Here is a 72089-nt window from a genome sequence, read left to right on the forward strand (position 1 = left end):
AGGCCTTGCTGGACTTGCCCATCTTGCTAGCCTCATCTGTTATAATCCAAGCCTCTGTTCTAATATTTAGCAACCTGTCGTAAGTTCCCTCCATGAGTTGCTCAGGCTGTTCTGTCTGCTTGGAGTGCTTTCCTCTTCTCTGCCAGTTAACATCTCAGCTTGATTATCTTCCCTCCTGGGAGCCATGCCAGACCCAAAGTCTCAGATCTTCCCCAAGTTACATTGGGTTTGGCTTCTCTGGGCATGCACTTATCTATGTCTGTAGATCTGTAGATTTCTGTCTCTGTGTCTATATTTGCACATCTCTATTATTGTACTTACCCCACTGCTTTAAGGTGTTTTGCCTTGTGTTGATGTACCCTCATTTCTGAGTCCATGGAGTTGGCTGCTCTTGGCTGTCAGCCAGTCACACTCCTTGCAGCAAGGTTTCCTGAGTTACAGCTTCACAGCTTCCACAGCATTCTACTATGTGAATTGCCTTTTCCCACGGAACAGTCTGTCTTGGAGACTTTACCATGCTAACACATACCACGCTACCTATTATGTCTGTTGACAGCATGGTCATCTCATGTATGGATATATGATGGTGATTTACTCTCCAGCAATGCACAAGAGACCCCATCTCCCCACACTCTGGTCAACATCTGCCTTTGAATTTTTATATTTGATAGAGTAAAAATGGTATTTCATTGTTTTAATTTATACTATTTCACTGAATACTGTTGGTAATGAGAATTTTTCATTGTTTTTATTGTTATTCATTTTCCTCTTTGGCTTTTGTCTGTATTCTTCTTTGGTTATTTTTCTTCTTATTTATAGGAATTTTAATGTATGCCCACTGTAAAAAATTTAGGTCATTGGTCTGTTACATAAATTGCAAATATTTTCCATGTAGAACACCTCTATTACCTAACCATAGTGATTGATTCAGAAACTGGCTTATAGCTCATACTGGCCAGTTCAAGGTCTTATATTTTCCTGGGCCTTTTGTAATAAGCGCTTCCTTCTTAGATCAGCACCTATGATGACCAGGTAAACCAGGGCTATTGGAAGCTTTTATGCTCCATGAAGAAGAAATAATGTGCAAAGCCATATCTATCTACTGGACTTCTTTGTTGTTTAAATTAATAAATTCGCCCTTCGGGGGGCTTGACTCATATAAGTTTGAGTCCTTAAACTGCAACCAAAATAATTCTCATATAATTTTAATAGAAGAGGTAGAGATTTGATGAGGTTTCTGTTGAGTATATCCTATGAATGCTATATATTTTTCATGGGAAATTTGGATGTTAGTAAGATGAGCACATATTTCATGTGCAATTTAGGAATCAGCAGGATGAACAGTGTGGCTGCCTGTAATTTCCATAAATAATACCAGGGAAAGTGCAGGGTTCTAGAAATTTGGTTGACTCTAGATTTGTGAGTTAAATCGGTACTGGCCATCAGTGAAAGAAGTCCAAGGTGATCCCTCCAGGGGCCCTCTTTCTTCAGATATCCAGGAAGAGGATTTCCTCCTCTTTCCCTTATGGTATAGACCGAGCAGTGATGGCACCTGTTTTGAATCCAGTAGGAACTGCACACTCTAGACCAGTCATTCCAGGAAATTATCTCCAGCTTCAAATTCCACCACAACCTACATCTCAAGGCGAACACAGTACCCTGCAGTGCTAAGGGGAGACAAAACTCTGTTGAGGGAGAATTCAGGCTTGAATTTGAGGGAGAGTGCTGGTTCGAAATGAACCAGCTATCAGCTGGGGGATGCCCACTGCAGTGGATTCCAAAGCAGAGCAGCCAGAGGCTGCCCCAGCTATACTCCTCGCAGCAGTTTCTGGTAACCCTGGTACAAAATGGCCTTCCATCCTACCATGCCAGCAGATCTATTTCTTACACTAGTAGGCTCATTCAGCCACAGAGGGTGAGGCCAGGTGCCACTCTTTAACGGCTTCTTCGGGCATGAGGAGAGTACATGGGGCCGATGGCCAGTCTTCCTTTTAATAAAATACAGTTGGCTGCCAATGAAGCTTGCCTCGCCACCTCTGCTGTCTTTGCTTCTTCGTCTCAGAAGCTGGCCAAAACTCCTGGGAAGGAGGCTCAAAGAGCAAGTAGCACCATTTTGAGCCGCATCTTGAACTAGATACTGGCATTCAGCTGCACAGCAGCTCATGAGACGAGCCCGGTTCCTGTCAGAGTCAACCCATCACCACGTTAGTGCTTCTGGTCTGCACCAGGCTCTCATACCTCTGGTGAAGAAGCTTGGCAAAGAGCCCCTTCTAATGATCACAAAGGGCAATGACCTAATTGTCTGCCTCCCTGGTCAGCAGACGGCTGGGTTGTGAATGCCACATGGATTGCCCTTTCCAGAAAACTCCCAGGAAGTCAAAGAGAGTGTGGGGTTGTATTTTTAAAAATGGATGGATCTCCCATGAACTGTTAGGATAGTAATTAGAGGTGCATCAGGAGACCTACGTCTTATAAAATTGGAAAGGACTCTTGAAAGAAAATGTTTGTTCAATGAATTAATGCATTATTCTGAATACCTACTGGATATGGGACATTCAGTAACAGGCAGTGGAGCTTAATGTCTGGTGAGGGAATGAATAATAAAAATTACATAACTGGGGCACCTGGGTGGCTCAGTGGGTTAAAGCCTCTGCCTTTAGCTTGGGTCATGATCCCAGGGTCCTGGGATCGAGCCCCGCATAGGGCTCTCTGCTCAGCGGGGAGCCTGCTTCCCTTCCTCTCTCTCTCTGCCTGCCTCTCTGCCTACTTGTGATCTCTGTCTGTCAAATAAATAAATAAAAATCTTTTTAAAAAATTACATAACTAATTAAATTATAATTTGGAGAGATACACCATATTGTAAAATTATATAAAAACTGAGCCTGAAAAAAAAAATGAGGCTGGCCTAGTCAGAGAAGCATGAGAAGGAAGAAATGCTTCTATGAGGAGGTGCCACTGAGGCTCGGCTCTGTAGAATGACTAAACGTCAGACAGCCCAGTTCGGGAGGTGGGGGGTGGATTATTACAAGCAGTGGGAGAAGAATGGCCTGGGATATGGAAGACCATGGTGCTATGACAGAAAGGAAAAAAGTCAGTTTGTTGGGAGTGCAGGAAGTAAGGGCGAAAGCTGCAGAGACAGGTAGGGGAGGTCAGTCAGGGTCTTTGTCTTAGTAAGAGCTTCATTCTAAGAGCAGTGAAGCACCATGGGAAGGTGGACTGCGGTAGAAGCTACAGCAGTGAAGCAGATGGACCAAGGGGGGCACGTGGAAAGAAAGGAAGCCCTAGAGCTGAGCCATGCAACATTCCAACCTTTCAAAGTCAGTGAAAGATAAGGAGCGAGAAAAAGAGATTAACACCAGGCAGCTAGGTGGGTAGTCCTGAGCGTAGGATCTTGTAGTAGACGGTGATGAGGAAGGGATGGGGATAAGCAGATGCATTTGTATGTGGGAATGGCAGTTTACTGAGCCTTCATCTGATTACTTCTGTCATCTCTGTGATGTGGCCTTAAGGCGAGGTTGAAGAAGATTTGAGACACTTATTTTGGAACATAAGAGAGGGCACAGTTGAGGTTGTCACTGAAGTTTTGCGGTCATACACCCTGGTGCGATTTTTTTTTTCTCCAGCACTTCTCAGCTTCACAACTGACAGATGTTGAATGGTTAGGTTTATTTTGGAGGTTGGGGGGACGAAAGTACATTTGTTAGTGATACATTAATCCAGGGAAGCAGCATTCTAGAAGAGAGAAGGAAATGTGATGCGAGGGTGCAAAGTGGATGTATTGAGAATAGACACAGTAAACAGGTGATGATACTGGCAGCACAAAGAAGGTAGGAGCATGGACAAGAGAAGGAGCAAAAGCTGGAAAGCAAGAGATTGAGGGGTGTGAGTAGCTTTAAACCAGTTCAGGGGTTCATCTTGGGAACTCAGCCCTTGACCTGTGGCCATTTTGTTTATGGGCAGTTAAGTTCATTTCTCAGAGTGGACACCAGCTCTGAGGTCCCTGTTAACTACACACGAGGGACATTGAGTGGAGGGAGAGGAAAGGGTAGATTATAGACAAGTACAGAAAGGATAAAGTCAAAATGAATACCAGATTTCCAACTCGAAAAATTGAGTGGAGATGGGGTGCTGGAGTGTGAAGACCTGGAGAACTCATGCCTGGGTGGGTAGGCAAGGCAGTGGGGAAGGTGGAAGAAAAATTGAGTGAACCTAGATAGTGGAGTTGAAGCGTATGATGGTAGGAACTTCCAAAAGGAAAAAAAAAAAAGCTTTCTACTAAAATTGTCAATTTATGTCCCATAAAATTTATAAATCTCTATCTTAGGCTTTTGTCTGGGTCCCAAAATGAAATCAATAACCTCCTCAAGTAGAATAAAGGGTGTGAGGTATTGAGGAGCCACAAGAATTGGTGTGGAGACAGTGAACCTCTAACAGGTGCTCTTTGCCGTCTCTAGGCCCGAGGGTCAAAATGGCAGAAAACCACTTATTCCAACCCAGAGACAGGAGTGACTGTGTTGAAGAAGAGCTTCCTGTTGGGAACTGAGATCTTTGGTTAAGGGATTTGGCCAGTCCATGGGAATGCTTTTGATTTCTGGAAGATTCTCACCATTGGCCAAACCCAATAGGAAACTAGAGGGCAAGGAAGCCCATTGGTAGAGGTCACAGAAGTCAGTTTCCACAGGCATAGCACAGGGAATAAGTAGAGCTAGAGGATAAATGGAAGGATATCCCAGCTGGTCTCTTTAAAGGGTTCCAGCTTTTCCCAGAGCACAAGTCAAACTCCAGAAAGAGAGTATGCCAGTGTTCCCATTTGTCTGCAACAATGACCTTTTCAGTCAGCATGCCACACTTTAACCCACTTCTCTACTTGCTCCCAAAGACTTGACTACACTACTTCTCTGTGGTATTACCTCTGGCCCCTCTGAGGTACATCTTCGGTATTCCAGTGTGCTACAGGGGCTTTTCCAGAGTATGGATCTATTTGTCTGGATTTTCTGTACTGTGGGACAAAATTATTCTCCAAGACGACCTCTAACTTATTGATCACATCCATGATCTCAGCACTTCTTCCTGATTCATCCATCCCCACTGTCTGTCTGAAACCCCACCGGAAAACTCCAATATGGCTATAGTTCAAAGATGTGAAGTTCATACATATGGCTTAAATAATGCTGAGGGAAGAAGCCCTCCACCAGCCTCCCCGGGATGCCGCTGCCATCGGCTGTTCAGACCTTTAATGCTGCTGCCAGAGATATTTTTTACTTTTAAAATTTATGCATCACATGCCTATTAGAATGGCCAGAATCTGTAACATTGGTGAGGATGTGAAGCAGTAGGACCCCACAGCCGTTGCTGGTGGGAATGCAAAATGATTCAGCCATTTTGGAAGACAGTTTGCCGGCATCTTACAAAACTAAGCCTACTCCTGCCATAGGATCCAACAATTGTGCTTCTTGGTATTGACCTAAGGAGTTGAAAACATGTTCACACAAAAACCGGTTCACAGACATTTATAGCAGCTTTATTCGTAGTTGCCAAAACTTAGAAGCAACCAAGCTGTTCTTCAGTGGGTGAGCAGATAAAACACCTGTGGCGCGTCCAGACAACGGACACTTGTCCAGTGCTAAAAAGAAATGAGCTATCGCACCATGAAATGACATGGAGGAATGTTAAATGCATATCACTAAGTGAAAGAAGCCAATCTGGAAAGGCTGCGTGCTCTCTGATTGCAACTGTATGGCATTCTAGAAAAGGCAAAACTATGGAGATAGTAGAAAGATCAGTGGTTTCTGGGGGCAGAAGGAGGGGAGGGAAAGGGACGAGCAGGCAGAGCACAGATGATTTTTAGGGCAGGGAAAATATTCTCTATCATCTAATAATGATGGATACGTGTCATTATGTTTTTTTTTTTTTTTTTTTTAAACACACTAAGGATACGATACCAAGAGTGGACCCTAAGGTAAGGTTTGGACTTTGGGTGGTTATGATGGGTCAGTTTAAGTTCATCCTTGCCAAAAAATGTACTAGCCTGGTCAGTGATGTTGATCATGGAGGAGGTAGGTGCGTGTAGGGGCAGGTAGACTATGGGCACTCTCTGGCCTTCTTCTCAATATTGTTGTGAACCTAAAACTGCTCTAAAAAATAAAGGCTTAAAAAAAGAATGTGTAGCTTTGGGTACTACCTAAGTCAGTCCATGTAGCCAGTTAGTCCATGAGGCATTGTTATTGCTCATTGAAAAATAAAAGAATATATGAAAAGAGTCAAGTACAGTGATATTATCCAATTCATGTCTTGGTTAGAGTTTTAATATGTAAAAAATTATGACAGCTACAGATGTTGTTTTATGACCAGGTACAAATCACAAAAACATCTCAGTGAGGAAGGCATTATCCTCTATCGGGAATTTGTTTTGGTTTTGGCTTTTACATCAGTATTTGAACCTCTTCTTTTATTTGAAATTTGGTAGGAGGCAGGTCCCAGGTCTGCCTCTATAAGCCAAGAAAAATGAGTACTTGCTCTCGTGAACCCCGATAGCTAGATATGGATGAGCGACCTAAGCTCAGACAATGAGACGCCTTTGCTGGGACTTTGAATTTGGAGCAGATGACACAAAGGAGGTAGCTGGAATTCATTCCGGTGGTGGTGGCATCAAGTGTTCGGTGGCAGTGGTGCCAAGAGTAGCCCGCAGTCATGGCAGAGCCTCAGCAGTATCCAGTGTCTGGTGATGGTGGTGCCAGCGGCTGTGCCCAGTGTCCAGCAGCGAAGCTGTGTCACCCTGACCAGGCTGTTCCTCTGTTGAGATCTTGGCCGTGGGGCTTGCCACCTGAATGACTGCCTTGGTTCCTGCCTGGCTCTCCAGTGTTCCCAAGTACTCCATAAGCTACCTGGCATCCTTCCAAAACATTTCTTTTCTCCCAAGTTAAACCTTTCTCTCGAGTTATAGGACATATGCCCATATACATACACACACACACACACTTTCTTGCAGGAGATACATATACATCTAAAATAGGAGTAAGTGAGTAAATTTATGAATTTTAAATACATATATATTCCATGGAATATACCTTTGATATGACACAAAACTGGGAAGTCCTATAAGGATGAGTCCATTTGGCCGCATAATGTTTAAATATCTGCCTGGGAAAACAGAATACCATTTTTATAGGCCATGCCTCCATTTTGGCTTCCTAGCACTCTTGTTGAGCTAGAATCTATCTGGAAACCAACATGCCTCCAGATACTTGGACCCAGTTCCAAGCACCTATCTGTGCTTGTATCTGTGGGAATGTTGGAGCATATGTGCTTTTTCTTACTGGTGAGTTCTAGGAAAACAAGTACTTCAGAGTAGTGACTGGCTATCAACAGGCTATTACTGGCTACATACAAGTTGCATATAAATTCAGAACTTTTCCCACTTGACATGGCTCTAAGTTGACTTGTAACACATGATTCTCAGTGTTCAAGTGCCCTCAGGGATAAGATAGCATGAGAAAAGCACTACCTCAATACAGCTGTGGTGGTCTCCACTGTTCACTTCCCGATCATCCCAGCATTGTATGAAAGAGGCATGTTATTATGGAGAGTGGTGGGAAGACAGCTTAGGGAAGGTACTATAGTTTCAGAGTTGGTGAAATTCCAACTTTTTCCCAAGGTTCTCAAGACCTAGAGTCTAGATTTCTACTGACCGAAGAGTCTGTCTGAATTTAAATGAATCCAAGATCCTAGTACCTGGGGGAATTGGTCCTTAGTCCCTGTAACATCTGTATGTCCAGTGCTAAACTCATCACCTCCCATAAAATCTGGGAATTCCTTTATCTTTTGTTTCAGGGAATATCACCATCTTCTGCTCAGCTTCTTAAGCCGCTAAGCTGTGAGTCATCGTTAACACCCTTCTTTTTCCTTAACCCTGTAGTTATCTGAGTCCCATCAAGTTTACATTGTTTCTGAATTGTCCGTTCCTCATCTGCTCCCACAGCTCACTTTTTGCTCTCACTCATTTACCGTCTGTTTACTATGGCAGCAGGGAGTGGGTCTTCCTGCCAATCAGATCTCTCCACTAATGTGAGAGAGCTCCTTCTATAAATAAATTTGGCTACGTCATTCTCCTGCTTGGGATGTTTTATGACTTCCTGCTGCTTTGGGGGGTAACCTCCAAGCTCCCTCGTGTGGCAATCCTCGAGTGCCCTCTCCTTCCTCATCCTGCCTTCCTCACGCTCTTTGTCTGAGGAGTCACTCTAGTCCCCTGAAATCACCGCCACGTGCTTTCTGATCTCCCTGCTTCTTCGCATGGTTTCCTGTCTCCTGGATTGTTACTCCCCTGTTTACTCTGAGCCAGTCCTGGCTTGTCCTTCCAAGATTCCTCCTGGTTCTTGCTTCCCTGAAAAGTTTCTCTGATGGCCTGGTCCAAGTTGGATGTCCGTGCTGTCATCAGGGAGCTCACACTCTGTGCTCCCCTTTTTCTTAATGCACAGCATGCTGTTATGGTAGAATTCTTAACCTGCTCTTGCCTCTGAGTCTCCACAAGAAGGTGAACCTGTTGAAGGCTGATTTTTGTGTCCTTTATGTCTGTGATTACTGTGCCTAGCAGAGTACTCAACGTTGTAGCCCTTGGTACCTATTTTATGATGAGGGAGGGAATAATAATAACCACATCCTCCTTTCTCCCCAAGAATTTAGGCCTTGCTAGTGGATTCTCTTGATAGGGAAGGGAAGCATTAAAGAGATTTCCTTGGCTTATTCTCTTAGGGCTCCCCCTTACCCCCTTTCCTTTTGGTAGTATATGGAGTAGTACGTCAGGCAGAACCACATTTTGCAGCTTGGGGAAATGATTGTTTGGAGGCGCACTGAATGCTGGAGGGATGGCAGAGCTGGAGTTGTGGAGAGCTGCTTTGTGAAGACTATGTTTCGGTAGAGAAGAAAGGTTATCTGTGTTACTTACCCGGCTAAATTAGAGGGGGAAGGGTGAGCAGGAATTCAGAATATACAGAATACAGAAATAGAGTGTCTTTGATTGGATTGGATTTGGCTCCTCCGTAGCCCTTCTCATTTGGGAACCTGAAGGTGGTAAATAAGCAAATGTCCTTCCTTGGTTCCCCTTATGATAAAACTGGCACCTGAATGCCCTGCAACTTCCCCTTCTGTCGCCTCCTCTTTTCCGCTTCCCTTCATCACAAACATCATCTGGAGTTTCCCGAGGTATTGTGAGGAGACACAAAAGACTGAAAACCATTGTGTAAGCTCCTACCAGGATGACAGAGCCAGCCTTCTTTCTCACTGCCTGTCTCCTCTCCGCTTCTTCATTATAATTGGAGTGTTCCAGACTCCTACCACAGATTCCTCAAATATGTTAGACTTGCTTTTAGGTAGGGCACCGGGAGATCCCCTCCAAAGGAAACATCCTGTCTTAGGAGCTTCATTTCTCGGTTTAGTCCCAGCACTGTTTATATATTCCGACCCAGGCTGGGAGATGCACAATTCAGTTCAGTTCAGCAGGTCATGGCTAGGCGCTAGGCCAGGCCATGGAGTCCAAAGGAAACATCGGCAACTGCTTCCAGTAGGCCATGTGGTAGTGTAAGGAGAGAAGCTCTTGGCAAGGTTCAGAGAACAGCAGAAGGGTCAGAGCAGCCCTCAGGGAGCCTGCCCTGGCATTGGGGCAGGCAGCCTCCAAGATGGCCGCCAGCAGCAGAATCCTTTTTCTTTTGAGTGTGGTCTGGAGTTCACGACTCACTTCTGATGACCAGAACACAGCAGAGGCGATGATGGGTCATTTCTGAGATGAGGTTCTAAAAAGATTGCTGCCTCTATCAGGGCTTTTAGAACAACAGGACTTGGCAAAGCAGAAGGGGGAACAGAAGTGTTGTTGAGGATTTTGGAGAATACCTGGGTGCATGTGGTGCCCTGTCATAAGATGCTAAAGATGGGATTAAAAACCAGTTTAGGGAGGGCAGTGTTCTTAATCGTGATTTCCGATTTGGATGTTGGGAAGTCACGTGACCTCCAAATAAAAATGCCTGCTAGGTAGGACAGACTTAGGTGAGCAGCTCAGAATACCAGTGCGGGAGCTTTCAGCACATGGATGTTCTTTAATCATGAGCCAGCACGGAAGGTCACAGGCAAGTTCAGATGGAGCAAAAGCGAGGGCCCGGGATTGAGCTCCTAGTCATGTCGGCTTTAAGAGACTGTATTGAGGAAGAAGAGCAAGTTAATCAGGCAGAAGAGAGTGAGAAACAACTGTTAGAGAAGCTGGAGGAGGTCTGGGCCTGTACATGGTTGGGGGAAAGAGACGGATGTTCCTTAAGAAGATTGGAAGGGGAGGTGAACCATGAGAGACTACGGACTCTGAAAAACACTCTGAGGGTTTTGAAGGGGCGGGGCGGGGGTTGGGGAACCAGGTGGTGGGCTTTAGAGAGGGCACGGATTGCATGGAGCACTGGGTGTGGTGCAAAAACAATGAATACTGCTATGCTGAAAATAAATTAAAAAAAAAAAAAAAAAAGACGGAAGCGCTCCACTTGTCGGAGGCCGCTGAGAGGACAAGGGAGTTCAGGGATGGGAGCGCTGTCTGATCTGGCCATAGGCTGGTTGCTGGGGACCTGGGCAGGAGGAATTTATTTCAAATTGCAGAGTGAAAGTCTAAGACTGCAGACGATATTTTGTCTTAGGACATCTATGCATGTATGAAATTTCAGTTCAACTTAATTTGATTCATGGAATCCTCATTTTGGAAATCTGAAGCAGAATGTATTTGGACTGTTAACACCACATTTAAAGTAGCTTTGCAAATTGCTTCCCAAAACTAGCCCCCTTTTTGGCCATGTGATTAAACGATCAGAAAAATGAATGCAGTCAAATTGTCCTTCATCTATCCTAGCGATAATTGCTGGTCACACACACAGATTATGACGGTGTTTCTTTATATTCTTGAATTCAGCCATCTTGAATAGATTCAGATGCTAGATGCATCTTCTCCCATCTTCTGTAAAAATGCAGTACTCTTGAATTGACTCTGCTAGGTAAATAAAGGCTCAGAAAGTGTGTACTAATGTCAACACTGCGTGGAAAGGAATTTTCCAGTTTTGAAAACTATACTACCTCAGGGAAAGAGAAGCCTTCATTTAGCCCCTCAGCCACTCAGCAGCTCAGTGGCACAAAATAACGCTAGGAAAATTACACTGCACACTGAGTAAGTATGACGTGGTCAATTTATTCATAGTCTATTTTTGCAGTGATCTCTCTGAGCTATGCCAGGATTAATAAATGTGGTTTATGCATAACCATGATGCTCTCAGGAGACTTAATTTAATAAAAATATAAACCCACAGATAAGTCTTATTTTTGTAATGTTCTGGTAATTACAGGATTAGGGTAGGCAAACCAACAGGGCTTCTGGCTCTTTCTCAAAGCCTGGCTGTGTGGCCTCTGGACCAGACTTAGGGGTTGCTTTAGGTTAGCCCAGGGCAAGGGGCTGGACTGAACTGTGCTTACGAGGGACAGTCCTAGAGATTTTGAGCTGTGAGTTACACACGCCTTTCTGCAGGATTACAATGTGTACTCAAGAAGACATCTTCTATCTTCCTGAGCAAAATTAGATTTTTGAGATTTTCTTGGGCATTTACGATAGTATAATAAGACAGTTTTGATTGTGTCTCTCTGGATTAGGAAATATTTGGGAACTGCAATAAACTGATGTGATTTTTAGGCACTCTCTGTTCTCTGACAGTTTCTTCTGAGAAATCTTTTTCTGATTACTTCAGCCATTCACTTTTAAAAAGTAATAGGAAAACAGTCGTAAAATGCTGAGAATAAAAACAACAGCCAAGCACTTTAGGGTCAAGCCCAGACTTAGAAAACAAACATCATTGTCATGTTTGTGCATTTATATCCCAATTTATTTCATATTAAATATATAGAAAATATATGTTAAATAAAATTTGAAGCACACAACACATTGTTTCTTGTACATTTCTACCATCATTGATTATTACAACTTTAATTGTTAATGTACCGATACACTATTGTCTGTGTAAACATTCACCTGTTTTAGCTATTTCCAACTTTTACCTATTAGGAATACAATGTCAGCATCTCATTCATTCTATTTCACATGATGCTCTAATTGTGGATTATTATATCTAATTCAGATCATTATAGAAATGGAATTACTGAGTCAATGTGTGTGAGTACTTAGGGGGCCCTGGGTGTGTATTTTCAAATTTCCTTCCAGATATTTTCCTCTATGTGCAGTCTGTCACGGCTTTCTCATTTCTGAGCTCTTCATGGTTATTTGATGGTTAAAAAAGATATCTTGTGTTATTTTATTGTTAGTGTGAAGTGTAACCTTATGTGCTATCTGTTGTCATTAATACTTCTTCTCTTGTAAATTATATGAATTTGTTTCTAGTTTATTTTTTCTGTAGGATGTTTGTCTGTTTCTTATTTAATTTACAAAATATTTATGCATTAAGAACTTTAACTGTTAAACACACTGCTAAATTTTCCCTCATTTGTTCAGTTTGCTTTTTTATGACTAAAAAACAAGATTTTAATTTTTATAAATCCCAATCTATCAGATTTTTCTTATAACTTCTTTCCCACTTCCATTTTTTAAAAATTATTTTTATTAACATATAATGTATTATTTGCCCCAGGGGTACAGGTCTGTGAATCACTAGGCTTACACACTTCACAGCACTCACCATGGCACATACACTCCCCAATGTCCATCACCCACCCCCCTTCTCCCAACCCTCCACCCCCCAGCAACCCTGAGTTTGTTTTGTGAGATTAAGAGTCTCTTATAGTTTGTCTCCTTCCCGATCCCATCTTGTTTCATTTTTTCCTTCCCTACCCCCAAACCCCCTGCTCTGCCTCTCAACTTACTCCTATCAGAGAAATCATATGATAGTTGTCTTTCTCTGATGGACTTACTTCACTCAGCGTAATGCCCTCTAGTTCCTCCACGTCGTTGCAGATCCACCTCTGTTTTATGGTCATAAAAGCTCTCTGGATCCCAAGAAAAGATTACATCTATGTTCTCTTCTAGACTGTCTAGGAGTTGATTATTTTTATAATGAATTTTTTTAGTCAGAATTATTATATAATAGAAAGTAGAAATATGGCATTCTTTCCTAAAGCATCAATTGTTCTACCACTATTTCTTGAATAATCTTTTATTCATCCCATTTATCTGAAATGCTATCTTTTTAGAATATTCTGTCCTCCAGGACAATACTAAGGTAGGCCAGGGAAAGGGAAAAGGAATTACTCTGAGCGACAACTAAGATGACTGCGTAGAGTGGAATATTAAAACATATTCTGGAGTCATGTTGGAGCAGACTGTCATGCCATGATTGACTACTGATTTCTCCCATGACACACAAATGGGAGGGTAATATCAAATATTCTGTATATTTGTACATTGTGTTGCATTAATATATGTTTCTTCTTGACCCGGTTATACACTGTAGCTTAATACATCAAATTATATAGCCCCAATATACATAAAGGAAATATGTATAGAATTGCTAGGAGATTTTGGCAAATCTATAGCCGCTGGAGAGGATTTTAACATATTGATAGTCCAATTGGAAAGTGGTAGGTTTTCCCCCAGCCTTATTGAGGTTTATTTGACAAATTTTTAAGATATTTTGATGATTCGATTTATATATATATAAATATATATTAATTCATATTCATACAAATGTATATGAATTGAATCATATATATATATAAATTTATATTTATATATTATATAATATATATTTATATATAAATATATATATTGAATCATCAAAATATCTTAAAATAATTATATATTTATATATAAATATATATATAGTGAAATGATTCCAACAATCAAGCTAAATAGTACATTCATCAGCTCACAAAGTTACTTTTTTTGGTGAAAATGTATAAGATCAGTGGTCTTAGTAAATCTAAGGTATAGTATACAGTGTTATTAAGTGCAGTCACTGTGGTGTATATTAGGTCTTCAGAACTTATTCATCATATAACTGGAAGTTTGTATCCTTTTACCAACCTCTCCTCATTTCCACCACCTTACAGTTTCCCAGACAAACACTGGTCTATTCTTAGTTTCTTTGAGTGTGACTTTTTTTTTTTTTTAGATCCTGCATAGAAGTTATACTGTACCATAATGTGTGGCTTATCTCGTTTTGCGTAATGTCTTCCAGGTTCATCCGTGTTGTCACGAATGGATTTCCTTTTTTTTTTTCTTAAGACTGAATACTGTTCCACTGTATGTATATGCCACATTTTCTTTACCCACCCATCCATTAATGGATACTTAGGTGGTTTCTTTATCTTGGGTATTATGAGTAGTGCTGCCGTGGATATGGGAGTTCAGATGTCTATTTCATAATGATTTTGTTTTCTTTGAATAAATACCAAAAGGTGGAATTGCTGGCTTCTAAGTTCTGTTTCTAATTTCTTGAGGAACTTCCATACTGTTTTTCATAATGGTTCTATCAGTTCATGTTCCCACCAAAAGCATTCAAGCTTTTCCTTTTCTCCACATCTTTCCCAACACTTGTCATCTCTTGGATTTTTTATGCTAACCATTCTAATAGGTGTGAGGTGGTGTTTGGTTGTGCTTTTGATTTGCATTTCCCTGATGATTAGTGATATTGAGTACCTTTTAATGTACCTGCTGGCCATTTGTATGTCTTCTTCGGAAAAATGATATTCAGCCCCTAGCCCATTTTTTAATTGGATTGTTTGTTTTTGCTATTGAGTTGTATGAGTTCCTCATATACTTTGGATATCAGTCCCTAATCAGATATATGATTTGTGGTTATTTTCTCCTATCCCATAGATTGCTTTTTCATTTTGTTGATGGTTTCCTTCGCTGTGCAGAAGCTTTTTAATTTAATATAGTCCCACTTTTTTATTTTTCCTTTTGCTGTCTTTGCTTTTTGGTGTCATATCCAAACAATTATTGCCAAGACTGATGTCAAAGAGCTGTTCTGCTGTGTTCTCTTTTAGGAGTTTTATAATTTCAGGTCTTATGTTTAAGTCTTAAATCCATTTCGAGTTGATTTTTGTGTATGGTATAAGATAGGGGTCCAATTTCATTCTTTTGCATATGGATATCCTGTTTTCCCAACAACATTTATTAAAGTGCTATCTTTTCTCTGTTGTGTATTCATAGTGCCTTTATGGAAAATTAGTTGAACTAATATGCATGGATTTATTTCTGAGTTCCCTATTCTGTTCCATTGATCTCTGTTTGGCACATATTAGGTACTCAATAAAAACATGTTCAACAAATGAACCAGGGGCTAAGATTCTAACAACCATGCCAATTTTGCCTGACAACGTTATAATATGTGATTGTTAAATATGGTGCTTTGCCCCATGATATTTTTAAGTAAAGCCTTTAAAACCAAATAAGACAAATACAACGATGATTACCTCTCGTTACAGAATTATGAATATTTATTTTGTCCTTTTCTACTTTCTAAATGCTATAATGAATATTGTTATCCACAATGCATTGTTACGAGTATAACCCTCCCAAGAACTTGGAAAAAAGAGTAAAATATACCTGTCATTAGAGTTAAGTTCTGAGGTTCATGCATAATGGGTCAGTACACAGACACAAAACAGCATGAAAGAAGGATAAAGTGGCTTCCAGACTGTAAGGGCTTGGGTAAAACCTGTTTGAATACATTCCGTCCTTAATGGAAGTCATCAGAAAGATAGTTGCTAAACCATGGAAACATGAATACATATCTTCAAAGGTTCATATGCATTCTATCCATCCCAATAACATCCCAAGGAAACTGAGTTTTAGCAATCAAGTTTCAATTTCTCTTAGAATTATCCTTTGTAAGACAATATTAAGAGCTAACTCTGCTTGAGGGCTCACTCTGTGCCAGTTACTGTTCCAGGTGCTTTATATTTATTAATTTATTTAATCCTCACTAGAATGCTGGGAGGCAGGCCCTTTCACTTTTCCCATTTTATAAAGAATCCTGTTTGGTAACTTGCTTACACTCACGTAGTTACTAAAGAGGCAGAGGCAGGATTTCTGAATCTAGCACCTGTGCCCTTCGCCATTACCCTGCGTACTTTCTGGGTGAGCTTTTCTCATTTGTTCATGTAACAAGTGTATCCTGAATGCTTGCAGATAGATGTGCCAGGCACTTGGCCAGCACCGAGAAGCCAGCAGGACTCCAAACACACGTGGTTCCTGCTCTCTTAGAGCTTATAGTCTAGAGGCAGACGGACCTTAGATAAGAATCTAAGCATTGAGGGAAGTGCTATAAAGAGAAATTATGGAGTGCTCTGGAGTGTCCGGTGGGGACCCTTTCTTAGACAAGAAGACCAAAAAAGGCGTCTCTAAGAAAGTGATAATTGAGCTGAGATTAGATGGATTAGTAGAAGTTAGTGAAGAATGGGGAGAGAATGTACCAGGCTTCAGGACGAGTTTGGCAGAGTGTTTCTAATCCCTTCAACAGGACCTCAGAGGGAGATGGACACATCGAGCTCTCAGTGCCATTAAAAATAGATTTCTCTGTGTCCCCTTGTCCTGACTTTATGTTCATTAAACAATCTTATTATACTTTGGCTTCACACATGCTTTCATAATAACAAGATAATGCAATGATTGTGCAGAGTTGTAGTATTTTTGTTATTAGGAGAGTCCCTTCTCCTCCCAAATTAATAAAGCCACATTTATATCAATCTCCAGTACATTATCTTCTTCCCGAATTTATCAACCTCAGGCTCTAGGCTTTCACAGCAGAACACCAGATCCTCCGATGGAATGACCTGGAGTCCAGCTTGAGTTCCCCAGCAACTCCAACCTGCCTTTCCTTTGACAACCTGCTAATATCCAGTCTTTCTCGTCCGTGAAGTTTCATTTATATGCCTACTCAGTAAAAGTAGAGAGAGATGAATGGTAAGGGAAAAAATAAAAAAAGACTAGATTTAGCAAGCACATTCCGTGATTGTTCTGATTAGTTTTACTGAAAAGAAAGTCCATCTGGGAAAGCATCTGTATGAAATCATGTTTGAATATTGAGGGAGTAAAACAGACACCATCTTGTCTTAGCAGTCATGTGCTGAGTGAGTAATGCTGGTATTCTTTTATGAGATTGTTGCAGTATAAGACTGTAGTAAACGGTACTAGTAAGTGTTTCCCCACTACAAGCATGGAAACGAGACTTACTCATAATATTTATTTCTTCTCCAGAGTGCCTTTGCAGACCTGAAACATCTGAACTAACAAAAGGCCTCCAACTTATAATATAACACAGCTGCTCTGAGGATTGCGTGCGTGCATATGTGTGTGTGCAGTGGGAGGGGATTTCCTTGTATTTATTCATTTATGTGCCCTCTGGAGAAGGGGCAAGTTTAGTCCAACTGGAATTCTAAGTGTCTTTTACTGGGCATTTGTTAGATGTAAAAAGTTGGCTCATGTCTAAAGGATCCTCCAGGCAGTGTGCAGCTGAGAGCCATAAAACTCAAGACTGTATATCGTTTGGGAGCCGTGGCACTAATGGGTGGCATTTTCACAGTGAACAATTCATTTTTCTACCAGTGCAGAATAGTGCAGGTATTATAAAGAACTGGGGTTGTATAGAAGCTACTATCAAAAGCTATGTTTTATAATTATTTGCTATTAATAACTATTTACAATCACTAAATTAACCCTTAACACATGCACTGTGCTTTTAACAGAACATAAACAAAAATGGTTATCAGTTCCAAAAATCCAGCTCTTTCTTTATTCTTCCCATTTGTCCTTTTATATTGGCCGAACAAAGGATGAGCGATCTTTATGTTACCAATGTAGAAACTCTCTAGAGGTTCTAAGGAAACCTTTCTTCCTGACTCTTCTCTTTTCCAAACCTGTTCATTCTTTTAACCAACTGAATTTGACCCTGGGAATAAAGGGACGAGCCCTGTCTATCAGGGAGCTCACAGTCTGGCTGCGGAGGTGGGTGAATACATCAAAAATTAAAATAGCATGGATAAGTGCAAGAGAGGCCTGTTTAGAGCACTCTGGGGGCACTCTAGGCACTTATGGGGGGATCCAGCAATGGGGAGGGCAGTCTGAGGTAACAACCCCCCTCCCAGAAGGTAGCGTTTGAGCTGAGCAGTTGTTTGCTAGGCAGGAATTAACCTCTCCAAGAGGTGGGGATATGAGAGAAATTTGCTATTTCCCTTCTTGCCTAATTCATTTTTGCCTCCTACCTTTCTGTCAATGGTGAAAGAGAGAAAGAGACAAGAATTCAAAGGAGGAGGTTAAAAAAAAATACATAAAAAAAGAAGATTGCAGGTCACATTGCCATCTGTGGGACAAGTTGGCTACTTGACAACAGATGTCTAGCATTTCCCTTCCCAGTAACTAGTGGAATCAACCAAGAAATGGAGAAACAATTGCATTCATATAAGAAACTAGCAAAGGTGCCGTCCAAATGCTAGAATTTCTGTCATTAAAGGGCACATGAGACCTGTTTAAAGAAGATTAATCAGGATTGACTTGCAAATCATTTGCCTTAGAGATTAGAGCCTTCTGAACATCAAGAAGGCATTGCCCTAGAAATTAGAGCTTTGCAAAAATTAAGAATTATAAACATATGTTAATTTATATGGTCCAAGGCTTGAGTTGGAAATGGACCATCAGATCCTAGGAAAACCCTCCTCCTAGAAGGCCTTTGGCAGTGGCTGCTTAGAGACTTTGATGGTGTCATTGTTAGAGGGCAGTCCAACAGGGTTCAAGAGTAACCATCCTGAGAGTTCTAAACCAAGAAAGGCTTTGTCAAGTCACTGGCTGCTAACAATGGCAACATTGGAAAACTTTTGCCAAGACTCAGGCCACTAACTGTTCAGAGTGCTAAATTAGGAGCAGGCAGAAGTGGGGAATAGTTTTTGGTAAGTGACACGACTTATGCATGGATTTCCATAGCTGAGGCCGCACCAGGAGTGAGATCCAGACATACAGGATGAGGTATTTGATATGTAACTTTGGAGAGACACAGATGATAAACCCCAGAATTGAGATTTACCTGCCAGGACTGCCCGCTACCTCAGATCCCTCTGCATTCTTAGTTGATCCCAAACTCCATTTAGGCTACTGTATCAAGGAGCTGGAGCTCAGCCTTACTTGGGGGAAATCCAAGAGGGTCCATCCAAGCACCCAGTTTCTTGGAGGTATACCAGATGCTTATCAAAAGAATAAATAAACAGAAGATATTTCTCTCACCAAAAGTAGAAAAAACAAAACAAAACCAAAACCAGACCTTAAGAAATATCCTTTTCAAAACAAAGTATTGCAGAAAGAGAAAGAGGTTTTTATTATAAATAACAATTTTATTATGTAAGTAACAAATATTCACAATGTTTAAATTTTAGGTATAGAACTACATTGTTGATATATTTATGTGTGTATGTGGGAGGTGCTATTTTTTCTTTTTTCTTTCTTCCTTTTTTTTTTTTCTCTGCTCCCCAACATGTAGACTTTCTCCCTTCCTACTCTTCAGGACTTACTAAGGAGTCAAGGCACTCCTTACATTAAAGAAGTCCAAGCTTTCAGCTTCTTGACCCTTGCCCCCAGAGCAGATGGGCACACGCACAGGACCAGCCAATCAGATGCTCCAAACCAGGAACTTGAGTCTTGAGTGAGTCAGATAGGAGCCAATGGTAATTTAGAATGTTGTTCACCGGCAGGAGACATGGAGGCAGCAGAGTCCAGCCATAAGTGCTTGCCAAGATGTCTGCAGAGCCCAGTGACTCCTCGGCCCTTGCTTTGACATAGTGCCTCCCACCTAGCTTTTTTCGATTTTTATCCCCTTTTCACGGTTGGTTCACCAGCCTTCCTGTTGATTCTGTGAGCTTCATGATACTCTTCCTGTAATTCCTTTTCCCCCTAAATTAGGCAGAGGTGGTAGTCATTGGTGGTATTCATCTAATACAACAGATCAGGATTTTTTTTTTTTAAGTCTTGCCTGATAAAGAGATAATTTTGCATGCTCTTGTGGGCATTTAGAGTTTTCACAGATATAAAATGTGAAGACTTAATGTCATAACCCATGAAGGTTTAGTGCTGGGATTCCCCCCAAGGTTGTGTCCTACTGGGTGGTGTTCAGCCACACTGCTTTGTTCATGCCTGTTCCGATTGATGTCTGGCTACCCCAAAACAGATAACCTAGATCACAGGTCATCTGTTTTCCCAACATACTCCTTAGTATCAACCACATTCTGCATTCTTAGTTGATGCTATATTCCTCTTACCTGATCAAAACCCCTAGTTTTGTTTTGTTTTTGTTTTTGTTTTTTATTATCATGACTTAAATGGTAGGCCCTCTGGTATACCTTACAGCTCAATCAGGTTAAAAATGTGACCAAATTAATGGTTAGGGACAAGCAGGTCCAAATTCTCTTTTTGAATATCAGCCAATCATACCTCTCCCACATGGGTGTCATAAAAGCTTTAGCAAGACCTTCTTATGGCTCAGAGATATGCCTGATTTATGATTTCTTGATAGCACTTAACATTTTACTTGGATTTAGAGATAACTCTAGACACATCAATCAAGCAAGCTGTTTGCAAATCTTTCTTCTCAGCTGTTACTGGTGCCAGATTGTCTAACAAATAGAGGCACAAACAGATGTAATTTGTGACTGGTGGTGACCATTCTCTGTCATGCAACAGGCCAGCTGGTAGCACAATCCACAATACAGTCCCCGGCCTAGCTCACAGACGCCTTTTACACATGGACAGTGCTTAATATCATACTTATAAAACAATAAAAGCTATTGTAAGAAATGGGTTTAAACATTTGCTTACAAACTTGATAGCTGCAAAATAGTATTTTAGGTTATGTTGTAGATTATAACATGTATTCACATAATCAGATATGCAAAGTAGAATTTTCCTTACATGATTAAAAAATAGGTATATATTGCATGTCAACTATACTTCAATAAAAAAATGTAGTTGTGGTAATTGAAAAATAGAACTTTAGCAAAAGAATCAACAGGGTATGTAATTGATAGAGACATGATAGTACTAATATGTGGGTGAAGACATGCATATATATACATATATATTCACATTTGCATAAATACATATGTATACATACACACATAATGAGGTGGTATATGATAAAATTATAGCAATTTTGTGAAAAAAAGGAAATTTATTTATTTATATTTTTTTAGAGAGAGAGAGAGAGAGTACGCATACATGCATGAGCAGGGGGGAGGGGCAGAGGCAAAGGGAGAAGCAGACTCCCTCCTGAGCAGGGAGTCCCACATACGTCTTGGTCCTAGCCAGGATGCTGGGATCATGATGAGCTAAAGGCAGCGGCTGAACTGCTGGAGACACCCACGCACCCAAAAAGGAAAATTTAAAAAGTTGTGCCAGGGTGTTTTCTTAATTATTTAGGAAAGAAATCTTCACTTCTCATCCTGTACAAAGGCTAATTTTACATGAATTTAAATAACAAAAAGCCAAACTGTGTATTAGTTGGATGAAAATATAGATAAATTCTGAATGATCTTAGCATAGGAAAAGATTTTCTAAGGACAAAAGCAATCAATCTAAGGAATAAAAAAAAAAAGCAGCAATAAATTTGACTTCACAAAAATTAAAATATTTTGTATTATAAAAAGCATATCGAGAAGAAAACACCAAATTATTGAAATGCAAATTGTCCAGTAAATATTACCTCTCTACTCTGCCCAACTCTTGCACCTATTGAAGAATAAAAGAGGTCATCAGTCAAAAGGGTCCCAAATACCATCTTTTTGTTATTATTAAGCTGGTGTTGGAGAATGTTGCCAGACAGTGATTGGCAGTGTACTAGTATAAAGTCCCTGTATTAGGCAAGTATACCCACTCACTCGCAGACAACCTTCCATCAACCTAGACCTTTACATAAAGGGCCTGCCCCGCCCCCCCATCAAACTTAGAACATAAAGGAGCAGAACAGAACTCGTTCCTTTTGTCTCACTGAGGAGGAAGTTTCCTCCAAAACTCATCAGCGGGATCATGTGTGAGGCGAACATGATAACTATTACACTATGGAAACCATCAACGGATCATGATGCTTCTTTTCCTTCAGAAGAGTGATAACAAGGTCAGAAAATAGCTAGGAACCGTATGCAAATAGAGTTCACACATAGACATCAGGAATGAGGTAGAACCATTCTCTCCCTGAAAGAAATCAAGGGTAAATGTTTGTCAGTGACATTGCAACTGATTACTAAATATAGTGCATAAAAAGCTTATGTCAACTATATAAAATAAGAAGAAAGTTCCCACAGGTGATTCAACAAAAGACAGTAAAAATTCGGGGCGCTTGGGTGGCTCAGTGCCTTTGGCTCAGGTCACGATCCCAGGAACCTGGGATCGAGCTCCATCCATATCGAGCTTCATATGGGGCTCTCTGCTCAGCAGGGAGCCTGCTTCCCCGTCTCTCTCTGCTTGCCTCTCTGCCTACTTGTGATCTCTGTCTGTCAAATAAATAAATAAAATCTTAAAAAAAAAAAGACATTAAAAATTCATAGGCTTTTCTCTCTCTGGGATGGTTGTGGAAATAAAACCACAAATTCAGATATTTTTGTCATGTGGGTTTGGATCCTGGCCGCCTTACCTTGGGGGAATAATTTAACCTCTGTTTCCTCATCTCTAAAATAGTATAATAATAATATCTACCTTGTATGGATGTTTTGATAAGGAAATATACCTATCCCGTGTTTGAAGATTTTAAATTATTCCTGAAAACCATCATTAAGTGAATGACCATTATTTTTAAAAATCCATTAATTTCAATGGGAATATTTTATTCCAATTTAGGCAGTTCCCTAAGTACTGAGTACATAAGAAACACATCCTTCTTTATAGCATTTATATTATGGAATTTAGACCTTAATAATTCATAATATGTGTTATGCGGCAAGGCTACCATTTGAAGGAAACCATTGAAAAAATGTAGAAAACATTTAGCAGTACAATATTTAGGGCTACTGAAAGATCAAACTTTTCAACCACTTTAGAAGTATCTATTGATTGATATATTATTAACGTACTAATTGATACATTAAAAAGTATACTAAGTATAATTTGAGATTAAAGAGATAGAAACAACTGAAATAGGGCAAATAACTTTTTTTTGAACCAAAATGCAAAATCCACACCGAAAATGTTAATTATGAACTTTAATGCATCAAATAATATAATGGTAAAATAAGTAAAGGAAAAAATCCAGTAGATTACAGAAAATTTTAGCATCTGTTTTTCATGAGAAACCAAGTGGTCAAAAGATAAATGATAGTATGTAGAGGATTTGAGAAATATAACAGGATTGTAAATTTTGAATTCTATAGCATGCAAGCATAGACTAACTCTTTTTGTAGCCCCTGAGGACATTTATTAAAATTAATCCTAAAATAACACCCAAAGAATTATTCAATAAACTTTAAAAATGAGATATATATTATTTCTAGAGTAAAAGAATGTTCTTCTACATTATTCTTGGGTTAATGGCACTGGGATATTTAGGATGATCTTTTTAAAAAATATTTCGTTTATTTATTTATTTATTTATTTATTTATTAGAGAGAGAGAGAGCAGGACAGTGAGCAAGGGAATACAAACACAGGGAGTGGGAGAGGGAGAAGCAGGCTTCGCACAGAGCAGGGAGCCCGATTTGGGGCTCGATATGGGGCTCAATCCCAGGACCCTGGGATCATGACCTGAGCTGAAGGTAGATGCTTAATGACTGAGCTACCCAAGTGCCCTATTTAGGATAAACTTAATGGCAGTCATAACCTTAATATGTCAAGAGTGCTTATAAAATAAGTAGAGAAATCATGAATTATTCTGTTTTTCAAAAAGAGTAAAAGACATAAATTCGATGAAATTCACAAAAAACAAGTAGGTCATAAGCCTATAAAATGTTTGAAAATATTTAATCAAGGACAGAACTTTTAAAAGCTATGCTTTGTGGGGCACCTGGGTGGCTCAGTGGGTTAAGCCTCTGCCTTCTGCTCAGGTCATGATCTCAAGGTTCTGGGATCGAGCCCCGCATCGGGCTCTCTGCTCAGTGGGGAGCCTGCTTCCTCCTCTCTCTCTGCCTGCCTGTCTGCCTACTTGTGATCTCTATCTGTCAAATAAATAAATAAATAAAATCTTAAAAAAAAAGTTATGCTTTGTACTTATTTTGAAGCAAATGATATTTTAACATACAGTGTATATAAACCAAAGGGAGAAAAGAGTGTAAATTAGTATTTCCTTTCTTGGGACCAATTTAAAAATAATAAATTAGTATTTCCTTTCTTGGGGCCAATTTAAAAATAACACTTTAAAAATATAGTTATTTTTAAAACAGAAGTTCTCCTTCTAGGAATTTGTCCTGTGGAAGCAGTTAAGTTATGTGACCTTGTAAGTAAGGAATTAGGCACTAGGATGTCCATGACAGTGTTATTTATGAGAATAAGAAATTGGAAATAACCCAAATTTCAGATGTGTTACTGGTTAACTAAATCATGATACAGTTACAGCCACAAAAAATTTTGTTGTTGAAATATGACATGGTAATTTGTTTATAATATATGACTCATTTAAAAAACCTGCTTACTAAACTCTTGTAGGATATATTCCATTTTTATTAAAATATATGAATATAAAACATGGCTATGCACTGAATTGTTCATAGTGACTTTAACTGTATATGGATGATATTAAATTTCTTCCATCTGCTTAACTTTATTTCTCATTATTCTGCAAGACACATATGTGACGAAAAAATAGTGTCTGTTAATAGTTTTAAGAAGTCATGTCTCCAGTTTTAAATGCATCTAGAAATTCATTCTTCAAGTTAGCAGTGCCATCTGCTGATCATGTTGGGAGTGTTCCCTCGAACAACAAAAAATTTGAGAACATAGGAAAGTCAATAATTATCAGAATCAAACATTGTAACATATTTAAGAAAAAAGAGGAATGTATAAGAAGAAATCTTGTGACATTCACTTAGTTTAACTTACGTCTGATACCATTAAAATGGTTTTCAAAATCTGAAATATGGACTCTAATATTCTCTTTTCCCTTTGTTTTACATTGTAGCTCTATCATCTTGAATTTATAGCCTCCCCTTTCATAGAAATTATCCAATTACAGGATTGTAAATTTTGAATTCTATCAAAATCATTCCCCAAAAAGTACAAAACCAAAAAAGGAAAAAAAAAAAAAAAAGAACCAAAAGCAAAAAACACAACCAAACCCTAAGTTATAGCTTTCTTGGTACATATACAATAACTACAAAAAAATTTCATTCAAAAAAATATGAATATGAATTCTAGCCAAATATAGCTGTTAACAAGCAAATTGTAATGAATTCCAAGGGTCAAGTTGAAGTCATAAATAGGAAAATGAATCAGGTCAGAAGTGCAGGTAAAGATAAACAAGAAACAAATAAGGAAAAATTGTTTAGGACAATGGTAGTGAAAAAGAATGTGTTGATGGACCTCTTTTATATGAAGGAGTATCTGTCACAGAGATAAGTCCAATAGCCTATAGGAAACAAAGAAGAAATATACAGCCTACATTTTCCTAATTTGTCCAAAAGGATTTAATAAAAGATTTGTCAAATATATTCACACTTCTGGATTGTATCTACAGTAATCCCCAACTCTATTCATCCTGTCAAAAAAAAAAAAAAGAGGAGTCCAGATAATATGGGTTTTTACAGCAAACCCATGTTCAACTAATGCTTCATCTTAGCAGTTACACACTATCTTTTCAATAACCATTCTATAACACTATTGAGGCACAAAATCAAAATTGCTATAATTATATTAATCCATCTTTCATGTTGAGAAAACTTCAACAGTATTTGCCCACTTGGGATGTCTATGCAACTGTCCCATGTCCCCTTGATATCTCAGAGACGCTTGGTAGTGATTCTGGTGTTGCAAAAGAAATTGCTCTTTGAGCAGAAGCCTGAACTTCAACATGTCTTTTGCTGAAAAGCATCTCGTGCAGCTTTGTGGGATGTTTTTGCTTTAAAAAACAAAAAACAAAAAACATTATTTTCAAAGTTACTTTTAATCAAGTTGATGACAGTATATTAAAAATATAAATATATTAAATTTTAAATATATTAAAATCCACCACTTAAAATTGGTGGCATCTGGAGAGCCCAAAGCAAAGGCAGTGGTGTAAATTCCAACCTCCCAACATAGCCTCTTTAAAAAAAAAAAATCAGAATAATAAGGACAAATAAAACTATGCAAAACTTTTGTAGTAGAGGTCCAAAGTTTAAATTATGTGTAAAATTAGAAAAATACAAACCAAAGACCAGTGAACTCATATTCCTGACAGAAGTAATTTGAGAGCAATAGCAGCCCATTCAAAACTGCATGAGAGAGAAAGGGAACTGTCAGTGGACCCAAGATAGATCTAAAAATCACTTTGAGGGAAAGAAAATCAACCCTAAGTGTAAAAATACTGAAGAGGAGTAGTGACCTTGTTAAATGGGCTTAAAAATGTACAGAGGACATAAAGAAGCAATTGGAAAAGAGTAAATCTTGAGGGGGAGATAAGGCTTAAAAAGATGAGAGAGACTTGTCTTGGAAAATTCACAGTGAATGGGGAAATTTAAGATCCTGGAAGACAAAAGGAAATAAAAATGTCAAAAAGCACACATTTTTCTTTACTCCCTACAGAAAAACAAGCACCATCTCGAAAGAAATTACACTTTGTTATATTGACAGAAGAAGGTGTTTTTGAATTAAGAATCTCATAAGGGGCACCTGGCCCTTGAGGAACTGTTCCTCAAACAAAAGAAAAGCAAAGCAGAAGGAAACTATAATACAATATTCCAAGTGGAATTAGATATGCTGAAACCAGCATTTGGGAATTAAAGCAAAACAGAACAGAACAGATTGGATCAAAAATCCAAGAGCCAAAAATAGGAAGAAATAAAATGGGAATTGATCAAACTGGAGCAGGGGAATCATATAAAAAATAAAGACTAAATTATGAAGAACCCAAGAAGAAAAGATATGAGTAAACATTTAATAAAGTGCAATGAATGACAGTAAGAAAACAACAATGGAAATGAAAAATAGAGATTTTTTTTTTAAATGCCAAAGGAAAGGGACTAAGATGGTATTCAATCACAGAAGAACTAGCTTAAGTATAATTGCAGTTTCAGAAGGAGGAAAAATTAAACAATACAACAGAACTAATAGTTAAAAGTATAATCTGATAGACTTTCTGGAAACAAACCAGACCTATATTTACATACGGAAAGGGCCCACCAGATAGAAGGAAAAATTGACCCACTACGATAAATATGGTGATATACCCTATTAAACTTATGAGTCTTAAAGTAGTATAGTTTAAAAATGAGGAAAAAGATTCTCAAGGCCACCAGTTTAAAAAAAATCAAATAAGTTATAAGAACAAGATTATTAAACCAGCGTCAAATTTCTTAGAGAAACATAAATAAAGCAAGGCATCAGTTGGCAGCATTTTCAAACAGCTCCAAGAAAGGAGGTGTGAACCAAGAATTATGTAAAGGCAAGTTGTCTTTCATCTATTAGTGCTAATATGCTAGAGAGCAGGACATTCTATACTCAACAGCCTTTCTTAAGAAATCTACTAGAGCAAGAGCTTCTTCTAACCAAAGATATGACTGCTGAAACTTCAACCAAAAAAAGGCTAATGGCACACATTTAATATATTTGGTTGTAGATCTAAGTAAGACCAAAACAAAAACGTGGACAAGGATGTTAGAAGAATATGTTGTATGCTATATATTAGAAGTTATTCTTTGATGAGTATAAACAATGCAACTAAAATATGAGAGGAGAAGGGACAGCCAAAGAGGAAGGTAGAATAATTTTGTTCTTCTTTTAATATAGGGAATAGGGGAGAGTAAATGGATATCAGAAAAACTAATAAAATACTGAGTAAAAGGTTAAAGAAGAGAGGACTAAAGGCATTTAAAAGGAGTAAGAAGGATAACACTAGAACTTTCTAAATAGCAAAAGAGATTTTAAAAGGTAAAAGGGTGAAGAAAAGATACAATATATAGAAAAAGAACTCAACAAATGTATATTGTAACTATAAAATGATATGATAGACTTGAGATAACAAACACCAAACTGATAATAAGATCTCAAGGAAGGGACATCTGGGTGGCTCACTTGGTTAAGTGTCTGCTTTCAGCTCAGGTCATGATCCTAGGGTTCTGGGCTCAAGTCCCTCATCAGGCTCCTTGTTCAGCTTGGAGTCTGCTTCTTCCTCTGCCTGTTCCTCACCCTGCTTGTGCACTCTCTCTGACAAATAAATAAATAAAATCTAAAAGAGAAAAAAGATCTCAAGGATATATAAAGCTTTAAACTCTGGTTTAAGCCTCCTTAAGTGCATGTGGCAATTACAAAAATTGACCATAGATCATGTCATGAGGAAAATAGCAGCGAGGATCATAAAGTAGAAATATTCTGCATTATCTATCACAAAGCCAAAAAATAAACATTACAACAGAAGTCCAACTGAAAATTTGAAAGCGTTCCGTTCAACTCTTGTCTAATAGATGGTGAGGGAATACAAACTGAAATTACAGAATTTTTGAAAACTCATGATAATGAAAACACTATGTATCAGAATCTGTTGGATATATTTAAAGTACTGATCAGAAGCAACTTCATAGACTTAAATTTTTATGAATAAAAATGAAAGAATGAAAATAAATGAATCAAATTTCCAGATCAAAATACAAGGGCAGGGGAGACAAACAGAATAATAAAGATAAATAATGCAAACCAAAGAAAGAAATAAGCAAGGAAGTAGTAAAAATAAAATCAGGAATTGTTGAGGTTTAGAAGAGAAAACAGTAGATCTAATTCATAAATAAAATCCCCATTTTGTAGCAAGATAAAATAGACAAAATTCTACTAATTTAATCAAGAAAAAAAGTTTAAAAATACACAATGAGAAATTGAGTAGAAACAAATTGAGGCAGAAAGCATTTAAAAATCACAAGGGACTGCTTTATAGATGTCGATACAAATAAAATTTTAAAGCCTTGAGAAAATAGATAATTCCTTAAGAAAACTGTATTTGATTCCTAGGGCTGCCATAACTAAGGACGACAAATTGGTGTTTTAAAACAAATTCTCATTGTGTTCTTGGTTCACCTTTTTTACAACAAGAATGAAAAGCATACCAGAGTCCAGTCCTTTCCTTTAGTTTTGTGTGTAAGTCCTTAAAGAAAAATGTCTTCTTAATTTATTATTTTACACTTGCAAACCAAGCTTGATGTCTTTGCTTTTCAAGTGCAGTGTGTCTCCACTTATGAGTTTCCCCCTTACTCAATAATGCCCCCTGGTCAATGAAATTATCTTAATGTTCTAATCTCGATATATTCTGCTAGTAATGGATTGGAACAGATGGAATAGAGATGGTATTATAATGTGTTTGGTTTTATTGCATTACAATATAATTTTTAAAAATATGTAGGAAATTATATGAAATATGTGCTAAAACTTAGAGGCGCAACTGGAGTAGGTTAAAAGCCTCCTGAAGCAATAATGAGAGTTGGGATAGATCTTGATTACAGAGTCAGATAACGACAACTGTGACACAGATAAAGTCACTGTGGGTAGCTTAGAGTATATTCCTTCAGTCATTACGTTTGCGTATACACAACACATAAACACACAATACATGCATGTACCTTCATTTCTAAAAATGGGGAAAGTATTTTTTTAATAATTATTACTTTGCTCTTATTTTTATTTTATTTTTTTTTAAGATTTTATTTATTTATTTGACAGATCACAAGTAGGCAGAGAGGCAGGCAGAGAGAGAGAGAGAGAGAGAGAGGAGGAAGCAGGCGCTCTGCTGAGCAGAGAGCCGGATGCGGGACTCAATCCCAGGACCCTAATAGGATCATGACTTGAGCCGAAGGCAGAGGCTTAACCCACTGAGCCACCCAGGCGCCCCTGTTTTTATTTTTTAACTGCTACAATGTTGTATAATTTTTAACTTTTATTTGGTATTTTATGGACTTACAACAAGCCAAATGAATATTTTAACGAAACAATATTAATTCCTTAAAAATACAAACAATTTTAATTCTTAATATTATTTACGTTTTGTGATTATTGAGTTTGTATCATACATCTCTTATTGGACTTTTAGCTTATTTTTAAAAATGCTTCAGTATTATAAAATAAGGCTTTTGTGAGAGAATTATTATAGATGTTTTTTGTAATATTCCCAGTATTTTAATTGAAAACAAGTCACAAAATTACTGTGAAGTAAAGAAACACAAAATGATACATTTGCTAAATAAACCCAGGAGCTTATGAAAACATCAACGCAATACACAAAATTCTCATAAGGAATAAGGAAAAAATAAGGATAAGGAATAAAGGATAAGGAAAACACAAATACTTGTTTATGAAGGCTAATACCTTATACTTCCATACCACCAAAAAGGAAAAAATTGCTTGAGTAAGAAAGTAAGAGACAAATAAAATAAATAAAATAGGAGTATAATTCAGAAAGACTGCAGATGAGAAAGATAGAAGTAATCAGCTCACATGGAGGTGTGGTGGCGGCCGATGAGCAAGGAATCAAGAGACTCCTTGCTCCACACTAAAAGGAATTCCAGAACAACTACAATAACAGGGGAAAATAAGCATTAAAAAGTCACATAGGGGTGCCTGGGTGGCTCAGTCAGCCAAGTGTCTGACTCTTAACTTTGGCTCAGGTCATGGTCTCAGGATCCTGGAATTGAGCCCCATGTTGGGCTCTGGCTCAGTGGGGATTCTGCTTGGGATTCTCTCTCTACCTCTGCCACACCCCACTCACACTCTCTTGTTCCGTCTCTCTCTAAAATAAATAATCATTTTAAAAAGTCATGGAGAAGATAACTCATTTGGAGATGATTGTCTAAAATGGCAGGATGAGGCCTGAAGTACAGGATATCTCAGAATAGATCATAGCCAATGTAAAAAAAAAAAAAAAAAAAAAGAGGTTCTGGAAAATAGGTTTCCTCCAGCCACTGTAACGACCAAATGAACTCAGGGTATAAATAACTCTCACAGATGAGAGCAATACCAAAATATAGTCCTAGTGTTCGCCAGTGGCAGCACTGATATTTGCTGATGGTATTTGCTGCCGAGTTAACATTTTTCTCTAGTACTACACTTAGATGATCTGTAAGTTTAGAATTCCGGGTAGCTCATTAAGATGTACCATTGATGGGAACTTTCATGTCTAACGGCCCATGACAACACCATCAGCCCTTAACAAGGGGCCAGAGCTATTTCTAATAAAGGAGTTGCAATTATTATTATTACTATCACCACAGTTCCTTTTTTCTTTTAAGGGTTTATTTATGTATTCGAGAGAGAGAAAGAGAGTACAAGCCAGGGGAGAGGCAGAATAGGAGGGAGAGGGACGAGCAGACTCCCTGCTGAGTACGGAGCTGGGGCTTAATCCAAGGACCCTGAGATCATCACCTGAGCCAAAGTCAGACACTTAACTGACTGAGCCCCCTAGATACCCCTCACCACAATTTCTTACTAGAAGTTTGTGGTGACACAAATGAAAAAATCTCTATGAGATGTGAATATAAACATATTGTTTATTGACACCATCTGTTGCGATTGCTTCAGTTTGACTTTTTGCAGGTGGAAGGACACAGATAATGCATTTGGCCTTGACATACCAAGGTTCTATCACAGAGGTTGAATACAAAATTCTGCCCAAAAGGAATACCAAGCCCCCAAATTTGAGCACTCATACTCCTCTCAAATAAGGGTCTGGGAATGGAAGGCGCTTGATTTTAAGCACATGAGCCACGGGAGGGCAGCAGAGACACAATTTTAACACTAAGGTCATTTACCATCCATTGACCAATCAATGGATTTATTCTTTTAACACGTAAGGAGTGACTACTAGGTGCAAGGCATTCACCTTTAATTATCACCAAGGTCATATGTAAACTATTTCATTAATTATTTCTATTGCGAAAGAACATTTAACAGACATTTCTATCTGAATCCCCGCTGTGTCTAGTACAGACTGAAATCTTACAGATTTTTGCATAATACAATTGAGAAGTCATAAAATTGTAGAATTTTAAAGATAGTATGAAACTTACAGAACACCCATATTTACTAATTTCTCTCCTGAACAATGTTACTATCTTTTCTGTTCATTCCTGTCTGTTAAATATTTGTTGGTTTTCTTTTGACCTTTTGGTCAAACTTTAGGAAAATAGAGAGGAGTGAAAATGGAAATAAAATGCAGCCATAGGTAACTTTCATTAATGTTTGATCTAATTCCTCCCAGTGAAATATATGTAGATGTATGTTTATTTAGTTTTCAGATTTGATCTTGGGATCTATAGATATCGCTTAAAATGATGCTATAAAACGGGGATGCCGTATCCATATCAATAAATTTAAAGAGAAAATACCAATGACATAAAACTTTTTCAGAATGTCAGTATTTTTAAGGCACCTGGGTGGCTCATTGGGTTAAAGCCTCTGCCTTTGGCTCAGGTCATGATTCCAGGGTCCTGGGATCCAGTTCAGAATCGGGCTCTCTGCTCAGCATGGAGCCTGCTTCCTCCTCTCTCTCTTCCTGTCTCTCTGCCTACTTATTATCTCTGTCTGTCAAATAAATAAATAAAATCTTTAAAAAAAAAAAGTTCAGTATTTTTTATGTTACACTGTGTGGACCCAAACAATTTATCCAGATGGAGTTCTCATCTCTCTACTGTTTCTCTAGAGCAGTTCATTTTACTTTATACCTTGCTTAAAAAAAAAAAAAAAAAAAAAAGATTTAAGTTGATTTTGGAGATGCCTTGTATTTTGATCCATCATAAAACATAAAGCAAGAAGAAGCCACTTAATATTCTCAGTACGAAAGATCGGACATTATTGATTTTAGGATGAATATTTTCCTGAACTAAATAGCTAAAATAATATAAATAACTAAAATGTATGAGGTGGGGAAAAGAGAAGATGCTTAACTATGTGCATTTACCATCAGATGTCTGAATTCATGCAGTCAAGTAGTGAGGCTAAGGATAATTTTTCTTATCTCACACTCTTGTCATTGTAAAATGACCTTACCAAGATGAATGGGAAGAAAGCATAGTTCAACTTTCGACTTACTCCTTTAGCAAATTACTATCCTAGGATGTGCTAAGGCTGTATTTCACATCATGAGGTTTGCAGAGCAAACCAAGTATAGTGCCTATTCTTGAGGGGTATACAGTCTAGCAGGAGTGAGACAAGGAAATCACTTGCTGTGATACAGTGTGAGGCCCGGAGTGGTGTGTGGTGTGTGAGAAGTTCACCTTTGCCTGTAGCTCAGGAGCAGAGAGCATTTGACTGCCTAAGAGGCTCACCTGCCCACGCTTTAGTTCTTGAAGTTTAGCCAAAGAGATGTTTAGGCTAGAAACTAAAGGTCATGGGGAAAGAGTCAGACAAGGTGGGGGAGGAAGAGCATTTGGCCAGGGAAACAGCATGCAAAGGCCTGTTGGTGAATGGTTACTAATTCATTATCAGCAAGGGAGGCGAGGTAAGCTAAGAGGCAAACGGTAAAGGTCTTTGTAAACCATTATTAAGGAGTTTGAACTTTATCATGCAACTTAATTTTAACTTTACAAAGTGAATTCTAGGGGTGCCTGGGTGGCTCAGTGGGTTAAGCCTCTGCCTTTGGCTCAGGTCATGATCTCAGGGTCCTGGGATCAAGCCCTGCATTGGGCTCTCTGCTCAGCAGGGAGCCTGCTTCCCCCTCTCCCTGCCTCTCTGCGTACTTGTGATCTCTCTCTCTCTCTCTCTGTCAAATAAATAAATCTTTGAAAAAAAAGTAAATTCTGGCTCATGTGTGGAAAATGGATTCAGGTAGAAAATACCAGAGGATGGAGGTCCAAATTACATCTACAAGATGATGAATACATTTTATTATAATTGAAAGAAAATCATTGATTCGTTCCAAAAACTAATATAGAATCTAGACCTAGCAGGAGTTTGATGTATATTTAATAGTGACTGTAAGGATGAATAGATTTGTAAACAATTTAACATCCATACTTAGTCTTCCTTAGGAAGAAAACTGGCCTATTCTTACTCTGTCTACAACAATGTCAATATCACTATCCTAATGCCACTTATTTATATTTCTAAATCAATATCACTGACTCGGAGTTGTACACATTGAAAAAGTCAGCTGCCTAATCCTCTACTACCACTGTCAAGAATTGGAAAAGTTTTATTTTTTTAAAAAAGATTAATTTATTTCTTTCAGAGAGAGAGAGAGAGAGAGAGGGCCCAAGGGGTCCTGGGGTGGGGGGTGGGAGGCAGAGGGAGAGAGAGAATCTCGAGCCGACTCCCTAGTGACCCGTCCCATGACCCAGAAACCATGACCTGAGCCAGAGTCAAGAGTCAGTTGCTTAACTGACTGGACCACCTAGGTGCCTCGAAAAAGTCTGATTTTTCTCTAAGAGTATGCTTCCGTTTCATAGAGGAAGAATCTACTTCCTTTGTTGGATGTCTTTTACTGGTGTTACTGCTCTAGTCTATCAGCTTCCCTTGGGGAGTTTATTTTGGCAGTCTAGTCATTTGTTCAGTGTTTATCCATAAAATGGACAAGACTAGATAAAAATTCACCCTATTTTATAGTTCCAATTAAAAAATGAGACCTGCATCTCCAAAAGGCATATTATTGCACAGATCGTACATACTGCCCATAAAATATTGTTCCCTCAGGTACTAGTTAGCCTTAGGGTCAGAGGGAAAATCAGAAGGGAAATGTCTGATTATAACAAAATATTCGTGTAGTACTGTGTTTCTTGGGTAACAAACATCCTCTTTGTCTGCTGTTTGTTAAGAAACAAGCTAGGAGGAATGGAAATTCTTTTTCCAATTTATTTTCTTTAAGAAACTTTTTGATGGAATAATTTCAAAACTGCCGTGCCTGGGAATAACATTTTTTAAGCATGGCAAAGTATTATAGGAGCAGATGGTGCTGAAGGACTTCTTAAATATGAGAGAAAATTACATCCAAACAAAAGACAGTAAGTCAAGGAGACACTTGAGTTATCTATAGCTATTAATATTTTAATTTGATCATTTGGTATCTGTGATGTTCCTTGGAACTGCTTAAATATATTTCAAATTTGTCTTTTGAATTGCAATTTAATTGTAATTTGTTGTCAGAAAAATAGAAAGGAAAACAAACTGAGTAAGAGCATTCCTTCAGGAATTTTTAAAGATGCAAAAAATAGTTTTCACATATAGTCATGAAAGGCACATGATATTTCCAAGACCCAGATGGCTTGAGTAGAAATATTAACATTTTCTAAGCCAAAAAGAAAAAAATTAAGTGGATGGAATAGTTTGCCTTTTATGCTTAAATTCATTCAAAGGTATTCCATCATTTTAATCACACGAAAATATATTTGAAAGAGCATTCAAACAATTGCAACTACCTCCAACCCCCACCCTCCTGGGGTAAGTGAATGTTATTCTTCCTATTTGCATATGCAGAAAGTAGCAATTAACAATTCATGGATTAGTGAATATAGGTGATTCTCAGTTTCACAAGGATAAATTAATGCAGGTGATAATTGTGAGAAACATCAGAAGTTAATTCTGTATGGGTGAATGGTGGGAGGGAAGTGGACGATTCAGGAGGTAGGATTGTTGAAGATAATAACTTTGTTTTGGACATGTGGAGTTTGAGATGCCCACAGAAAACTGGATGGTTGATCCAAGTTGTTAATGATTTAACAAGTCGAGAGTTTGGAAAAAGGTCTGGGCTGGAAATGGAACTTTGCATGTCATGCATATCTGAAAGTGGATGAGGCCACTCAAGGATAATGTGTAGAGTATGATAATATGAGGCCAAAACGCGAGTATGCATCAGAAAAGCTTTTAAGTGGTGGGAGGAGAGGGCAGAGGCTAAAAGCCTGTCCAGAGAAAGCAGATGATCACAGGATGAGCAGTTTCTATCACCTACTGACATTAATTGCAAATATTTACCGAGTAAAGTCGAGCATGACAGTCTTTACAGAAATGGTGTTCTTTTCTTCACAACCTTGCAGTGAACACTTTGAAGTGGAATGTTCTAGCTAATTTCATGTTTAGCATGAAACCAAGATGAATGAAAAGGAAAACAAGGTATGCAAGTATAGAGCATAGAATCAGGTTCAGTTTATATTCCAGGGAGCAAGTTCTTGAGGAAAGCCAAAGCTAGAAAGGAAACCAAATGACAATATTGGGAGCTACGCGGTGGAAATGACAGTTCTGGTCAGAATGGCGTATTCAAGAGCTAGCAGCTCCTAGTTTACCTTGTCCAGAGTTCACATGAAAATATTGACAAAAATCAGGAGATGATGACAATCCAAAACAATAAACAGTGAAAATGAATATTAACAAACTGTTAGAACCCAGAAGAAGGGATGCATGGTTGGCTCAGTCAGTTAAGTGTCTGCCTTTGGCTTGGTCATGATCCCAGGGTCCTGGGATCGAGTCCCACGTTGGGCTCCTGGCTCAACAGGGAGCCTGCTTCTCCCTCTGCCTGCTGCTCCCTCTGCTTGTGCTCTCTTTCTCTATCTTACACAAATAAATAAAATCTTTAAAAAAAAAAAAAAGAACTGGGAAGAAATTTTCAGTAATTCCTGGGCCAACAAAGGTTGATTTATTTTAAAAATGAATAGTGCTCTATATAATTTTCACTTTGTGGAACGGAGCTGCTCCTGGCACACAATGGTCTGTGGGATCACTAGTTACTACTGGAAGCCTCAACTTCTTCATTAGTAAACCTTACTTACTAGGATTTCTGTGGATTAAAGGAGCTAATGCAGACTAATTGCTTATCAGAGAGCTTGGTACAAAGGAATTAATAAATAGTCAGTAGTTCTTAAATGGATCTTACCCCAAGTTGCCAAAAATTATTGATTAAAAACAGGAAAGAAGGAGCATTCAAAATAACAAATGTTGACAGTAGAGGCTGACTGCCTGTTGCCAGAATCTGGGAGGAATGTTCTCTAATCACTAGCTTGAGTGAAACCCCATTTACGAAACAAGTGGGTTTTTTTCTGCTTCTTCACCTTGTGAAACAAAACTATTTATTACCATCATCACCAACGAATAGAACTTCCTCTATGCCAAGTACTGTGTGATGTGTGTGTTCACTTGGGCTCTAAGCATCCCCGTCCATCAGCCCTGGTCAGGGCATCTGGAATCTATGGAATCACATGCAAATTACGAATTTTTCTGGAGAGAGGATCTATAGCTTTCGTAAGCTTCTCAAACTGTTGTGTGCCTTCCTCCTGCCCCCATAGACTAAGAAAAAGTGTCAGTAGAACCTTCTCATTTTACTGAGAGCCCAAATGGGCTGTCACCCCATCAGGTCTTGTTTACTTGTATTGATCACCCAGAGCCTCTATACCCTCAATCATGAGCTTTCAGACTGGTGAGAATGATCCTAATTTTGCAAGGGAGAAATATACATATTATTGATTTTATTTTTACTAAAATCTGCCTAATGTCTTATTCCTGGTTTTGTTTTGTTTTGTTTTGTTTTGTTTTGTTTTTAAAGATTTTATTTATTTATTTGACAGAGAGAGATCACAAGTAGGCAGAGAGGCAGGCAGAGAGAGGAAGGGAAGCAGGCCCCCTGCTGAGCAGAGAGCCCGATTCGGGACTTGATCCTATGACCCCGAGATCATGACTTGAGCTGAAGGTAGCGGCTTAACCCACTGAGCCACCCAGGTGCCCCATTATTCCTGTTTTGAAAGATGGTTTTATCACAATCTTTATCATTTTCTAATAGATCTCTTGCCATTTTTATATTGGCTACTTCCTCTAAAATCTAGAATCTTGAGTCTAAAAGGTTCAGTTATCACACTACAATGCCATTCTATTTGGTTATTTGCTTATTTTCTCAGAATTTGGAAGTCACACATTCACATGTTTCCAAAAAAGCCAGCAGTTCCTTAAACTGAAGCCATTGCTTTAAAATGTGTATGAGAAGGTCACAAAAGGAACCAAATGTTCTCTCTCCACCCTATTATGAGACCTTCACTATCCAAAAAATAGAAAGCACTTAACGAAATTCAGGGATTGATTTGTCATTTACGTAAAACTGGATAAACACTTGCAGAGTAGGAGTGTAAAAACTGTTGAGCCTGCTAACTTCAAGCCTAGAAAATAAAAAATATGAGAGCTGAAACTGAATTATAAAATTGTAATATTAGAACTCTTTTGTGAAAATGGCCTCCAAATAATTACTTATTCAAAAGTCCGGTGGTTCCAATTTTTACTCTATACGCACTTTTCAGGCACTGATTTTTAAAAACTACCACAAGGCTTGCATTTTTAAAAAAGATTTATTTATGTATTTGAGAGAGAGGGAGAGAGAGAAAGAGTGGCGGAGGGAGAGAATGGTGAGGCAGAGTCCCCATGGAGCCTGACTCCGGGCTCGAGCCCACCCCCTATGAGATCATCTGAGTTGAAACCAAGAGTTGGACACTTAGCCAATTGAGCTACCCAGGAGCCCAAGTACAGAATGTATTCTTATGTAACTAGGGCGCTTCCCCAACTTATAAATGCCAGTTTTCCACTGGACCCCCAAAAGATGTCTATCTTTGGCCACTCCGTGAGAGGCCATGAAACTTTGATTTGTGCTCTGAAGAATCCTGGAAAATACAAATCTGTATCTGCCTTTGCTCCAATTTGCAACCCAGTGCTCTGTCTTTGGGACAAAAAATCCTTTAGTAGATATTTAGGGACAGGTCAAAATAAATGGAAGACTTATGATGCTACCCAGCTTGTAAGGTCCTACCCAGGTGCTCAGCTAGACATAATAATTGATGAAGGAAAAGATAACCAGTTCCTTCCAGGTGGACAGTCACTACTTGGTAACTTCATAGCTGCCTGCACAGAAAAGAAAGTCCCTGTTGTTTTTAGGTTTAAGAGGGTTATGATGATAGCTACAGCTTCATTGAAACCTTTATTCCTGATCACATCAGAGATCATGCAAAATACCCAAATGCATGAAGAACTTAAGAGAATTTCTTCAGGACTACAAAAAAAAATGTAATAAACAGAATTGCAGGGAAAAGGGATTTTATTTAAACTGTTGGATTTCATAGTGCTACAAATTCATCATCCATAGTTGAATCACTTTCTGAATAAACATATAAAACCTGAAAAAAGTAATTTTGAATTTCTCATTCTATGACTTTAAGCATTTTTTCATAATTTTCAAAGGTCATGAAATTTTTCTCATATATCTATGTGATGATATTGAAATTACAGTTAAAAATTTGCTTCAAAATGGTGTTTTGGTACTAAAATTTTTTTTCTCACTATTTCACAAAATCGTATTTATTTCATGAATGTCCTGCTCTAATAGTTAATTTCCTGTGCACTAATCTTTTGCTGTATAAAGTATGGTCTATGGATCAGCAGCATTAGTATCTCCTGAAAGCTTATTAGAAATGCAGAAATTCTACTCCAGTCCCACACAGACTGAAGTAGACCTGCCTTTTACAGGAATCCTCTGCACCTGAAGGTGATTCATATGCACTTGAAAGCAGTGGTTCTCACACCAGTCAGAAGAGCTAAAATTAATCAGTCAGGAAATGACAGATGTTGGCAAGGATGTGGAGAAAGGGGAACCCTCCTGTACCATTGGTGGGAATGCAAGCTGGTTCAGCCACTCTGGAAAACAGCATGGTTTTCTCAAAAAGGTTCCTCAAAAAGTTGAAGATAGAGCTACCCTACGACCAGCAGTTGCACTACTGGATATTTACCCCAAAGATACAAATACAGTGATCTGAAGAGGCACGTGTACCCCAATGTTTATAGCTGCAATGTCCACAATAGCCAAACTATGAAAAGAGCCTAGATGCCTAGATGTCCATCAATTAATGAATGGATAAAGAAGTTGTGGTGTACACACACACACACACACACACAGGAATATTATGCAGCCATCAAAACCCCTGAAATCTTGCCATTTGCAACAACATGGATGGAACTAGAGGGTATTAGGCTAAACAAAGTGAGTCAATCAGAGAGAGATAATTATCATATGATCTCCCTGATTTGAGGAATTTGAGAAACAAGACGAGGATCATAGGGGAAGGGAAGGAAAAATGAAACAAGATAAAACCAGAGAGGGAGACAAAACTTAAGAGACTCTTGGTCTCAGGAAACCAACAGGGTTGCTGGGGTGGGGTGGGTGAGGGATGGAGTGATGGACATTGGGGAGGGTATGTGCTATGGTGAGTGCTGTAAATTGTGTAAGACTGATGAATCATAGACCTGTACCTCCGAAAAAAAATAATACATTGCATGTTAATTTAAAAAAAAAAAAAAAGGAAGAGAGAAAGTGGTTCTCACTGTATGACCTCTGGAACAACAGCTTCTGCTGGGAATTTATTAGGAATGGAAATCCTCAGGCCCCATTCAAACCTACTGAATCAGCAACTCTAGCAATCTGTATTATCAGACTCCTGGTGATGGTTCTCATGATAAATTGGCTGCACGGTAAAGTCATTCTGTTGCACAATAGAGTCACCTGGGGAACTTTGAAAAATTTTAATGCCCAGGTTGCAACTCACACAAGTTAAATCAGTCTTTGTGACTGAGACCCAGGTATTAGTGTTTTTAAAAAGTCCTCAGGCATTTGGGGCACCTAGGTTGCTTAGTCACTTGGTTGTCTGATTCTTATTTTCAGTTGAGGTCTCCATTTCATGGGTTGTGAGATCAAGCCCTGCATGAGGCCCCACACACAGCAGGCAGTCTGCTTGAGATTCTCAGCACCTCCCCCTGTGCACATTCTATCTCTAAAATAAATAAATCTTTTTAAAAGAATTAAAAAAATTCCTCAGACATTCAAATCTGAAAATCTGTGTTTTAAAGGAGAATGACTATACAAATTCATTTTTTTGATTAATCCAACTAGCTATAGTTCTTAGAATAGCCATGAATTATTTGATGAAATGTGTTCTAGCGGAAAATAATTGACTGGCATTTTGAGCTGTTGCAAAAGAGTTTTGCCTTTTTTTTTTTTTTTTTTTTATTCTCCATTCATTCATTCTGCACTCTGTTTTTCTTCACTTGACCTACTGTAAATCCTCTGGTGGCACTGGTGCCACAAATATGGAAAACATTTCCAAGTGAAAATCAAGCCCTAAATTTAATACTCCTAGGGATTTAGAAAAGGAAACAAGAGAACAAAAGAGTGAAATACCTGTTTAAGTAAGGGGTAGAGCATAAAGAGGTAACTTTGTGTAAGAGGGATGGTAGGCAGTGCCTGCTAGCTGTTGAAAGACAGAAAGGAGGGAGCAGGAGTTATATTTTCTTAGAGAAGCACATACCATGGATTTTGGTTACAAAAAAAATTAAAAAGGCAAGGCAGGGGCTCAGCTCAGAGAGGTGTTGGTGCCAGCATTCAGGTGTTTCTGCAAAGTTGGGGATCACTTCAATGAGAAACTGGTAGTCAACATGTAACTAAGAGAAATCCGGTTTGGGAGACACCATAAAGACCATGTCCTCTTGATCTTAAATCATAGGGAAGATCCTGGATGGCAGTCAGAATTCCCAGGAAGTGTGGGAGAGGAATGAGGCCCAGTTCTAGTGGTTTAAAGAAATTCGTATTAATTATGGGGGTGGCTTTTGGGAAGTTCAAACATTATAACTTTTTGGCTTCATTAGTGAATCTATTACAAACTCCATTGCTCTTGTGTTCTCTCAAAATATTGCCAGGAATATAACTTGTCATACCTGTCAAGGGAGTGGCAAATGCTGCCTGAGAATATATATTTGTCCAGTATTAGTATTAGTTGGGGGACACAACTCCAGAATTATAAGAAATTGGTAAAAACCTACTTAATCATTTGTCAGAGATGAGAATTGTGTTTTTGAATATGTATTTCCCATCTTATTATAAACTCACATAAAATACCTGGGAAGTTCACAAGAGAGGAGGAACCCTAGAAGTTAATCCATAAACCAGAATCTATAAGCATAAATTGTATAAATTAGAAGGAAGAGCTATAGCAGATGTCCTTTTAGCATCCTAACCTTATCACGATTATTTGAGCAAGGAGCCTTCAACACTGAGAACTCTGTTGATTCTTCAAAGCAGGAAGTAAAGCTCATGAGACAAGCCACATGCTACTGATAACAGGTTGATTTGGAAAGTAGTGTGGCTAGATGAAGAAAGGCTCTTGACTGAGATCTTGGCCATGTACAGAGTAGCAGGAAAGTGCTTTGATTCTTCCTGAGTGAACACCAATACCAAGTGCACACGTTGCTGCTGAGAAAGTTTGGGCACCAGATAGTAAGGAGACGGACTCAAGCTAATCAGACACTCTTCAAAAAATTTTCCATAGAAGCCTAGGTTGTCTTTTCTGAAGATTATATCAATTCTCTCAACAAAAATCGTGAGGGCGTAGGGATAGAGAGGGGGTGATGAAGAAATGAAATTAGAAGTTTATAAGGAAAAGGGGCAACCAGAGAATCAGTGGCCAAAATTTGGAACTAATCTCTGTTGGTAGCTGGAGGGTGGAGATGGGAAGTCAGCCTGACACTGGAGAAATAGCACCTGGGAGCAGGGAATTGTCCCGAGTAACACCTGGAGAGTTTTCTGAGATGAATGAATGCCTTCCAGTCACCAAACATTTGGTTTAGAGTGGCTTCTAGTAGTTGATAGTTTTCAAGAAATTCATCCATCTCATCTAAGTTGTTGAATTTATGTGTTTAGGGTTGTTTGTAGTATTCTCTTACTGTCATTATAGTATCTGTGAGATCTGTAGTGTTATTTTCCCTTTGATGTTGGTAATTTGTATATTTTTTCTCCATGTTTTATCTGGCTGGAGTTTTATTAGAGATCTACTCTTTGGTTTAATTGGTTTTCTTTGATTTTCCTGTTTTCTACTCCATATATATCTCTTCAGATATTTAGAGAATACACTCCGTTAGTAATGTATGTACTATTTCCTTCCTTCTGCTTATTCTGGTTTAATTTGTTCTTCTTCACTAGTTTCTTAATGTGAGGTTAGATAACCAACTTGAAATTTTCTTTTCTTTTTTTTAATATAAGCATTTAATTTTGCAAATTTCTCTGTGAGTACTGATTTACCCATATTCCATAAATTAGGATAGGTTGCATTTTCATTTCCTTTCAGTTAAAAATATTTTCTAATTTTTCTTGAGATTTTTCTCTTGGCTCATTGGTTGTTTAATTTCTAAATGTCTTGGAATTTTCCAGATGTCTTTCTGTTATTGATTTCTTTTTTAATTCCATTTATAATGAGCACATACTTTGTATGACTTCAATGCTTATAAATTGATTAAGACTTTTTAATGGCCTAGAATATGATCTATTGTGGTGACTATTCTATGAATATTTTAAAATAATGCATATTCTGCTATTGTTGGATGAAGTGTTCTATAAATGGCAATTAGTGTTAAGTCTCCTATGTCTTTGCTGATTTTTCCATTTGGTTCTTCTACTGATTACTGACTGTAGCTATCTCCAACTGTATTTGTTAATTTGTCCACTTCCTCTTTTAGATCTCTCAGCTTTTGCTTCATGAAGTTTGATGCCTATTGTTAGCAGCACACATACTTAGGATTATTATGTCTTGGAGAATTGATCCTTTTATTAATATTTAATAATTAACTTAATGTCCTTTGTTATACTGATAATATATCCTTGTTCTAAAGTCTGCTCTGTCTGATGTTAATATGGCTACTATAGTATTCTTTTGATTGGTATTTTCATAATATATCTTTTATGTTCCTTTTACTTTTATCAATCTGTGTTTATATATAAAGTAGATTTCCTGTCGTCAACATATAGCTGAGTCTGCTTTAAAATCTAATCTGCCAGTCTCTGTTTTTAATTGGAACACATAGAAATGTAGAAGCCTTATATCCACATAGGTCCCTTTATGTTATAGTTGTTTTTTTTTTTAAAGATTTTATTTATTTATCAGAGAGAGAGAGAGAGGGAGAGAGAGTGAGGACAGGCAGACAGAATGGCAGGCAGAGGCAGAGGGAGAAGCGGGCTCCCTGCTGAGCAAGGAGCCCGATGTGGGACTCGATCCCAGGATGCTGGGATCATGACCTGAGCCTAAGGCAGCTGCTTAACCAACTGAGCCATCCAGGCGTCCTATATGTTATAGTTTTAATATACATTCACATACTCACACTGAAAGCCTCTCCAGACAATGAATTTTATACTTTTTGCATTTGACGATTATATTTAAAGGACTCAAAAGGAAGAAAATAATCTATTATATTTACTTTTATATTTATCATTTCTGTCACTCTTTACTTCTATAGTTCCAAGTTTCCCTCTGGTATTTTTCTTCAACTTTAAGAGCTTCCTTTAATATTTCTTTTAGAGCTGGTCTGCTAGTTCCTAGTTCTTCTAGTTTCTTGTCAGCTGAAAAGTCAATTTCTTCTTTTTTTTCTGAGACTCCAGTGACATGAATATTAGAACTTTGATATTGTCCCACAGGTAATTGTACCTGTGTTCTTTTTTTTTTCCCCCAAATCTTTTTGACTGTCCTTCAAACTGGATCATATTTACCTATTTTCAAGTTCACTAAGTATTTCCTCTGTCATCCCCTTTAGCCACTAATCTTTTAAAATTTTAGATAATGTATTTTTTTTAGTTTTTAAATCTCTACCTGGTTCATTTTTACAGTTTCTTTGCTCAAGAATTCTACTTGTCATGCATTTTAAGAATATTCACCTTTCTATGGAAGAAATGCCTCTATGTAGGTAGAATGTTATCTCTGCATGCAACAGTAAAACAGAAAAAAAAAAGATAAAAGGGAAAAACAATTTGAACACAAAGTGTCTGTGAGAGAAATACCTCTATGTCGGTGAAGTGTTATCTCTACATGCAACAGGAAAAGAAAGAGAGAAAAGGAAAAAAGAAAAAAAAACCAGTTTGAACAGAAATGTTGTTTAGAAGAAATGCCTCTATGTAGGTGAAATGTTATCTTTGCATGCAATAGTAAAAATAAAGAAAAAAGAAAAGAAAAATAGGAAAAAAAAAGTTTGAAGAATATTCACTTTTACCTTAGGGAGCGTGTGTATAATAATACCTCTTTTAACATCTTTGTCTGATACCAAACATCTAGGCCATCTTGGGGTTTGAATTTGTTAACTGTCTTTCCTTCAAAAGTGATCAGATCTTTCTTTTTCTCTGAAGTAATTTTGGGGTATATCCTGGATATTTGGGGTATTATATTGTGAAATTCTGGAGATGCCAATCATTGTTATGTTATGTTATGCTATGCTGTGTTATGTTATGTTATGTTAGCACACAATCAATCCAGTTAGGTTTAGACCACACGTTCTCTCTCTCTTTCTGTGGGTGGTGATTCTGATGTAAGCTTAGTTTTCAAACACTTTCCTGTGTTGCGTGGGTCTGCTCCATACATGCCCTGTGGAGAGGTTAGTTAGGGCTATGGATAGTGGTTTATATTGTTGCTCAGTTCTCAAAGCTGTTCTTCTTTGTGTCTGTTCATGCACTTGGAGCTCATGAATGACAACTTATATGTGTTCATACATAGAATTAGGGAATCTTCCTCTAGCTCTCTACTCCCTGGAATTTCCCCTATACTCTCTATCTCTTACAATAAAAAGCCAGAATTTCTTTGAGAGTTTTATCCCCCCACTCTGTATAGAGACTGTGCTACCAGGGCTGCCCTCAAAATGAAGTAGCAAGAGAAAGGGGAGAAAAAAAAATGTTGATTCCCTCCATACACTTTGGACCACAGGAGCTCTTTTCTTTGTTCTTAGAGCCAAAGACATGAGCTTTCTCTATAAATTTTAGGTACCCAAATTGCTGCTGCTATGTCTAATTACCCTAAGATTTGGTGGCTTTCCCTGACAAGTGTTTAGTATCTGACATTTCCATAGTTCAGAATTTCAGGTGTTGCTAAGTTGGGTTTTCTGGCTCAGAGCATCTCACAAGGTAGCAGTCATGATGCTGCCCAGGGCTGCAGTTATCTCAAGTCTTGACAGTGGAAGAGTCAGCTTCGGAACATACAGCTGTTGACAGGCTTCAGAAATTCCACTTTGAAGCTTACTACGTGACAGTAGACAGGCTGCTGGTTCTTGTTGGCTGTTGGCCAGAGACATGAGTTCCTTGCCATGTGGACTTCTCTATAGGGCATCTCATGACACAGCAGCTGGCTTTTTTCAGAACAAGAGAAGGAGAGGTGAAAGAGAGTGAAAAAATGGAAAATAGAGTCTTCTGAAACCTAATCTTGACAGTGACATCCCAACACTTTGTCATATTTTATTTGTTGGAAGTAAGTTCATTATGTCCAACCCACATTCAAAGGGAAAGAATTACAAAATGCCATGGGATATCAGGAGGCAGAGGTCATTAGGGGCCATGGGGGGCCATTTCAGAAGTTGACTCCACACTTTCTTCAACTAAATGCCTAGTGTGCATGATTTTAAAGAGCATATTGTATCTTCAGACCTTTTCCATATACCATGGAAGAATATAAAATACTGGCGCATGTTTGGTTTTCTTTCTTTCCTGGCAAACTTAGATTCCATCTGGGTTCAATAGACATTAAGGATGTTGAAAAATGCAAGACAGATCTAGAAAGAGCCAAGGATATGGAAAATAAATGTGGGTATGCTTGGTGCATCATTTTAATGCTAGAATCGTTTCCTAGTCTGAATATTGTTAGGCAAATGAAGTATAAGAAACATCTGGCTAGAAGAAAACAAGGCACAGATTAACAGGATGAACAGAAGTTAGTGGAGTATGTTATTTCATTTTAAACTCTTCAAGTTTGCAAACACTGTAAGTCTGAGATCAAATCACATTCCATAAGGGATAAATTAAGCTACTGAAATTGGTCCTTTATCAAGTAGTGAAATAAGAGAGAAGTTCCCATTTTTCTTCAGACTTTACATCAGCTTAAGACCCACTGAGTACATTAAAGCTCTTTGAAGGCTTAGAATCCTTAGTTATGAGGCTGGCAAGTTGAAGAATAGGTACGAGATCCTTCAAAGTGATAGATTTGCTTCTAATACTGAGTGACCGAGTATATTTTCTGAAGAGGTCCACGATAATTTCATTCCACGTAATTTTCTGCAGTGTTGAACTCACTGCTTCCCAGTCAAGAGGTAGAGTCTCTTTCTCCACTCCCTTAAGATTAGATAGACTTTCTGTCTGCTTGACCATTAGAGTATGGCTGAAGTGATGGCATGCCATCTCCAGTCATCACTCTTAACAGGCTCAGTGGTTCTGCTTCTTGCCTGCTGAAGCTGCGAGCCACCATGTCAAAAGTCGGGGCTTTTCTTTTGGAAAGAGAACTACATGGAAATGCACTGAGTTTCACACTTGTGAGTGGGGAAGCCATCTTGGATGTCCTGGTCGGTTGACGCTCTAGGTAACTCCAGCCACAGCCTCTGTGTAATTGGAATCCCATGAGAGCTGAATGAGACCCAGTCAACTGATCCCAATTAACCAACAGAATCTTAAAAGTTAATAGTAATTGTTTTAAGCCATTAAGTTTTAGAGTGGTTATACTCCATAGATCATCAGAAACCGCTATGTATACAAAGCCAGAATTTGAAAAAAAACATTTTTATATTAAATATAGAGACCTCGGGAGGTTTACAATATTGAATTTACTTAACCATAGGTTACCACTGATACATATTTTATAATATCTATATTCTTGGTTCTCAAATTTGAAGGTTTCCCAGGTGTAATCTGAAAATTGCCCCTCTGCCTGGAGGGCATCGAGAGATAAAAGAAAGAGGCAGACCACTCCAGATTGATAGGTGGCAGGTTTAATAAAGTGAGGGAATTTATATAGGAGACTTGTCAGCTAAAATATCAGTAGACCTCCATACCCACCTACAGAACCTTAAGTTTATTTAGAGGATTTAACTAGGTTTAGTCATACATACCATCCAGATGGTCTCAACAACACATTGTTCTCTCAAGGCTGCCTCCTTGAATATGCTTCCTGCTGTGGGAATGGTGGCCAGAAGATACATTCCAAGGGCAGGGGATGTGGTAGGCAGCCTCCAGTTGTCTGGGTCTGGCTCAAGGTCAACCAACAGTCACATCCTCTGTACGATCTCCTCAGCACTATCTGGATGTGAATACCAAGGTATATTCTGTAGCTTAAAATATAATGAATGAAATAACCACCCGTAGCAATTGTTCTACCTTAAAATAAGCATTATTACATTTTTATGTTTCCTTGCATCATTTTCTACGTGTATTTTCTTCATTCACATTACACAAGTGTGTGTGTTTGCCTCCCCACCTCCCAATTTAGCAGGATGTATTGAGCATTTTTAGAGCCCTGAACTTTTTTGAGAACATATAAGCATACTAATTGTAAATTTTCTTTGTATGCATCAAATATGCTTTATCTAATCATTCTCAAATTATTTTATGTTAAGATTATTGCCAATATTCCCAATATGTCACTTTTGTAATTAGTACTAGAAATTCCAGCCTCGTACATAAATGTGTACTCATTTCTGATTATCTGCTTTGAGAGGATGCTTTGTTAAAGAATATGATCATTATAATTTTTTTAAAAATCGTATTATTGAATCAGGCCTCCAAGGATAACCATGTATAACAGCCCCACTTTCATCAAACTTTAGGGATGGCAGATAGATTCCATCTGGAGTACCAGCATCAATTAATTAGTGGTGGTGACCTGGCACTCCTTTATGAGGACTGGAAGACCACATGTGGTCCCAGCAGCAAAGAACGCTAAGATAAATTAGTGATGTTTAACTTCGATGAGGGATGGAAGAATAGAAACACATGTGCTTTGTGTCTGCTACTCAGCCTTCGCCAGTCTGGTGCTAAATATATATTCAGTAATTCTTGCCAACGTGAAATGCAAAGAAAAAAGTTTCTTGTTTTAATTATGATGCCTAGTTCCACAATTAAAAATGTGGCTGAATGGTTTTTCATATGCTTGGTATCCATCTGAACATATTCCTTGGTGAATTGCTTTTCCATTATCCTTTGTCCATATTTTCAGTTGTCTTGCTAATGTAGACTAACAAGGGTGCTTTATATGTAAGGATAATAAGATTTTTTTCTGCCATTTTCTATCTGTCTTTTTCCTTCTAATTTGTTTAATAATATTTTATGATGAATAAAAGTGTTAATTGCTATGTGATCAAATAAATCAATGCTTTCTACATGAACATTAGAAATGTTCATCTGTATATTCTTCTGTCTTATTTATGATTTAACTTATATTTATTTCTTAAGTCTGTCAGAAATCTAATATCCTTTTAAGGCATATTGAAGAGAGACAGTCTAAAAGAGGGGATTAAAAAAGACTAAGGAAATATCAAGTAAATTGAAAGTAGTGATATTGATAATAATAATAGTTATTATTATTATAATAAACCTGAGGTGCCATCCAAACATAATGAAGTTCAAAGTAAATGTGGTAAATGAACAAAGGCTAATTTTATATTGTTAAAGTTACCTTGCTAATGAGTATATCTTTATTCACAGAGAATATATAACCATTCTGAACATTCATGCATAAAACTTAATATATCACAAAAATATGAAGCAAAGCTAAAAATGTAAGTATAAATTGTCAAAAAAATGACTGTACCAGAATTTAACACACTTTCAGTCTTGAACAGATGGGATAGAGTAAAGTGAATAAGGATATAGAGCATTTAGATAATGTGTACAGTAAAACTGTTTTATAAGAGAAGAATTTATATCTTACAACTAAAAATGTCTCAAAACCTAATGACATATATTAGGTCATAGAAGATTTCAATAGGAAAAGACTTGTATGCCCTTGATGAAATAAACCTGGAAATTAATTTTAAAATACATTAACAAAATGTACAAACAAATACTTGGAATTAAAATTATAAAAATAAAATATTAAAATAAAATAAATCACCCACTTCAATAATTTCTGGACCAAAGAGGAAAAAAAGTCCAATTATAGGGTGTTTAGAGAATAATCATTCACTACACATAAGATTTAGCTGAAACTAGACTGCGTGGGAAATGATACCCCTAAGAGCTCTATTTAAAAAGCAGAATAAATAAAAATAAACAAAGGATTCAAGTCAAGGAACTACAGAAGAAATTGTTCAGGGTAAAAGCATAAGTTAATGTATCAGGAAACAAAAAGTCCAAGTTTGGGGTCTCTAAAAAGCACAATCAGTAAAAATGTTCATGCAAGTAATCAAGAGAAAAGTAAAATGAGCCATATATAATATTGCAAAGAAACTAAATGACACCATATATGTAGAAGAGAATACAATAATTGGAAACGTATGCTACTTAAATCTCTGTTAATAAATTTTTTAATTTACATTTGAATTAAGGACAATTTCCTAAGAAAATGTTAATGACTAAAACTTTCTTAAGAAAAGATATAAAACTTTAAATGAACACATAACCTTGGGAGAGTAATGGAGGAAAATAAAGTTGTTATTCAAGCTAAAAAGTAATGTTTCCAGTTCTGTGCAAGATGGAATAAGTTTACTCCACCCAGTTTCTTCCCCTGAATACAGCTATACAGTCAATCTGTACAGGAGCATGGGGCCACTATTTGAGGACTCAGAAAAGTTAGTAGTAGCAGGGGACTTGGGGAAGAAGGTCAGAATTCAAAGTGCCAGCAATGAGTTTACCATTTTTTTCCCCTCCAGGATTCTTCAGGTGGAATGCAACAGTCTGAAACCCCGAAGTAGACAGCCACTGGTGCAGAGACAGAGTGTTTTCCCCTCTGCTTTCATGCTTCCCAAACCTCAGGCAATCTCGTGGTGGCTGCAGTGACTTCAGCGGCTGCAGTGCAAACAGAAATTGCAGGGGCCAAACACTGGAGGAGATTCTCTCTCTCAACAGAGCTGAAAATCCAGGAGGATGTGGGGAAATCTTTCTGTCCTCCTGCCATTTGGCCCAAATTCAGATGTAGTCCCAGAAGGGTGCAGGAGAGTAGGATAACTAAATTATCAGTTTTTTGGGCAGAGTACTGAAGAGGGGAGCCCCAGAAATTGGGAATATAAATGGGCAATCATGGGAAGCAAAGGGCTTGGGTCTTCTAGGCTGCTTATGCATGGACTTGATCTTCATGAGTAACTGAATGCTACACAGGTTCCAGACTGACCCCTGGGGAGCTCACACTAGCAGAAGGTCTAATAGCATTGCAAAAACTTTGAAATCTGAACTAACATTGGAACTAGCACACATAAAAGTCTGGTTGGATCTTGTGGCCTGAAACTTCTAAGGTTAACTGCCAGCTAAAATGAAAACATCAACACTTTCTAAGGGATTTAAACAAGATCCAGAATCACATAACATATTTAAAATATTCAGGATATAATTAAAAATTACTCACCATATAGAGCTGTGAAGTGTGTAAACCTGGCAATTCACAGACCTGTATCCCTGGGGCTAATAATACATTATATTTTTATTAAAAATTTTAAAAAAATTTACTCACCATATAAAAAAAGAAATCACAACTTGCGTGGAGGATAATGGTAGATATTAGGACTATGTAATTGGAATTACATCACAAGGACTTTAAAGAAGGTATACAGATATCTCAAAACTATAAACACTCTTGAGACAAATGGAAAAATAGATTATTCCAGCAAATAGAAGATATTAAGAAGAATCAAATGAAAATATGAGAACTGAAATATACAAGAACTGAAATTTAAAATTTCCTAAATGGGCCCAATAGTAGACTCAAGGCAATAGAGAAAGGGGGAGGACTATCAATCTATAATTATACATAATTTTATAATTACATATGTGAGTAAATCTATATCTATTGATCTACTATATATCTATATTTATAGAACTTTATACAATCTGTATTATAAATATAGTATACATCTTCAACAAAATAGCCTTCAGGAATTAGGATGAAATAAACACATTTTCAGATCAAAGATAACGAAGATTTGTGCCAGCAGATCTGCTCTACAAAAATTCAGAGCAGAAGTTCTTCAGGCAGCAGGAAACCCACAATTTCAGTAATGAAGAAGGAGTAAGATGTTCAACATCACTGACCATTTGGTAATGCAAATCAAAGCCATGATGAGATAGCATCACATACGTACTTGAATGGTGATATATATACAATAGAGGTCCTCCGCCCTGCCTCCTCGCCCCGTAATACACACAGTACCAAATGCTGGAAGGGATGCATCGCCACTAGAACTCTCACACATTTCTGTTTCTATCACAAATGAGAAATGGTATGTGTACCACTCTGAAAACATTTGGGCAGTTTCTTATGACATTAAATATGATCTAGTAATCCCATCCTTGAGTATTTAGCCTAAATAAATGAAATCTTAAGTTTACACAAAAACCTGTATACAAACTCAGAAGAATCTCAAAGTTATTATGCTAGGTGAAAAAAAAAAAAAACAGTCTCCAAAAAATACATGCTGTATGATTCATTTATATGATCCTCAAAAAGATAAAACTATAGTATTATAAAACAGAGAAGTGGGTTGCCTGGGGGTTAAGAGTAAGGAGAGGGCATAACTACAGAGAGAGTTTTTTGGAGTGAGTGGACCTGTTCTATATACTGATTTTGGTTGTAGTTATGTGAATCTGTTACAGGTGTCTGAATCCATGAAACTGTACACAGAAGAAGTCAGTTTTACTGTATGATAATCTTAAAAATAAAATTTATAAAGTAACCATAGTTAAAGCTGCCTCCAAATGACAGTGATAGCGGTATACTTTGTCAGTAGGAAATTAGTTATCCTTACTGATTCTTTTGTATTTCACACACTGGTAGAAAAAAGAAAAGAGATTAGAAAGAACGTGCCTTTTTTTTTTAAGACTTTTGCCATCATTATTATTTGTTATTAGCACAGCAAACTCTAGAATTATGCTGGAAATCACAGAGTTTGGTTCAAGCCTTGACCTTGAGCGTAGTATTTAGAAACAAAGATGATAGTATTTTATTTTTTACAGATTGAAGATAATGAAAGATGAACACATTAAGCCACTACTTCTGAGGGGACACAGGGCTGGTGGATCTACAGAGTCCTTCAATGCATGTCCTTCTGGAAGAAATAACATCTCCCATGCACCTTTGAAAAGCTGGTTCACAAATTCAAGGATATAGGCAATGTGTGGGGCACACTCCTTTTTGGATGACTGTTTCTGAAGAAGTAAAGGAGATGGTCACTGTGAGCCTAAGGCCAGCCTGAAGAAAGTCAGCCTACAGAACATTCTAGAAGCTTGGGGTGCTTAGCAGTACCACATGTAAGATTGTCAATGCATGTGCCTTTTGCCAGTTCAAGATGCAAATCCTGCAAAGTTTAGCCAAGGACAACCCCAATTGTTGTTTGGAAACGTGCTCCTGATGCTCGGATCTCCTGCATAAGAACACCTGCTTTTCCCAAGATTGTTTTGAGACCAAGGTACTTTTCATATGAACAGGAAGGCCAACGAACAGTAGATGCCTCATTGGGTCAGGAGACAATCAAGACAACTTCCACTGGACTTCAGCCACCCAAACACAAGGCAAAGGTGATGGTGTGATGTGACCTGTGCAAAACACGAGTCTTGGGACCATTTTCTTTGAAGCTACATGTCTGAAGAGATGAATTTCATCATGTCAAATGACCAGTCAGTGCCTGCACATGACAGACTTGGGGCAGGGTGACTGGAGCGGTTCCAGCAGGCCGGCACACTACCACATGGGACTCGTTGGAGAGTCTCCAGAACTATGTTGGCTGATGGCGTTGTGTGGAGTAGACTACCAGATCAGAACTCCTTTTGAGGCCTTCCTCTGGGGTTTGTCAAGGCTTAGGTTTATCCTTCAGAAATCAGATACTAAATTATCTGAGGGCAAACAAATGAGAGATTGACACAAATGATAACTTCATGGGCCGCCTCACTGCAAGACTGCATTGCTATCAAAGCACAGCACACTGAACCTGCTATGCATCAAAAGGTAATAGCAGTAAACCATTTATATTTTTTGATTCTGTGGACACCTTTATAAGTTCTATTACTTTACCTATAAAAATGGTGTGACTGTGATAATTTATTTCAGAATTTATGGCAGGCTCAAATGAGATGAAACACATAAAATAACGTGCGCTTACATTTTTTTTTTCCAATGTGTATCTCATGTTGTAACCAGATTTGCAACATTTATTTACAGATATGGTGTTTCAATTGTTTGCAATGTCTACTGCTAGGACTTTTCTATCCTAAACTCCATCTTCAGGTAATTCTACTCAAACAAACGTACAAGGTAGTTTATTTTTCCAGCCTCTGTATGTGGGAGACTATCTTTGTTAAACACCCAATAAAAAGATACTCTTCTAGAATACAGTCATAAGGGGGCATCTTCCTCCAGTCATTACTGCCTGTCCTATGATTAGCTAACACTGTTACAAATTTTTAAAACAAGACACTATTCCCAGGACACATGGAATCTGAAAAAAATTCCTGCTCTACTTCCATTTACTTGACTTAATGCCTGATGTCACAGAAGGATCTTTGCCAGTATAACTCTGCTCTCTTTTTTGGTCCCCCTCCATGTTTCCCCAAACACACATGTGTCCTATCTTCTTACAGCACCTGCTTCAACGTGCAAAGATGGTTGCACTGAAGGATGGGTGCCCACTAGCACAGGTCTCAGTAGATAGACATGGATGGAAATTCAGTCTTTCGTTGACCAAACAGTGGTACTCTGAGACAGCACACAGGTGGTGAGAAAAATATAATGCCTTCCCCATTCCTGACTGTATCAACACAACCCCCCCCCCCCCCCACCATGGGAGTCTTTATTTCATAGAATGACACGAGGGTAATTTTTTTCCCCTCAGTTTAGCTCTAGTTTCCATTTCGATACCTTTTGGTGGCTTCTTTTTCTCAGTTTCTGGGTATCATGAAAGTTAATCATTTTCTGAGTCTGTTATCTATTGTGGGTTAAACCAGGGTTTCTGAACCTTGTTGCAATGGCCATATTGGTCTGGATGATTCTTTGTTGCGGAGGTTCTCTGATGCTTTCTAGGATGTTTAGTTGCATTTCTGGCCTGTACATGAGACACTGGTAATACTGCCATCTCCCCAAATATTTCCAAGTTTTGCCCATTGTTCCTTGCGAAGTCAACCCCCATTAAGAACCACGGCTTTAGACTAGAGAGTATAAACACTAGAGAGCTCTGCAGAGTAGTGCCAAGATTGGAGCTGCAGTCTTTTTTTTTTTTTTTTTTAAGATTTTATTTATTTATTTGACAGGCAGAGATCACAAGTAGGCAGAGAGGCAGGCAGAGAGAGAGAGAGAGAGGGGCGGAAACAGGCCCCCTGCTGAGCAGAGAGCAGAGAGCCCGCTGTGGGCCTTGATCCCAGGCCTGATCCCTTTAACCCACTGAGTCACCCAGGCGCCCTGGAACTGCAGTCTTAATAACGTTCTCTATGTCCCCATCTTACCATGAGGATGATGAACATAATCCTGACTGTTCAGCCTGTTGCAGGTACACAATGACATGTTGACATAGGTACTCACCCAGAGGGCATGTGTTGGAATTATCCAGGAAGCTTTAAATGTGCCTATACCCATGCCAAATACCTCAAAATATCGCTGCTTTGAAAATAAGGCATTTACTGGAACAGTTGATAGATAATGTTATTTAATGTGGTCATAAAGAAGTACATGTATTACTATATGACATATTTAGTTTTTGTTGTTTTTATTTTTCTTTTTGAGAGAGAGAGAGGGCATGTGTGCATGAATAGGGAGGGGTGTGGAGGAGGAACAGAGGGAGAGGGAGAGAGAGAGAGAGAATCATAACCAGGATCCACACCCAGCACAGAGCCCCACACTGGACTGATCTCACGACCCTGAGATCACTACCTGAGCCAGATGCTTAACTGACTGACCTACCCAGGTGCCCCTATGACACATTTATTTTTTAACAATATTTTAATAACTATATTTTGATTTAATCCAGTGTTTTTTAATGCAAAGAAAGACAAAGATTCCAGGATGGGCTGGGATGAAAAAAGTAGAAAAGAGGACTATAACCTAATCCCTATGGGTGATTAATTAGAACTCTTGTTAGAACCAGACACTATTACATAATTTACCACAGTTATATGTAAATAGAGTAGGCATCAGGTATATTTACTGTCCCAAACCAACGATCAGAAAGCGCTTGCAGAAACTGATTTATAACTCTCTCCTGTAGGAATGTCCTAAATTTTAGGGTAGGCTAAACTTTCTAGGCTTTTATCATTCCTTTGCTTTTCTTCCCCCTTCCCCTGTCCTTTGCATTGTGAACTCAACTGTCTTCTCATTGTCATGTGACTCAATTTGGTAATTATTTGCTCTATTCGTCAAATATTTTTAGCTTTCTGCTTCCTGGGAATATGGTGGGATTGTTTCCTTATTCCCGTTGGATTAGAGATGGCCATAAAACTTTCTTTGGCCAATGAAATGAAGCAAAATTGATGTGTGTCCCTTTTGGGACAACTTTAGGAGCCCATGAGCAATTCATAATGTTCTCCTTTTTTCTGCCACTACACTGAGGTAAAGCAAAGCATGTGGTTGAAAGATAGCCTCTGGCTACAGGTTTCGGTTTATTAGTCGGGATCAAGCTCAGCAGAATGTGATAGAAAAGTCAATATCAAAGTAGGTAGATGAGAAATCTGAGGTGAGTATGGTGGTTCTGCTGTACCAAGTCTGCAGGAAGTCAGGCTCCTTCCAGATTGTTACTCACCCATTGCTAGAATGAGACCATTGTTCTCATGGTCCAAGATGGCTACTAGAGTTCTGCCACTGTAATCATGTTCCAGGTAGAAAGATGGATTAGGGGATGAAAGGAAGAGACAACAAATAAAAAATAGCAGCTATCTTTTAAAGAGATCTTCTAGAAACTGCCATGCAAAGGAATATATATGTCCAGAACCTAGTCACATGGCCACATCCAGTTGCAAGGGTAGCTGGGATATGTAGTCTTTATTTCAATACCATATGCCTAGCTAAAACTCAGGAGCTCTGTTACTTGAAGGAGGTGATACCAGATATGGTGGGTAGGTGACTGGGAGTCTCTGCCACAGTCTCTGAGTATATGAGCTCAGTTAGGACAATTATGATGGCCCATCCCTTCAATCACAGAGTGGGCTTAGGGATGGGCATATAACCTATGCCTGCTCTTGTGGAGTCCTTCTTTAAGGTCATGGTGAGTGTTGCTTTGATAACATTTTAAACTTAAAGGAAAGAGTCTTTCCTTCTCAGATCATAAATCTGAAGACAGAGACCAAATCTAACATGCAAAGAGAAGCATAAGGGAGAGAAAAATGGAAGACCTAGGTAATTCCTGATTTCCTTTCCAAATCCTTTTGAGACCAGCTCCACCCCTGCCCTTTCCCCAGTTTAGTTATGCGAGCCAAGAAATCCCCTTTTGTTTAAATGAGGAGAAGTTGGGTGCCTAATGCTTGCAACCAAAGAGTCCTAGTGGAATTGTCTACCCCCCTGGAGTTTTGCGGAGAACACATGAGCTAGTACACATTGTAGTTGCCATGGTGCCTGGCACATCCGAGTCCTGAAATGTTAGCTCTTGATGATGTGTTTGAAATAAAACAGAGTAGATAAAATTTGGAAGAACTCTCTCTCTCTCTTTCCAGCTCAAATGAAGTCTTGCTTATTCCCCAGGAGGATTTAGACCTTTCTCCTTCCTGCTGCCCCTTCTCCATTCCTGCAGTCATCTTACTGCTTTGTAAAGGTTTCCAAATTACATTCTCTTCTGATATCCTTTGAACTTCTGGAGGACTGGAGCTGAGTCTTAGTCAACTATAAAACCTCAGTATCTAACATTCTGACACATGATAGGTGGTCAATAAATACTGTTAGAAAAATGAGAGTTTGAAGAATGTTCATGATTAAAGGTGGCAATGATAGAATCAGCATTTATAGAAGACACATTATATTCTAAGCCCTGTCCTAAGAACTTTAGGTTTTTGTGATTAAGTCCTCACAGTCACCCTACCAGACTATTATTATTACTCTGTTTCGCAAATAAGCAAACTGATGTCAAGGGCATACAACTAGTGAATGGTAGAGCTGAGGTTTCACCTCAGACAAACGGATTCCAGAACCTTAGCATTTCAACCAATACACTATGATGCTCTCAATGAAGGAATTCCATTAAATATAGATGGAATTAAATCATCTGATACTAGAGATAGAAGGAACTTGAAGATCATTGAATTTCATCATGAAATAGATGCAGAAACTGATGCCAAGGTTTGGAAGTAACTTGGTTTAGATGGTTTTGAAACTGCAGGGGCCTTTCTTCACAAGCCTCCTGACTCCTCCACAAGCTGGAATATTTTAACCGAGGTCCCTGCCTCTAATGCAAAGTATGCTTTTACTTTTAGGATCTTGTTTTGGAAAAGCCACACCTAGGTGGCAACCTGTGTTTCACAGTAGCTATGTGCCAGGTACCACTCAATGTCAAGGAAATAGACCTCTATGGGTCTTGGCTGTTGAAACAGACCACAGACACATGAGAGTATACTGGCAGTAAAGGAACACTACTCATTCTTCAGATTCCAACAGGTTCTTAGAGAAGGTTTCCCTGACCTCTTCAAGGTCAAGTCTGTCTACAGAGATCTCCTTCCTAGCACTTACATTGAGGTCCATAATTATATATACCCTTTGTGGAATATCTGGCTAATGGTCACCTCACTTGTTACCCAGTAAGTTCCCTGGAGACAAGATATCCATGGCCGTTTTTGTCTCTCCTTATATTCCTGGTGTCCTAGCACATAAAAGGTGCTCAAAGGTATTTGTTGAATGAATGAATGAACAAACAAACAAGTGAATAAGTAAATTCATGGACGAAGCAGCAGGACAGATTATGCCCATGGATGCGTAGGGGTAAATGTAGTCCCTACATGGTGTGGTCTGAGGGGGCGAGTCTACACACCTACACACACTACGGACCAGAAATCCCCACCAGCAAAGTCAAATAAACATCTATTTGGTGAGGGCTATGGGGCACCGGCGGGGAGGGAAAAGAGACACAAAAGGTGAGCAAGCAGTTTTCAAAGGATGCTTTCAACCCGCTGGCCAGTCCGTGTGTGTTTTCCTCTACAAAGTGTTTCCAATTACTGTGGCACTCTCGGTATCTGGATCCAACTCCAGTGAATTCCTCTGCAGCTCCTGCCAGACATATGGGATCAATCAGGGCTTCAGCGCTGGTGCGCTTGCTGCGGGAATGTTGACAGCCTGACAGACGCGGGGTTCTGGTGTCATGGAATCTCCGAGTCTTTGGCCTGAGCCCGGGAGGAGAATGAGAGGGGGAGGAGAGAGATAGAGGCAGAGATAGAGGAAGGAGAGAGGCGAGGGGAGCGGGAGAGACAGAGGAGGAAGAGAGCGGGAGAAGGAGGGACGCGGGAGATTTTTCTTGACTGCCCCCTTTCCTTCAAACATTTTATAGGCTTCGGAGAGAGAGGGAGGAGGCGAGAGGGAAGGAAAAAGGCGAGAGCGCGAGGGGTAGAGAGCGCGCGCCGTTCCCCGCGAGCCCCGGAGCCGCGGGCGTCCGCCGGTGTCCCCAGGCTGGGATAAGAGGGCGCCGAGGCTCCCGCCGCCGCCCAGCGCCCGCGCCGCGCACGCCCCTCCGCGAGCCGGGCGGCCGAGCGTCCCTCCGCGCCGGGGCCGACGCCTGCGCTCCGGCCCGGCCGCTCCGTCTCCAGCGCGATGTGGCCGCGCCTGGCCTTTTGTTGCTGGGGTCTGGCTCTCGTTTCGGGCTGGGCGACCTTTCAGCAGATGTCCCCGTCGCGCAACTTCAGCTTCCGCCTCTTCCCCGAGACCGCGCCCGGAGCCCCCGGGCGGCTACCCGCGCCGCCCGCGCCCGCCGAGGACGCGGCGGAGAGCAAAGTGGAGCGGCTGGGCCAGGCGTTCCGGCGGCGCGTGCGGCGGCTGCGGGAGCTCAGCGAGCGCCTGGAGCTCGTCTTCCTGGTGGACGAGTCGTCCAGCGTGGGCCAAGCCAACTTCCTCAGCGAGCTCAAGTTCGTCCGCAAGCTGCTCTCCGACTTCCCCGTGGTGTCCACGGCCACGCGCGTGGCCATCGTGACCTTCTCGTCCAAGAGCAACGTGGTGCCGCGCGTCGATTACATCTCCCACAGCCGCGCGCACCAGCACAAGTGCGCGCTGCTCAGCCGCGAGATCCCGGCCATCACCTACCGCGGCGGCGGCACCTACACCAAGGGCGCCTTCCAGCAAGCCGCGGTAAGGCGCCCGCCCCTCCGGGCTCCGGCCCTCGCCCCCACCCGGCCCTGCCCATCCTTCGCTGCCGGCTCACCTCCAACCCGGGGCTCACCCTCCCACAAGCCGCAGCTTCCCCACGTCAAGTCCCAGTGCACAGAATCAGAGTCCTGCCTACCTTCCTGTTGTTGAGAGGGGGTCCCGGCGGGTCGTGGGTTTTAAACGCTTAGTGAGATGGCAGGCTCCTCAGAGGGGTCTTTTTTGAGGGCCCTCTTAGGAAGGGGTCCTTAAAATGCGGTTCACGTTCGCACTTGCAGGGAAAGACCATGTCCAAGCTGGAACAGGTGAGTGTGGGTGTGTTATGAAGTGTCTCTAAAGGTAAGAGGTAGAGCGACCTGAAGAGTTCCTCAATTCCTTTTTGTGTTATTTTAGGTTTTTGATACTCATTTCACCGCATGCTAAGCGTCTTACCTTTACTCTGAGACCTTTACAGGATTTTTAGCATCTGGAAGAGGAAGTCAATTACAGAGGATGGACTTTTATGTAATTTAACTTTTTCTGATTAACCAAGTAATGCATATTCAGTTGAAGAAAATTTGGAACGTACAGAAATGTCTGACACATACCAGCAAGCCAGTATTTATGGAATGAATGAAACAGAAAGAGGGAAAAGGGGTGGGATTATAACCCCATAACCCTTAAAAAAGACCCCACTGTTTATATGTTGTTGAACAGTCGCCCAGTCTGCTTGTGCGTGCTTTTCACCACAGTGGTGTCTTGCTTGCATTTTTCATTTGTTAAACCAAAAATGATCTACACTAGTCTATTAAAGTCTACAGTAGCTGCATACTATTCCATTGAATACATACACCAACATTTATTTTACTTGTCACCTATTATTGGACATTTAGGGGTTTTGTTAACAAAATTGTGGTTAACACAAATATTTGTATGCCCTTTTGATTACTTACTTAGGAAGGTTCCTGACTTCAGAATATGAACACTTGTAAGCTTCTCGATGCGTACTTATCCAGTTCTCTCCTGGAGGGTTGTGTAAATTTACATTCCCACCAGCAGAGTATCACAGCAGTAAATTTGCCATATGGTCACCAATAACATGTACTATTATTTTAAATATCTTTGCCAATTTCATCGTTGAATAGAGGTATCATCTCAGCAAATTCACATTTTTAGTTTTACTGAGGATGAACATTTTCCAGTACATTTACTGTATTTTTCCTTTGATCATTACCTGGTCATAATTTTTGTCCATTTTGCACTGACAATACATGTTCGTTTTTTTTTCCCTTAATGATTTGTAAAAGCTCTTTATATAGTAACAGTGGTAACTCCTATTTGTATATGCTGCAAATGTTTTTCCAGTTCACTCCCTTTTACTTTTGTTTATTGCAGTGTTGTTAGATGGGTGATATAACTTTTTATATATTCAGATCTATTAAACATTGTCCTTAAGATCCCATATTTTCTTGCATTCCTAGAATGGCCTTTTCATTTCCCAAATTGGAGAAATGGTTTTCCATTTAACAGTATAATCCGTCTGGAACTTATTTTAGTGTATGGTATGGCAGAAATACCCAGTTTTATTTTTTAGTAAGTAGTTAATAAGTTGTCCTAGTATCATTTGCTTGAAAGCTATCCATCCTTTTCCAATTTAATTGAATGCTACTTTTATCATCCACTAAATGCTTATGTGTATTTGATCTTCTGACTTTCTGTTAATTTGTCTTATCTATTTATTATTATTTAGCTTTGCAAAAGTGATTGAATTATTATAACTTTACAATATATTTAAATATCTGGCAGTGCAAATTCTCCTTTTTTCTTATCCCTTTGAAATCAATTCTTATGCACTCCTTACTTACTATGGATTTTTAATTCATTTTCACGTATTTCAAATGAAAGCAACCAGGATTTTGATTTCAATACAGAAAATATTGAATTAAGTTGTAGATTACTTATATTATTATTATTATAAAATAGTTCCCTCCAAGTCAAAAATATGGTATGTCCATATATAACCGGTTCTTCTTATATCATTCAATAAACTTGTAGATTTCTAATAATTAAGTCCTGCATACAGTTCCAAATTTAGACCGAACTATATTCTATTCAGTATTGCTACAGTAATAGCACCTTTTCAAATTCAATTGTAAATGATTATTCTTGTTCTACAGAAACATTGTTGATTTTCTGACTATATCTTCTGTATCTGGATTCTTGCTGAAGTCTCTTTGGTTCATTTTTTTTTTCTTTTTAAATACATTTTATTTTACTGATAATAAATGGTTTATAGAAAATGAAATAATCAGACAAATTTCCTATAAATACACTGTACTATTGTGATACACACCTTTCTTGACTTTTTTCAGTTCTTTAAATAATAGGTATTTTGTTGTTGTTGTTCATGCATAAGCAGTGTTTTCCCAAAACAGATTATATCATACATTCTGTTTTGTAAGTTGACTTTCTATTCCACCATATTTTCAGTCAACTTTCCATAATAAGAAATATACTTTTACTTTATCATTTTTCATAGTCACATAGTATTCTGTCATAGAATATGCCTTTATTTTTACCATGTGAATACCTATTATTATATATTTAGGCCATTATAAACAATATTGTGTGACTAAAGTTTTGTTCATATCTTTAATAATTTCCTTAATGCAAATTTCTGAAGTGGCAGCTATTGATAAATCAAAGAGTATGTCCATTTTTTAGGCATGTGCCAAGTTGTCCTGAAGAAAATTGGTACCAAATTGTACTCCTATGTGAAGTACCTGGATCAGTCCTTAGGAAGCAGCCAACACAGGTTTAGTATCATTTGAACACCACCCCCTTGTCCCACTTTATATGTGAAAGAGTCCCATTTTGAATTGCATTTCCTTATTAGTGAGTCTGAACACTTTTTTCATATATTATTGGACTTATATAGCTCTGCTTTTTTGGATATCCATTAAAATATTTGGGGGTTATTATCCATTTTTTATTTGAGGGTGGTTCTTTTTCTTATTGATTTGCAAATGCTCTTTGCATCTTGATGGTATTAACCTTCCCACTGCTAAGTATGAAGAAAGTTGTTTTTCTTGGTATTTTACTTGCATTCTAAATTTCTTCATGGTGATAACCTCTATCATTTTATCAACTGTTTGAATTTATTTTTCTTTTCATTTATGCTTTTTTTCATTTCCTGTGAAGTTTGAAAAGCTTTTGCCTCTAGGAGATGAAGTAACTCCTTAAAGATGCTCTCCTTTTACTGAATTGTTTCACAGGCAGGGTTCAGTTTTGCAAATCCAGTTCTCTGTTGGCCCCCACTCCAAGTACTCATGAAGTCCTAGGGCTGGCCTTTTTCCTGATGTCACCACCCACTCCATCTGAGAAGAACCCTGCTGCATCAGGGAAAAACTTGCCATATACCCACTCCTCTGTTTGGATTGGCCAGGTTTGCCTGGGGCCTCTGAGTACGTTGATCCAAAACAGTTAAATGGGTAATGAATCGAGTACACACTGCTCGCTTCAAGACCTACTCTGTCTTCAGCCTTCTCCTTCCAAATACTACATCCTGTCTTGGAAAGGGAAATTGCCAACAAGGTTCCCAGTGCTGTTCTTCAGTCTGGATCCGTTTGTAATCTAACAAGCTGAGACTTCTCAAAAGTTGGTGTTCATTGACCTTCCCTTTGATTTTATTTTTCTTTTCTCATTTGGATTATGTGAAGGTGCCCGAGAGGGTCAGAAACCTGGAAACTTAACGCATCTTTATTGTAACTTTTCTGAACCGCTGATGAGTATTGTTAGGTATAATTAAAATATGATATTGGGAGAAAATCAATAGAAGAAGAGTGATGTTTAAAAATGATATTAGTGAAGGGGCGCCTGGGTGGCTCAGTGGGTTACAGCCTCTGCCTTTGGCTCAGATCATGGTCCCGGGTCCTGGGATCGAGCCCTGCTCGATCGGGCTCTCTGCTCCTTGGGGAGCCTGCTTCCTCCTCTCTCTCTGCCTGCCTCTCTGCCTACTTGTGATCTCTGTCTGTCAAATAAATAAGTAAATAGAATCTTTAAAAAAAAAATGACATTAGTGGAAGTTCGAATATGGGTTTCTGCATGAGGATGAGACAAGCCTGTTTCACTCCAGAATTAGTTTGAAAATTGTAGTTCGGGTTTGGATATGAAACTCAATACATTTCATCAGGGAAATGAGACACTTCATCAGATTCCCGTGTGTGTGCAGAATGGTATTATTGGAACGGACGGTGTGTGTGACTTGGGAAAGTGAATATCACAGGGATATTTTTGAGGTTGTTAATGACTTTCCCAAGAAAAATTAGTTTTTCAAACCTTTTCCACTTGAAACTGAATGTCCACCCAACTATACACAGACATAAACACAGGCAGACAGATACATAATGCACAATAACATAAACATAGATACATATTTGCAAGTCCATGGCTGTCCCTAACAGTCCATACACCTGACTCCTCTTATGTAAAAATCCCAAGATGTAAAATTTCCTTTACCAGCATGAGATTTGCTGTTAGCTTTCAGTATGTTACACTTTATTTCAATGGATAAACTGCAGTGTAGGCCTTTTCTTTTTAGACGTTATCCCCCCAGCACTCATCAAATAGGGCAAGGACTAAAGCAGTGCATCTACAGGTAGCACAGGTCCTTGCAGAAACACAGTCAATAGAAGGGGAGGAAGATTTAGCACCTTGAACTTAATTACATGAAAACCTTTTGTTTTATAAAACAAACAAAAAGCTCATTAGATTCTCCTTTCCAAGGGATGACTTTTTCATAGTCATCTTTCTTCCTCATTTTTCTCTCTGCCATGTATTTATAAATTGCCTTTCCTAACCTGCATCTTTTGGATTGGCCATGCTATAAATGCAAGGCTCTCCACCTCTTCAGCATTTCCAGTTTGCAATAAAAGCAGAGCCCCTCATTCCTACTTCATGTTCACTAAATATCTATTAAACAAACAGCATAAAGCTTCCTTTGGAAAAAATTTCTGCTTTTCTCCAACGTTCCAGAGTTCCAGAAATATGATCCTCTGGTGGGGAATGTGCTGTCTCACAAAAATTTCGAGCTTTAGATGGCCAGAAGACTAGGAAGAGATGGGCAGCAGCTATCTTCCTAGCTCTGGGGAAAGAGCATCTCTGTGATATGTTCACACTTGTACACATTCACACCTTTACCAGGGGGCAAGTCTGCTCTCTCAGCCTTATGGCAGGAAAGGATCTGTTGTTAAGTTTTCTAATGAAATCTGGAGATGTGTGAGATGGCACTAGATTAAAACCCTGATCAATAAAGTTAGAGCCATTTTGTTTTCATACAGTAGACCAAAAATAGCTTTTGTACATTTTCCAGCAGGCTTTCTGCTGGTCCAAATCCTGAAGGAACAGGGAGGTTTGAGCTTTCCTTCTAGAGGAAAAGGTAGAGGAGGAGTCATACAATCTGCAGTGGATTCAGCTGATGCAAACTCAAAGAGCATGATTTAGATGTCAAGAGTTGCTCACTGATGCAGAGTCTATGTTGTTTCAATACTGAAAAGATGCGCTTCTAGATGTCCCTCTGGAAAAGGCCTCTTTTTTGTGCTGCTGAAACTTTTAAACAATTCTCCTATTACCTTGGTCTTATATAGGAGCTTGTTTCATTATCCCAGCCAAACCTTAGAAATGCGAATGAATGAAGGAATTGAATGAGCCCTTAGTGCATGAAGTAGAATAATAAGAATGATAATATAATAAGAAGAAGAATAAGCAGATGTACACCTGCTGCTTCTGTCATCGTTGTTGGCTGCCAGGAATATGCTGTGTTTGGTTGAACCGTATCATGAGAACTCTTGGGCAAAGACTTGAATGCCTAGACACAGAGAGAGGATGGGCTGTTCTGTCCTATTTCACCTCTGTGGTCGAAGGATAGGAAAGTTTCTCCCATCCCCTACCTCTTGCCATGTCGTCCTGGTATAAATGTGCTCAGAGAGGATATCTCTTCATAGTGGCCACTAAATTATTCAGTGTGTCCGTTCTTGAGCAGATATGCCTTTAATTTGTAAAGAGATTTATAACTTTACAGTGCTTTCATATTAAGATTTTACAGAATCTGTTCTGAAGATTCGAGCTTTATAGGAACAGCATCAGATTCTGGAAGAAGTTAGGCAACTAAATGCTAGTCACAAAACTAAATAAATGCCATGGACAGAGTCAGTCCAGTCTTCTGACTTGTCATCTTGTCTTTTTCTCCTCTGCCTGCCACTTCTCAGCCTCACCTACCTTTGACCATGTTACCTCCAGGACTTGAGTTATATCAAAAACTAAGGAGAAGTAGAAGATTCCATTTCTAGAGCTATAGAAGTGTTATATTAAGACATAAAGCCAAGCACTAGCCCAGAAGACATAAACCACAGTTTTCAGGCCTTTTCATTCAATGGATACTTTTCAGTTGGACATATGTATAGATGTGCACATTTGTGTGTGTTTACATATATACAATATATTTTATTTTTTCCCACCCCAAACCCTCCCATGCAATATATTTTATAATACTAGCAGATACTTTAAAATCAGAAGATAGCAGTTTAAAAAAAATTTAACTTTTTTGTCTTCCCCTTGACAAATTGGAATACATTGCAGTTCTGGATGTGGTTTGTCTCCACTCATGAGAGTTCCCACCTGGCTCATGGAGTCTCCTTTCATGGTCCTAATTGCTATTCTGTAGCGTGATATAGACCAATCATTGGCAGAGCCTGAATGGTATAATCCCTTCCAGTTTATCTTCTGAGCTTCCTTTTTAAACGGTGAATTATCTAGGAGTAGGTTTAGCTGGATGTAATTGAAAAATCTAAAGTACCACTGGCTTAAACACAAAAAGCATTTATTTATGTCTCAAATTGTTTTGGAAATTGTTAGAGGGGCCCCTGGGTGGTTCTGTCAGTTATGGGTCTGCCTTTGGCCCAGGTTACGATCCTGGGGTCCTGGGATCGAGTCCCACATCGGGCTCCCTGCTCAGTGGAGAGCCTGCTTCTCCCTCTACCTGATGCTCCCCCTGCTTGTGCACATTCTTTCTCTCTTTTTCCCTGACAAATAAATTAAAAAAAAATTTTTTTTTTTTTAAAGAAAATCGTTAGAAAATTCTAACAGGGCAGGTCTGTGATGTCTTCAGGGGTCTGGAGTCTCTCCTTTCAGGTCTCTGCTCCACCATCTTCAGGTCACCCCAGTGACCCAGCGGTCGAAGATGGCTGTTAGAGCTTCTACCCATCAGGGGCTTATGCCAGACCCCAGGGAGGAATACAGGGCAAAGACAGTCACATCATTTTTTCAGGAGACTCTGTGGCTATCCACACAATACTTCCATGTAGATCTCATTTGGGACAACTTGGGTTCATGCCCATCCTTGAAGAGGGAGGAGAGGATGGATGCCGAGGAGGTAATGAGCAGGCTTTGCCATTCCAGTGTTCAGAAGAGCCTGTGTCTAACCAGGGACATTTCGGAAATCCTACTTTATTTCTTCCTCAAATGGCACTGGCCTGCCTCAGCTCAAGATGGAAGACTTGGCCCTTCCCTAACTGAAACATCTTCACCCTTGTGCTTGGTTATACTTCTTTTAATAAAAACTGTCAATGTTCCAGAGCAATTCATTTAAATTTTGCCAACAAAAAACTACTTACATTCATTTCCCAGGAGCCAGAAGCTTCTAAATAATATGGCATCTGCTCCCAAATAAAATATTATACTAAAAGTGATGGGGGGGAGATGCACACTATAAAATAAAAATCAATATTTTTTACCATTAATTTAGTAAACCCAAGTTAATGTTTCGCAGGAAACATGGTGCTTCTTTGGCTTTTCTAGAATAAGCTGTCCAGTTAAGAGACCTCTACATTACACAGAATTTCCTGTCCGGTATTGTGTCTGCCTTTCCCTGATTTTTGAGACTGTTCTCTAAAGCTCCCAGGCCATGTGAAGAATGGGTTTCTGGCATAGACTCTGCTTATATACAGTAACCTGCTCTGGTTTGGAGGCCAGTTGTGGGTAGGGAGAACTCGGCGAGAGCTGACGGTGTATGTTGGATGTTGTTACAGTGCTCTGCTTGAAGTGAATGACAGTGGTCAGAAGGTAAAATCTGCAACACATTAGTAGATGTATTTACTTATCAATCTTCATAAAAAGATTCTTAAAGTATGCATCTTCTTTGCTATCTGTCCTCCTCATGAGGTCATTCAAGCAGTTGCTGTTTTGTGTAAAGACTTAAGAAGTAAAGATTTTTCAAATTCAGAGCATATATTTCTTTCAGAGCTCTAGGAATCATGAAAGCTCTCCACCTGAGGACAGATTCTCGTTACTATATACATTGCAGTGGTGCTAGCTACCTTGTTTCTAGACGTGAATAGACAGAATCCAAAATTAAGGAAAAACGAACATCCTACAATATTAGTAGAGAAAAACATTTTAAAGAAAGTTCTTTAAACTTTCTTTAAAAAACTCCATGATTGAATCATTTACTAAGTAAAGCAAGTTTACTTAGTAAATTGACTCAGTCACTGAATAAGTAGAATCCAAGTTGGATATTTTTCCAGTTGTAAGTTGCTGCTAGAGTAAACAAAATATATTTTGAGATACACACATTGGATGCACTATTTCCTTTATTCCTGCTGAACCCCTCCTAATAGACTTCATTGTGTGATGCCCATCCTGCCATACCTGGTTTTAGGTTATATTGGCTGCTAATCCAAAATGTAAGTTTTTTGTTTTGTTTTGTTTTGTTTTGTTTTGTTTTGTTTTTTCAAAATTTCAAAGATGGTATTTTAAATGTATATTCATGTATGTGGTTAAAATACATACACTTTATTTTCTTCAGATATGAACCTCTTCAAATTTTCATTAGCTCTGCCTCTAAACTCAAGTGCATCCATACTTCCTTACATGTATTAGAGTGAGGTCTCTGCCCTCAGCCAAGGAAAACCTTCCCCCAGGTCTTTCCCCTTCTTTCTTATGTCTTCAAGCTCTTCCTTTCAAGGTAGAACATTCATAATACATCTATATATTTAAAAACTTGGTAGCTTGTTTCCAGAGCAATATGATAAATTGTCAATATGTTAATAGAGTTGTAAAAAACAAATCTGAAAACTAAGTAATTACAAATCAAAGAATTTCTTGTAAAATACTAACTTAAGACATGCTCAAAGATTCTGTAAAAGGATATTCATCCCAGCATTGCTTGAGTAGGAAAAATTTAGAAACAATCTGGCTATGGTTTGGGAGGGCTTAGTAAATTGTACCTTCCTTCACCTCTCCTGAGTTCTAGATCAATTAAATTATAATTCAGCATAAAAGACAGGTGGATAATTGCACATGGCCTTGTCTCCTGCTCATGGAGAATATGACTTTGGTGCACAGCTTCCTAATACTAAATCTTGAAATTAAATGGACTTCCCTCCCCAGGAACAGACAGTTCTGGGCACATGGGAGCTTGCCTTTGTAAAATCGAGAGCGCTCTTTCCCATCAGCCAAAGGCTGAAGAGAAGGGGAGGAGTGACTGGGGAACCCTCTTCCCCAGGAGGGTAACTTGTGGCTGACACTCCACACAGAAAGTAGAGGCAATAACCACCAAGTTCCAACAACTCAAGACGATTTAAAAAAATACTGTATCTACACAGGAATGTATTATAGTCAATTAAATCATATTTTTAAAAAGATTTTATTTATTTATTTGGCAGACAGAGATCACAAGTAGGCAGAGAGGCAGGCAGTGAGAGGAGGAAGCAGGCTCCCTGCCGAGCAGAGAGCCCGATCCAGGGCTCGATCCCAGGACCCTGAGATCATGACCTGAGCTGAAGGCAGAGGCTTTAACCCACTGAGCCACCCAGGTACCCCTTAAATCATATTTTTAAAAACTATTTAATGACAGAATAAATCAGCATATTACATGAGCTGAAACTTTCTGTGGGTGTTCACCATCAGTTTATAAAACTGTATATATAACATAGGTCCAATTTCATTAGATATACACACTCAGAAAAAACTGTGAAGAAAAATGTTTAAATCTTAACAGAAGTTATCTAGTATATTTACCTATTTAAATATATCCATTTCTACTGTCTTTGAAAAAGTATTTACAGTGAACACGCACTGCATAGTTGGAAGTAAAACATCTCTGTCCACCTGAGCACATGCGATTCGAGACCTACCTTTAGGGTATCTGAAGGCATAGCCAGAAGTGATGGGGTTCAAGTATGAGCTCCCTTTTATGTTTCAGCTTTTATCTTTTTTTTTTTTTAAAGATTTTATTTATTTATTTGACAGAGAGAGATCACAAGTAGGCAGAGAGGCAGGCAGAGAGAGAGAGAGGAGGAAGCAGGCTCCCTGCTGAGCAGAGAGCCCGATGCAGGACTCGATCCCAGGACCCCGAGATCAGGACCCCTGAGCCGAAGACAGCTGCTTAACCCACTGAGCCACCCAGGCGCCCTCAGCTTTTATCTTAAATATTCAGGAGAATATTGTGTTCTATTTTCCAATATGGGAATTTAAAAAATAAAATGACATTTTAGGGGCACCTGGGTGGGTCAGTCAGTTAGGTGTCCAACTCTTGATTCTGGCTCAGGTCATGATTTCAGGGTCTTGAGCTTGAGCCCAGTGTGGGGCTCTTTGCTCAGTGGGAAGTGGGCTTGAAATGCTCTCTCTCCCTACCCCTCCCTCAAATAAGTAAATCTTTAAAAAAAAAATGAAATAATACTTTCACTTATTATCAAGAAATTGAAATGATAGAATTCTAGTCTTGTCTTTATCAGAGAGATGCCAAATGCTGTAGCATTGAGTCTCTTAGGGCTGGAGAATCATACTGGTTTGAAAGTGGCGCTGACCTTTCGATCCTGTCACTCACTCCAGCTGTCCTTCTCTTCTGTCCTGGTGCCACACTGGATCTTGAGAATCCAGACTCACATACAACTCTGCACACAGACAATAGTGGGTTTTTTTGTTTGGTTTGGTTTGGTTTTTTTCCCCACTACTTGGCAAGCTAGTCAATCATTGAGGAGAGGAGCCTGGACAGCTGGCCATGACGTGACACAGAGCAGGGTGTCGAGGCTGCAGATGGTGGACGAAACGGACTCCATCACCTTGCTGAGAGGTCAGGAGAATGTGGCCCTCCTTTGTCTTGTCACACACCAAGAGGGATGCTGACCCACTGCCCTGTCAGTGTCTTTCACTCTTGCTGGTAATCCTCATCAAAGAACATTCTCAAGGAAGAAGGACGCTAACCCTTTAATGTTATCACATGTAAATGAAATGATTGCCTCAAAGGACCCATTTTCCTCAATTAATTCTCTAACTCTCTAGCTTCATTTTTTATTGTGGTTCTTTTTTTTTTTTTTTTTTTGGTCCTGTGCAGTAAAAGAGAATCTGTTTGCCTGCTGTTGTTGATGGAGAAAGTTCAGGCACATTCAGATGTGTTGTTTGATGGTGAGTTTTGATCCTGGCATTTCTTTCAACTTGGCTCACACATTTTGACCTACACCAGCTGAGTCATATTTGCAAGCCTTGTCATTTTAATCCTATTTTACGGGCTTTACCTTTCCAAATGAATCTGAAATTCACTTTGAAAGAAATTAAGCAAGTTTTGTTTATGTTTTTCACATTACTCTTTCTCGCCAAGATTGCTCTCTTTTTAGTCACGATTTCCTTCAAAATATGCACACTTGGCTTTTAAATGTTGCTCAGAAGTAATGATTTCAGGCAGTTCTTGTTGGAATCTTCTAGCAATCAAGA

The 72089-nt window shown here is 38.9% G+C and overlaps 1 protein-coding gene, 1 long non-coding RNA gene and 1 pseudogene across 4 annotated transcripts in view; 2 read left to right on the top strand and 1 right to left on the bottom strand.

Moving 5' to 3' along the window:
• Positions 1-10125: 10125 nt before the first annotated feature.
• Positions 10126-39078, top strand: LOC132024101 (S-formylglutathione hydrolase-like; annotated as a pseudogene).
• Positions 39079-47228: 8150 nt separating this feature from the next.
• On the bottom strand, positions 47229-50845 carry LOC132025050 (uncharacterized). The gene is made up of 3 exons (XR_009406399.1): positions 50737-50845; positions 47998-48185; positions 47229-47490 (listed from the first exon to the last, which is right to left on the bottom strand). It is a non-coding gene; the product is annotated as an uncharacterized LOC132025050 (long non-coding RNA).
• Positions 50846-59734: 8889 nt separating this feature from the next.
• The window catches only part of SVEP1 (sushi, von Willebrand factor type A, EGF and pentraxin domain containing 1), a 178849-nt gene continuing 166494 nt past the window's right edge, over positions 59735-72089 (top strand). For 2 of the 3 annotated variants that reach the window (XM_059411091.1, XM_059411092.1), the window contains exon 1: positions 59735-60329. In XM_059411091.1, coding sequence (XP_059267074.1) covers positions 59799-60329 — 531 coding nt within the window. In that variant the 5' untranslated portion in view covers positions 59735-59798. Of the gene's footprint in view, positions 60330-60487; positions 60650-72089 lie in introns of those variants that run through there. The other variant, XM_059411093.1, reaches the window with a different exon arrangement.

The sequence above is a fragment of the Mustela nigripes genome, chromosome 9 (assembly GCF_022355385.1).
Source record: "Mustela nigripes isolate SB6536 chromosome 9, MUSNIG.SB6536, whole genome shotgun sequence".
Lineage (NCBI taxonomy): Eukaryota > Metazoa > Chordata > Mammalia > Carnivora > Mustelidae > Mustela > Mustela nigripes.